This window comes from Pleurodeles waltl, chromosome 6, assembly GCF_031143425.1.
Source record: "Pleurodeles waltl isolate 20211129_DDA chromosome 6, aPleWal1.hap1.20221129, whole genome shotgun sequence".
Lineage (NCBI taxonomy): Eukaryota > Metazoa > Chordata > Amphibia > Caudata > Salamandridae > Pleurodeles > Pleurodeles waltl.
Window position 1 is genome coordinate 602,800,479 of NC_090445.1, and position 72,089 is coordinate 602,872,567.

The 72,089-nt window shown below is 46.6% G+C and overlaps 1 protein-coding gene across 4 annotated transcripts; it reads right to left on the reverse strand.

Annotated features, from left to right (window-relative positions):
- Window positions 1–414: 414 nt before the first annotated feature.
- Window positions 415–28,931, reverse strand: OARD1 (O-acyl-ADP-ribose deacylase 1). Of its 4 annotated transcripts, none has more exons than XM_069238867.1 (8): window positions 28,750–28,904; window positions 8,229–8,343; window positions 7,594–7,702; window positions 7,381–7,447; window positions 6,210–6,354; window positions 6,004–6,062; window positions 4,375–4,487; window positions 415–933 (listed from the first exon to the last, which is right to left on the reverse strand). In XM_069238867.1, exons 4-8 carry the CDS (start codon window positions 7,414–7,416, stop codon window positions 831–833), a joined length of 456 nt encoding a protein of 151 aa, XP_069094968.1. In that variant the 5' UTR covers window positions 7,417–7,447; window positions 7,594–7,702; window positions 8,229–8,343; window positions 28,750–28,904; the 3' UTR covers window positions 415–830. The 4 variants fall into 4 exon arrangements, with proteins under 4 accessions (XP_069094968.1, XP_069094967.1, XP_069094969.1 ...); XM_069238866.1 differs by having other exon boundaries at window positions 7,594–7,706; XM_069238868.1 differs by lacking the exon at window positions 7,594–7,702.
- Window positions 28,932–72,089: the final 43,158 nt, after the last annotated feature.

Consider the following 72,089-nt stretch of genomic DNA (forward strand, 5'->3'; position numbering starts at 1 on the left):
CCCTTCCTTCAAACCTGTATTTCTTTCTGATAGTAACTGGTAAGACAATGAGGCTCAATTTGGATGACTATGTCAAATAATCAACACCTGGCATCTAAAAAGCGTGAATTGGCACTTGCGAACACATCCTTAGAAAAATTATTCTTATTTTGGAGATTAGAAAACGGAGGCAGTTTGGGAATGGTGGGCACTTGAAGATACAGTGATATGGCTACAATCAGACAATATTGTCAGTTTGGTGAGGTCTGGATTCAACTTAAAGTCTTTTCCTGGTTCCAGAGCTAAGACATTAACCACTCACCTGTATTTCTCAGCAAAGGGGTCTTCGCTGATAAAGTAAATGGCTGGGTTCTAAAAGCCAAAATAACCCAGCATTGACAATCAAGTTGAACGCAAACCTCCATTCCGCAACCCTTTGCTGAAATACATCATGTTTTAATCAGACGCTTTTCTTGCAACATACAATGTCTATTTCACCTTTACAAACACTTTGTTAAAACGTCTATTCAAACTCATAATGTCAAAGTCCCAAACAGTTGCCGAGTAATAATGTGTAATAGTGCCTCTTTATATTTAATGGAGATCCCATCCAGCACGTTCTCAAACCGACAAGTGAGCATTCCTGCACAACCTTAATGTCACCAGTTCCCTGAGGCAGCCGAATCCACTTCGAAAAATAAACAATGCACACCGGCAAAGTCCCCTATTTGTTCATTCTTCTAGCTCAAAATCGGAGGAGATCAATCGGATTTGCTTTCATTCCACTATTATTTTCCAGTCACAAGTTTATAAAAGTTTGTTAAGAAGTTATTTTCCAATATAATGGGATGTCAGAGGCTGTACACTGTGATCTTGATGTCCGTCTCACTAAAAATGTTCTCCAATATATCAGAGACCTTTTCCCACTGGAGTCCGTCGAGTCCACATCCGATCCTAAAAAGACAAAAACAAAAAAAAAAAGAGATTTGCCCATGGCTCTACACTTTCACAGGAGTTGCTGAGGTCATCTCTCTGTGTGAATTTAGTCATTTGGAATGAGTCCCTATAAATTAAGTGGACAGTGACGTTTAAGATGTATCGAACGAGTAAATGCAAGTGGAAGTGCAAAATCATGCGTGCTTCAGACACTGACCCTTCCCACATTCCCACCTTTGAAGACTCAAATGAGCTTCATCAGCAATGCCTTCTAGTAGTTAACCTCCTACTAATCCAAAAGTCATTGGCTCTTCCACATTGGTAGCTCAATATCGGAGTATTTCAGCGTTAATGTCCACCATCATCTTAAACAAGTATAAATAAAACTGTTCTGCTCTCAAGCACTGCCTCCAAGCCATTCAGATCTGGGTGAAGCTCAAACCCACCAAGACTGAATTCCTCCTGCTCAAACCCACCAACAACTCCTACTTGGCAACAATTGCTCCAACCTGGTTGAATAATGGATGGCTTTAACCCTGAATTTTCGACCAACACCAAGTGACTCAGGTTTACGCTTGATACTTTCTTGCTCTCAAGGAACACATCGACGAGACAAGGACAGTCTGGCACCAGCTCTCTTTCTTGAGAAAGTGAAACTGATACCCCCCGAAAAGGACTTCAGAACTGCTCTAATCACTCATACTTTAGCATCAAGATGAAGGCAACTCCTTGTTTCAAAGCCTTGCAAACATCAAAATGCCTGGCCTGAATTATTTTAACTGCTTAGGCACCACTCATTAAGGGCCTGGAGAAAGTCACCTACATAATCCCTACAGTGACGCTACTCCAATGGCTACCTCTGCATATCTGCATCATTCTTCAAGACCATCCAAATTATTTACAAGGTCAACATGGATTGCAAACCAGCTTCTTTGACTGGCAAATATGGCAGACTCAGACAAAAACGCAGTCAGGTCTCCACCAGACAGTAGGTGATGAAAGGAAAGCCCCCCCCAAAAAAAAAAAAAAAAAAAAAAAAAAGGTTGTCTTTATCTTGACTGAAACAATAGCCCAACCCTTCTCCAATCAAGGAAAGAGCTGAAGACTCAACTCTTCAAAGTACCTTCAATAAGACGATATCACAGCACATTAGAAAGTCCCTCTCCCCCTAATGCACTCAGCAGTCCCTCTCTCCTCCACTCCGTAAATTATGGATTGCAAGATTTGTACTATGCAAGTGCTCACATACATAGAAATGCACATGCAGTAGAAAGCACAGGGAGCAGCAGAGAAAGCATATTTCATTCACATACACAACAGGCAACAGCAGCAGTGCAATCGGTCACTAAATGAATGGAAAAATAATGCTTGTGCACAAAACAAATGCAGTACTGTAAAAACTGCTGAAACAACTGCTTCCATCACCCTTAAAATCAATCAAGGTATACGAAGTTTCACTCATAATGCCCTACACGGTAGATCCAATGGTTTACCCCCCAACAATCATCTCACTATTCTTCTTGCACTACATTAAATATATACGTAAAATAAAGGTATAGCAGGGGCTCCTCCGTTACACATCACTGAGATAAATATTAAAAATACTATATTAAATTAATGGAATCATAAATTCAAAATGTTAGGGTTAAGTTAATAAACGTAATCATTTATCAATATATAAAAGGAAAGGTATGGATTAGATACAAAAATTTAAATAAATACAATATGTGCATGGGTTAGGCCTAGGATAACCGTACTTTACTTACATTAATAAGATATTTTTAAACGTAAAGTTAACTTTACCACATTTAAATAACTGTAAATTAAAAAACTCAAAGGTTATGGTGGGATTTTCAATTTTATTTACTTACAAAATGATCATCGAAAGGTAAGGATTGTAATATTAAATATACTTTAGAATGTTAACATATTACAAGATTAGAGGATATTACACTAAGATAGTTAGATATTAAACGACTATGGTTCAGTTTAGCAAAATGAAAAATACACTGGACAAAAAAAGGGACAATTAAAATTGATAAAAAAATAATTAGGAATAAAAAAAAAATTGTAAATGAAATTAAGTTTGATGTGCTAAAATACAAGTAAAATCTACCATGGCTATGTAGTGGTAGGAGATCTAGACTTGCCAATTTCTATGGGTAGTTAGTAACATACAACCACTTATGACACGATTTGTAGATGGACATCACTTTCAATTGGTAGTATACATTTACTAGAGTGCATTTACGCACTGCACTAAACTGAAGAAAAGCACAATAAACCAGTATCATTATCTGTGGCACCCAAGCGAACATTCCAAATATATGCGTTTACCCTGTCCCTACTGTCCCCTGGGAGCTTGTTTTTTCTCTTGAGATCACACAGTCCACAGACCAATGTATTAAGTTCAATACATGTCATACAGAAAAAAACAGATCTGGCAGTTGAGCCTTCTCATACATCGCTCTCTCTAAAACAATCGAACGACCTGCCATTGCACACAAGATCCTCCTCACTTCTTGAATTCCACAAGAAGCTGACGACCTGCCTTTTTGAATAGTCCTACTGGGCCCTATGTTTGCCTAGACTCTTACCTGCTTCCGGGTGATAATGCGCTCTACAAATCTGCATAACATAACAGAACATTAAGGCGTTTGTAGAGTATCAATTTAAAAAAAAAAGAAAATACTGGACATCATTTACTGTAATTGTAGCACTGAGCTGCAGTTCATGAAGTATAGCTACACAAATTATTGTCCACAGCTTTGAAGACATTATAAAGAGTTAGTGAACAGATGTGTTTGCCCGCTTTTGTGCGTGTACTTATATTTTAGGAAGTGTCCAAACATGGCTGACCAAACAATCAATACAATTCCTTGAATACCCACTCATTGCAATAATCAAAGCTTGTTTCAAAAGTTGAATCAGCGTTCCCAACAAAGTTAAGAGAGACAACCCTAGCAACATCCCTGGGTTGGATTCCACTAATGCTATTAATGTTTTATGGTTAAAATATTGTGTACCTGTTGATGTGCAAAGGCAGAATGAGTTCACAACCTTTAACTATCATCATACAGGAATTTTAAGGACTCAAATCACCAACTCTGAAAGCCTATCAAGGTATGGAGAACATGGACCATTGCCTCTATAACTTGTTCAAAGCCTTAGGTATGAAAAGGAGAGCCCTAACCCTATAATTCATGCCAGTACAATGTGGCTCTACATACAGCATCACATAGAGATCTTGACATGACCAGCACTTCTAAAGAATGAAAAGGCCATACACATAATCAAATTAGCCAGTGTATCCCAATAGAACACAGAACAGGCCTAACAGGAAATTCTCTTTAGAAGACAGAAATTACCATCTCTGCCTATATACCAGAGGACTAAGGTGCAATGGACTCTGACAACCATTAATATGGGTAGTGTATCGTACCAGCTTCATCTACGCACCTTGGCATGGACACGCTCTTAACTCCATTAGCCAGACAGTGATCTTGCATGGCTTCCAAACTCTTGCGCAGACTGTCATAAGTTGGTTTGTCGGATGCCTTTTTTTTGGTGATCTACAAAGGGAAAGGGGTGAGAGTAGTACTGCAAATGAAAAGTAGCATTTCAGGTGTGGTTATTGCAGAGAAATTCATGGCATAACAGTAGCCATATGTACAATGGTCCTTCAGAATCTGAAATCAATGTAGCAGAATTGCTCCATGTGATAACTTCAGTAAATGGTTAATGGACGAATAATGAGACTAAACAGAAGAGTTTCTAGAGGTGATACGTAGTTCAGATAAAATGGGCTAACAGATTTAAAGCTGTATTACAGTTATTTATAAAACACATACGGATCAAAAGTTACAGCCTGCAATAGTTAGAATTTACAGCCACAGCTATAAGAAAATACACAAAGCTGGACTCACAACAAGAATATATCAGTGTAATACAGGTATGTGGCTGGAAGGAGTTAGCAGACATTAAGCATAGAGGCGGGTTTAGACACAAGGTAAAGGCAATACAATAACATAAGACTCTGTCGACCAGAATTACATGGATGAGGATTTACAGGGTACATCAGCAAGAGATAGAAGATGTAGGGGACTGGCTTGTTAGTCTGGTAAGTTTTACCATGGGAATAAATTAACAGTTTGAGTCAAAGATGCTGCATAGGGGAGTAAAGGGGAGACAAAAGGTGGGTGCGAGATGGAACGAGGCAATTGGTTAAAAACAAAACATAAATTAGAAAGATTAAACTCCACACACAACATTAGCTTTCTTTATCCCTTATACCATGCTCCTGAAGTATTTTCTTGCTGGAAAGCATAGCACCTTTTCAACTGATAAAACCTATACTGTACGAAGAGTCGAAAATGTGACTAATCATCCAACTCCATCACGGTTTCCAAATTCCAGTAGCTCAAAATAAACAAACTACTTGAGTACTTTTTCCTTTCAACGCTGACAAAATGCTAAATTTTCCAACTCTAATTTAACACACCACAAGCTCACTTCATACCAGGAGACAAGCTACTGATAAGCCATCAAGTATATTTTAAACACCTACATTTTTTGTCCAAGGCAGTCCACAAATCTTCTTAACACCTCCTCTCACTTGAAACCAGCGCTCTGCTAACCTTAACCTCCTATCTGTGAACAATGCCCTCTCACTTTGCACTATTCAGATTCCATTCTGTGAGGGCTTCCATGTCAAGCCATTCCAAAGAGTTCTAAATATTTACTACAAATCCTACCTTCTCAACTCAGAGTCTCTCAAATACCACCTTACCAAAAATATACAAGATAGCCCCTCACAACCTTTTTTTCAGTCTGTCCACAATGTGCACAGACATCACCTAGTGCTTTAACCACTCAGTAAACAACTCCTGGAGAAAAATGGTTACATAAACTCTTGTGGTATGGTTGTGTCTCTTGCCTCGTCTACTATTTGATCATCAAACTAACAGCTACAAAGGTAACATACCAGACTCCAACACTGAACTACATGTGAATGACATAAGGCTCTGCGTTTCTGCTTCAACAAATACATTTAGAAAAAATTCAAAAAAGTATAAGATTGGTCCTTACCAGATAATACACATATCTGTCCCCATCCTTCAGGAAAGCAACTTCTCCAGTCTTCTTATCTAAATGTAAATTCAACACTCAATCAAGATGCTTGCAGCACCTAGCTGTTTTTTCTCCCATAGATATGAAAAAAATTATACCAATGCCCAAAATGTAAGACAGATATCTTCTGTGATCACTCCCGCCTTAAGTATCCCACAACTCACTCTGACTCTTCAATTCTTTAATACCACCAAACTTCTTCTTGAAAATGACTGCAATGCCAGCTCCCATGCGGCAATCTTCACTGATGCAGTGTGCTAAAGAGTCTGTGGCTGGGCAGGAAAAGAGATCCCCTTTGACATCCTGGACCTAGAATCAGTGAGAAGAAAGTGACATGGGCATTACCTAGGGCCTCAGAGGAGCAAATGGCGACTTACTTAAAAAGTCAAATGTTTCACACAGGATGGTGGTGCAGCTGTACAATGAATAGTCCTTTTTATTTTAACAAATGCGTAGAACGTCTCTCTCAGCTGAATAAAAAGGTAAATAAGAAAAGACAGATATGACACTAAACACTTACAATAAAAATTCGACTGTGCCAAATGAATCCGAGATTAACGTTCTAACGCGAATATTGAAAATAGAAACTTCCTCATTCAGTGTACACTGTACGGTTACTGCCGTTGCAAAAAAACTTAAAGCAGTCATCAACAGACACTGTGAAAGGTCGGTATTTTGATACAGGTGACACTGGTATATTTGTTAGTACAATATTCTCCCTGTGGCTGGTTCTCAGTTAAGGGTACAGCAAGGGCAGGTGGCCCACTAGGGCCGACACTTTTAGTAGCCTTTTATTCTCGACAGCATTAGCCTTGTGCAGGAAAACGCTTCCTCTGTGCAGACAAGAACTCTGGCTGATCACCTCGAATCCGTCAGAAAATCTCATGTAACTGAGGATGGCTGCAATTCGTTTTTGAAAGTTAAAAGGATCCAGGCTTCTGAACGGTCAGCAAGGGTAGCAGTGGTGAACACTCGAGTTTTAGAAAGCTAGGATTCCATTTGGCATTCACTTACTTTTACTAGACAGGAGGGTCACAGATCTCTGATCGGTTCACCTGTTTTAGCAAATGGTCTGCCACGTATAATGCTCATTACAGACATGCAAGAAGCATGAATTCATTGATTCATCTTTCTATTAGATGTACAATCACAAGGCATTAATCCGACTGGAGAAAAAGATTGATGACAGACTGGGAATTACAGGAACTTTAACTCACCTGCCACTGGGGTAAATACAAGTTATACTGAAATCTCAGGGAATATCTTAAACTTTACAAGTTACGCATATTCATGACACTACTGGTTTTGATGTTTAGAAAAAAAGCTCCTACATACCCGTTGCTTCGGCGCCTTGGAAGGGCTGCAGGCCATTTCAAGGTCTTATTTCTATCACAATTCCTTTCTGTAAAGTGAAATTAAAAAAAGCACAATGAAAAACGTGGTAAACATTTTCATTTGAAACATCCACTGTGATGTAAACAGTGAATGCCTAAACAAACTAAAGTACCAAAGGATAGCGTATGGAAGTGTTATGATTCAGTTTACTACTTCTCTGCCAGTAGAGATGACGTTTCAAATCTTCGCTGATCCAGGAGAGTACTGTGCCCGTTTTAGACAACCGATCTGCCTATGTGAATCAGTCCTGACCTTCTGCAAACTTGCTGGGCCAGAATGGAGAAACAAAAGCACCAAAATCCCAAATTAAAACACTGCCATATGGGAGCTGCTTTTGACTTTTAAGATGAACGTGAATCCCAATACACCTTTCAAAACCCTCAGCAATGTACAATACCATTCCGTCACAGGCACAAAGCAGAAACTGCACCAGAATTACTCCTGACTCAAATGTAAATACTACAAAACGTTTAGATAACTGTTCTGCAATGCCCAACACCCTTCCAACAACCTGGTTCAGGACACTGACCCATCACAGCGTCACTTGTATTGGTCATTTGAAACCTATTTGTCAGTTTGATACAGTGCTTAATGACCGTGATGCATTAGGGGACTTTACACAGTAACCAAGAAATACATAATTGAACACAGAGGAGAAAACAACAGGTTAGAAAGGTATAGGCTTGGGTATACACTATTCTCAAAGGCTAGGTGAGGGCCAGATCAGATACGTTTAGATGTAAAGAGATGTGTTTTTAGCTCTCTTAAACGTGAAGTTCAGATCTCACCTGTGAGGGAGTTTCAAACAGATGAGATGAACCAAGAGAAAATGTGGATGACAGCTTCAGGGGTTTTCAATTTTGATGTTTCGGGTGTAGCATGATTCGTCTCAAGCCTCTTTAACTGTTAGAGATTGTGAAAAGACAGCAAAAGAAAGTGTACGTTTTGCGTGGACATATCGACAGCAGATCCAATTGAGAGGATAAACTACGAAAGGCATCTAAATATCAACAGAACTTTGGGATTCATATGTTGAGACTTCACGGTTCAGCAAACAGCTCCATCATTTATAGAACCACTAAATCCGACTCAATCCTCTAAAAATGAATCTATATAGCTCTGCTGGTGGCACAAATCCAAATCTTTAACACCTGTTATAAAGGTGGGTAAACACATAGCTTAGCTAATGCACCTTCAAGCACCCTTAATAACATAGTACAAGCTCCCTAAATAATCCAATCTGATAAAGAATTAAAGATTAGTGTTATTGTTCAGAACAATACCAGTAATGGGATAAATACACACTCGCAACACAGCACCTAAATTCTTCAACCGCTCCCATGTTTGTGTTTCCCTAACATTTGCTATATAAAGCTGATGATATTAAACATAGACCCACAAATACTACCAATGTCTTAATGTGTGCCAATCACTTCTTTCGCTTCCGATAAGAGTGTGGAGATCAGGTGACTGTCTTAAAACACTGCATTGGCACTGCCAATAGGAAGGCTTTAAAGGAATATTGTAGTGTAATGTGAAGCATTGCAAGTAAGTAGCATGGGAATGGATTTGTGTTGAAACAAAGAACTGTAGAACAATATTGGTATAGGTTAAAATGTCAAGTGACTGTTGCACTGTCAAGGCAGACCTGAAAATTCATGCAGGTCAATAACTGCCTTTCTCCCATCTGTGCTGCAACCAGAAAAAAATACCATAAATTATCTAGCTATCTAAGACACTTTAATAGCTTTACACTGTCATGTATGCCCTTAAAAGTTAAAACTATGGCAGCCGATAAATAAACAAAATTATCACAACTGTGTGGAGAGCAAGCACTTTTTAAAAAAAATTTATGAAGCGCACAACTTCTGCCCGATTAAAACATGTGTTTCTGGCTCCCAAAATGTGGGCGGAGCCAAAGCCCCTTCCATGGTGATTCCAACATAGTCTGGCGACAGCTTTGCTGTCAAGCCAGACCATAAGAACTAAACACAGGCAAGAACGCACTGCAACAGCATATGTATCCCCAAGATATACACCTGGCTTTTATACCTTGTAAGAACAACATGTACAGTTGTCAACTTAAGGAGGCTCAAGTGACGCTGGCAAAATTATAACAAGCATTTGCAATGCAATGGGACTTGCATTTGCATGAGTTAGAGCTATGGCGTTGTAAGTTCATAACTGGATTTTTCTTGCCAAATGAATTGGTCAACCCTACCTCAAAATTTGGTCTTTTCCTGCCATATAATTCCAGTGGCCCTGCTTATAACTAAAGCACTTCAATTTACCTTCTTCCTCTATCTGCAGCCAAAGATTAGAATGTTGCCATTTAGCATCATAATTTAAATCTGCCAGGCTAATTCCAATAGAATACCACTTTCACCACCCAATCAGAGTTGCTGGCTGGCTACACAATTCTTAAAACAAGACAGCCACATAGGAGTAACAAGAGAACTAAACTAGAAGGGTCACCCAAACATATCCAGAGTGTTCCAACAATCATAGTGTAATAAGGATGCTAAGTTGACCTGAATCATGGTCATAATTAATTAGAGATTAATAAAACATATATAATTATCATATAAACCCAATAAAAACCTTTATCAACATTAAAAGACTGGCATTAGACTGTAATGCTCAGAACAGCTCCAAGAGGACACCACAATGAAAATAACATTTGGAAAAACATGGTCATGTTACCATATAGTTAGCCCCTAAGGGCATTACCACACGAAAATAAAATGACAAAGTTTTGCAGTATAACCATATACTTAGCCACTAGAGGGTATAGCGTAGTACACATTTCTAATGCTAGCCAGTCTACTGCAAAAATATTACAAACAAGACCCTTAAAACATAAACTACTCACAGCTTTAAAAGTTCCAGCCATGAGAGAGGCTAAAAAGACACTGAATGGAGGAAGGTGTTATTTTTGGGTCCCCACTAACCTAGTGTGGGGACCCAGAGATGAGCTAGACAGAAGGAGCAGGTTGTGGTGAACGAAGGTGGCCCCATTGTCCTAGGACCACCACAGGCTGTTATGAGCAAAAATGTTTTGTAAAAGAATGCCATACACATCATTATAGGATGACCGAGTGCAGCAAATATTGTAGTATGTTGACTGTAATGCTCATAACAGCCCCAAGAGGACACCACAATAAAAATAGTATTTGTAAGAAACACGGTCATGTAACCATATAATTAGTCCCTAGAGGGCATAACCACGTAAATATAAAATGGCACAATGTAGTGCAGTGCAACCATATATTTAGCCCCAGAGGATGTAGTGTCTTACACATTTTTAGACCTAGTGGAATACTAAGGACTTAGAACCCAAACAAGTTTTAAAACAAAAGTTTCAGCCATAAGAGAGCATAAAAAGAGACTGAAAGGTGAAAGAGGTTTTTATTTTGGGGTCCCCACTAACCTAGTGTGGGGACCCAGAGATGACAAACAGAAAGAGTGTCATGCTGAACATTTTGGAGTTGGTCCCATTGTCCTAGGACCACCACAGGCAACATGTTATGGGCAAAAATGATTTAAAAAGAATGCTTGCAAAGCATTACGGGGCACGTTTTCATGATTGCAGTCAATATTGTAGTATCTGCTGTACTGCTGTAGCAGGAGTCGCTTGCGGATTTCTGTGTTTTTAGTAAAGCATTTATCAATTATAAGTGTTTTTGGGAAATCTATGGAGCACGAAGGGGAGAGCCAAAAGAAATGACTGTGATTATGTAACAGTGTTAACAATGTAATAAGCGCTCCAATACCGTAGATGGAGTTTGCACTGTTGGCACTGTGAGCACTATAGCTGCTATGAACACGAAGGAGAGAGACGAAAGAAAAAAGTAGTTTGTCCACGCTGAAGTATATCAGCAACCGTGCAATTATCCATGTAACAGGGTCAGTCTGAAAGGTGGAAACAAAACTGCCCCACAGGATTTTTGAAAGACGAGCCCACAAATGAGTGAAAGTGATAGGCGTAGTTAAAAGCCCACAGATAGATAACAACAGGTCGGAAAGCACTTGCACGCTCAACCTAAAAATGGTCTTATGGAATTGTAAAGTTGATTCACATCAAGCTTCCAGTTCGAATAAAGAGTAAAGGAAGGAAATAGAAGGGTGTCTTTATAAGACTTGGGAAGGGTTTCTGTCAGAGATATATGAGCAGTGGTCGAAAGGGGGTCAGGGAGAGTCTGGGGGTTTTTCAAATTAGTTCCCCTTACTTTTTTGTGAAAAAGACAACCATCCCAGGATGGTTAATTTCGAAAGTTAAATGTGACAGTTTAAATGCTTACGCTGAATCAGAAGCAAAAAGAACAGATGATGGACGGATTGCTGAACAATGCAAACACTCACTCCCAGTCACAAAGAGCTGGGTTTATTCCATCGTCGTTTTGCCCACCAGGCCCCTCTCAGTTTGGTCCCAGCCAGATACAAATCAACCTTGACCCTGTTCCTCATGGAAACAGTCCAACCCCAACTGTAAATCTAGGTCCTGCCTGGACTGGAAACAAGTCAGGCTAGCTTGAATCCAGTGGCACAGTGAGCATGGGATCAGATCTGGACATACAGTTCCCACACAGGGTGACAAAAGCAAAATGTTTGGGCAGGACTGTACCCATGGGGAACAGGGTACAGACTGGTTTGCATATGGCTCTGTCCAAATTGGGTTGGCATGGTGAGCAAAAGAACGACAGATTAAACCCAGATCTGTGATTGGGGTGAGTGTTTGGAAAGTTTCAGCACTCGATCCATCATCCTTTTGTGTTGTTTTAGCAGAATCTGAGGCAGGTAGTGAAACTCTTTCAAGCATTTGGGTCAAGTATCTAGAGACACTGATTATGCTTCTCTATCTTTACTACAAAACCTTTCAGCAGCCAATCAAAACACAGTAAACAAACTTCCAGTAAGCCAATCAGGGCCCACCAACCCACAAGGGCTTCCCCCCCCCCTCTTTCTTTGCAGAACTAGTCCAAACAGCATAACAGAGCTCAATCATCCCAAAGAGTCCAACCAGTAAAGGCTCCAACAGTACTTTGAACCAAACCAATACCAGACACCAGTCAGCCATTTCAAAAGCCCTGACCATCGACAAAAATATCGCCAACAGGACCCAGACCTCAGATCCTCGGCTCTGCAAAACTCAACTGGGTTTCTGGTCTGAACATGTCAAGAAAAGGAAGCTAGTAATCTCCATATACACCACCAATTACATAGGGTGGGGACATCATCAACACTAACAACGTAAATCATGATAAAACGATCATGATCTAAGCCTCTGTGCGCCCTTAATAGAACGGAAAATTCTTGATGCAAATGCTTGAAAATATTTCATTCTATTTCAGGACCGGAGGCCCCGACTTTGCTTGTTCAAAGCTGGTCCACAACCACAAATGTAACTTTTACAATCGGTTTATAGTAAAAATGTTTGGTTGTAGAGCCAGAGGAGCAATCAGGCACTCTCAATCTCCACTAAACGAGACCGCAACACAAAGAATTTAGAGGCCATAGCACCCTGAACTGAATGCGCCCCAAACAGACACTTCCACCCCAGCTTCCATTAGCAAACACTTAACCCATAGAGACAACGTTGCAGAGGCCACAGGCCTGAAGAGCTTCTGTAAAGCAATCAATAATTGCCCTGCAAGGTCACATCTGATCGAGCTGGTTGCCAGCTCATAGTCCTTCAGACACTGAACAACACAGGAACATCAGGAAAACTGGGGTATAAAATACATATAGAAAATGTTTTGTGTGGAAAGAAACCTCTTCCGAGGACAACATTCTAACCGCAATGTTGTGCGCTCTGACATCGGAGACCTTACAACAAAATATGAGACACAAACATAGTCAATTTGTCCGATAGCTCTTTATGGGACACCATGGAATTGTATGGCCATTTCTGAGGAAATAAAGAGCCATGTTGCCATCCCAAAGAGAAGAGTAAGGGGGATGCAGGGGCTTTGAGACACAAATGCCCCTCATAACCCTACATACCAAGGGATGCTCACCAATGGTTTTTTTCACTACCTGGGATACATCTGCCTCCACAGGATCAAGACTCCGTGGATCACATCAACTGATCTGTTGATACCATGCCCTGGATGACCAGGGCTGGGAGACAAACAGCTAACCATTTGCAAAAGCCCCAGCAGACACCAGCGTCTCCGTAAAGATGCCACGCCAATGGATGAAGAGACCACTGCAGAGACGGATGGTGTGAATTGCCCGAGTGGTCCGTCAGAAGGTCTGGCAGCAGAGGGAGTTGCACTAGCAGATCGCAAGACATATTCAACAGAGTAGGAAACCAGGACTGCGCTCCCCAGAAAGGGTCACCAGCACCAGATTATCCCCCCATGATGCTGCGCCTGAGCTGCCATTCGAGGAATCATGAGAAATGGGATTAAGGAGTAAATTAACCCCATGGCTCCAGTCTTGGAGGAAGGCATCTGCTACCAAGACCAGAGGTCCGCCCTCCAGCTGAAAAACTGAGCATTCAGACAGGGTGCAAACAAATCTATCCGACACAGACCTCAAAGGTGTTGAAGCCACTGAAAGATTTGAGGGGGGGGGCAGGAGGGTGGGGTGCAGGGGGAGGTAACCACATCTGGGTGAGTAGCGTCTGAAACACCCGCCCAAAAAAAGTTAGCTTGGGTTACCTTCTGGAGGGAGGATTAGACTTTGTCCAATGCCATAAAGGTGTTGACAAACGTGCCCAGATCTTTGATGAAGAAGTCCCCGAAAGACTGTTTGCCACTAGGCCCTCCTCTGCAGGGGCTAATTTGTCAAGTTTGGGTTCAATATATATCAGGGTTGACTTCCTGAGCTCTGATGAAATGGCACAATTAGCATTGCCTCCTTGGCAGGTGGCACACTGGGCCCACCCTGCCAAAACCTTGTGATCAACAGGGTTCCCCGATCCCATGGCGTCCATGTCCATCTCAAGGATCTTTGTGAGGGGCCCAGTAACATCTAGAAGGCGATCTTGAGACGACAGCCAAGCCATATCAGTACCCTTTTTAGTGTTCTTAGAGAAACGTTTTCATGAAGATACTCATATTTCTATCCACCTCTGCATATCAGAGACCTTGTCATCTAACTTTGGACAGGGGCATTCTGCCCGGAGCCTAGCACAAACCTCCTTGTCAAACCAATTGTGGTGGTGAGTATAAGGGTATGCTACAACGTCATGTTGCGGAGTCCAATCAATAGACCTGGGGTTATCAATGGCCTCCAGGGCAAAGTCCAAGAAGTCAAAATGGGACACACTCTGAGAGGGATTAGGGCGGATGTTTTTGGCAGGGACTGGGATGTCAGCCCGGAAAGTGGAAGGATCAGTCTGGGTGTCGCTGTCTTGGGGAAGAGGACTGGAAGGGGAGGGGAAAAGGACTGGAGGGGAAGTGGGGGAAGAGGCATAGAAGGGGGGGAAGAGGGAGATCGGGACCAGTCGGGGTACTGTAAATGTAGTCCATCAAAAGGACTGGGAGAAATGGGCAAGAGCATCAGTGTGAGGAACTTTCGCTACCTGGGCTTAGGGCAGGGGTTCTCAAGAGATGCCCGGTCTGGGCTTGAGGCAATGCAGTTATAGGAGGGGGTGGGATACGGACATGCCCCACAATCAATCACAGTTGTCGAGGGAAACAGCCAAAGCTTTGTTCACAGACTGTTAGACCGATAAGTCTATGCCCCTAGCCAGCCAATTCTTCCCATAATGTGAACTCCTATGCCAAATGAAGGTTCTGAATATCTGAATTAGCCATAGGTTACAATAATACGTCCCATTTTTATAAGGTGAAGGAAATAGGGGGTGGGTATACCAAGTACAATCAGGCGGCTAACAAGGGCCCCAATACTGTGGATTGTCTAGAGGCCTGCACCACATCACACCAACTGAGTTATCAAAAATGAGGGCAGTGCCCGCAACTTAATACCTGGAACAAGGCATGACAGATCATGGGAATCACCACAAATCATTAGGGACTGGACAAGGAAAGGTAGAGAGTTGGCAAGGATAGGAGAAGGATTGCCTAATATGTAATAGTTGGGCTCACCAAGCCATGCTGGCACATTGCTGATAAACAGTTGCTCACAGCATGGAAAAGCACATCGGTGCAGGCCAAGGATCAGCACAGAAACAGCTAACAGTGAGCCAAAGAAAAGACACCCCCGAACAGCCCATGAGGGCCTTGCAACTCCCACTCGGGAGTAGAGACAATGCAGGAACTGAAAATGGACAATAAGGTCAACTCCACTCCCCAAGGAGAGTGGGGGGAAATAAAGTGTAAGAAAACGGGTGTACTATATGGCAAGGTTAGGGACTTGTCATGCAGTACACTTGCATTTATCTCCCTGGGTCCAGAGTTATTTGCTCAACTCTTTAGTAGATATGGCACAGAGCACCTCGGCTTAGCAAAGGAACGATGTGTAAAGCAGTTAACAACACCAAACAACAAAATAAGAAAGTCACCTAACAAGAAAGAGGCACAATAACAATTTATTCATATAGTGCATATTTTTATGAATGTTAGAGACGCTGATAACTAAAATTCACTTGAGGGTTCCAGAGATATGATTTTTTAAAACATTTCAAAACATGAACATTGCATGCAAACAAGCACTGGCAAGTCAAAACTTTGCAAACTTGGTAAAACTTTTGTTACACTGAGTTTGGTAACTCGGACCCGAGTTGGGAGACCAAATCCACCAGGACAAAGGCTTTGTCAGGAGGGAGGGTTAATAAATGTTTTAAAATCCATGTTAAGAAACTTCCAATTCAAATAAATGTCAATTCAATGTTGTGTTCTTATATACTAAACGGAAACACTGCCATGTGATTAAAAAAAAAAAAAAAAAAACCTTTCTACATTTTAAAGTCTTTATCATGTTCTTATTTTTTTGTTTGTTGTGTAATTTGTATCCCAAATATTTTGAAGGTCCTGCATCTTCTTTGGCGCTCAGGGATGAGACAGACCACTGGTTCAGGCTTGGCTAGACTGCAGAACCATTTTAAGAGATGGACAGAGTGGGAAATTGCCCAGAGCCCAACAAGGGGCCAGCCCCAAACCCCCCCTCCACAAGTACTACCAATGGACCATCGCACCATCGCACCAGGTGAGTTTGCAGGGTGGGAGGGTGCTGTTTATTCAACCACTTGGCAGAGCCAGTTCTGTTTCTGGCCTCCCTGCTGAGAATACTCTCCAGATATGCAATTCTTTCCAGTACTCAGAGGGCCTGTTTTTAGAAATTGTCCTACCTTGTTCTTCTCTTTCCTATTTATCCAGGTCTAAACGAAGACCCTTTCAATCAGTTGCTGAGGATCTCTCATCTGAGCTGGACTTCATCCTTTAATTCTTTGTCTGGTGATTGGGCTCTCAGTTCCCAGCTAAATATAGAGTCCCTGGTGCACATTCTAATGCAGCAGTCAGGCCTTCTTGGTGCTGTGAGAATACAGACAGGTTGTGGGGACCTCACATGCTGACATTTGGTATTAGACTGTTACCCAAACCATCTGCTCTGAGTCATTTTTTTTTAGGTTTGACGTCTAGTGGAGGGTCAGGTGAGTCAGATGGTTGTTCAACTTGCCTAAACTAGCAGAAGTTGAAAACGTCACTTACCTTAATGTTTCCCAAACTGTTGCCATGCATATTGAAATGTTTAGAAACAATCAAAATGTTGCTTTCTCGCCAATAAATATTTGGTATATTTGGGTAGAAGTGATGCCTTTAGCACAGTCATCAAGGGCACCAATTAATGATCTATTGGGAATAATGTGCCATCTTAATATAGCATATCTAGAAGCAATCTCATGCACAGTGAACAAGTAGTGCAACATAAAAAATAGTAAACAAATGCACTGATAAACCACTGGGGTATGGACACTTCTCCTTTTGCCCAGAATTTTTGTCCTTAATTTTGACACTTTGTCCTGAATTTTTGTCCTGAATTTTGACACATTGTCCTGAATTTTCCACAGTCTAGTACTTAATTTGGCTCCATGCCAGATGGTCACCCTAGCAGAGACCCGCGTAGGTCCTCTGCATACAATGCAGTTCCCGCAAGTCACATGTATGTTGATTAACCATGCCCAAACTGAATAAGATTTATCATGTATACACTGAATAAAAGAAAGTCCTTCAGCATGGATCATTGGCTACCAAATGTAACATGTCAGGGTTCTAAAAATCTATGTGACCACTCGGTATGGCAAGTTTTAATTTGAGAGTGAGCTACTTTTTAGATTCCACTTGACCCTTCTGGCAAGTAGACAAAGAAAAGGTGTTCTGTTCAGTCAGAAACTGAATTAGCAATTAAGATGCCTATAAATCTTATTCTTGTCACATTTGCTCTGTGTTCAGAAACAGAGGTCAAAAGTCAGTTGGTCTTCTTGAAATGCAAATACTTTTCCATGTGACTGCAGAGTTCCAGGATTTTGTAAGGTGAATTGTCTGACCTATGTGAAATGAAAAGCTTTTGGTATCAGGTTTTTCCTAACACAAACATTTATATAACTAAGTCAACTTTACAAACATTTCAAAATATATTTCAGTAGCATTTTTGTAATTCTGTGTGATGAAAAAAATATTTTAATAGAATGAAGAAAAGTCAGAACACTTTACTTGATGATGTACAAATGATAAATGTTTTCTGAAACCCAATTTTCACAGATACACTATATAGATTTATCAGTAAAGCTGCAAGTTAGTGGGAAGGTTTTTGGACATTTCTTAGAAATGTAGGCCCAGATTTAAGTTAAAGTGGCGCAGCGCGGTGCTGAGCCAAAAAAAGCAGCGCCGTGCTGCGCCGCTTTAGAAATGCAGAAGTGCGCTGTATTTAGAGGAATACAGCGCACACCTGTGTTTTCCCCTGCGCTGGCACTGAATTAAGCTGCCTAGCGCCAACGCAGGCATTGTTGCACTATAGGGCAAGGGTGTCTGCATTGAGGGGATAGATTGTTCATGTGCAGGATGGTGTCCCTTCCTGCACATCAACAATCCATAAAGGCGATTTCACACTGCAAAATGCAGCACACATAGAAGTACCAAAGCGCCATTTTGAATGATTGTTTATGTGCAGGAAGAGACACCTTCCTGCACATAAACCATCGTCCGTGGCATTTTGCTTCTTCTATGTGTGCTGCAGAATGCCCTGGGGTGGCGTTAGTGTTTGGAGCTGCCTCAGGTTTACGACATCTCGTAAATCTGAGGTAGCGTCAACAGCAATAGGTGATGCGGTGAACACCCAAAGCAACACCTATTGCATGCACCTCTGATGCAGAAAACTGCAGAGGGGCCCATATTTACAAGAAGGCATAAAGCCACAAAAAAGTGTCATTATGTGTTATTTATAGAGCAGTGCTTAGCGCCACGACAAGTGACGCTCCGGTGGAGCTAGGGGCTCTTAAATATGCCCCTTACTGTCTGTAAATGACAGTGCGCTACTACATCATGCTTTAGTGATATATTTATTAAACGTGAGTGTTTAAACATAAACTGAGAAACACTCCTGCCCTCACAGCAAAGCTATTAGTAAACTAAGGGGCAAGTCATGCATGGATCATGTGTACCCTATATGTGGGCTAGATTTATTATACATGGATCAAATGTTTAGTCTAATTAATCAACCAAAATTATTATTATTTTTCTTTTTTTTTTACAGCAGAAATGCTGAACTCACATATTTGAAGGTGAACTTGTGTGAGAGCGAAGAAAAAGGTGACTGTAAAATACAATATTTGCCTAGGATCACACAATTTGAGACCCGTTCCGGGTCAAAGTACATTATAGTTAGGTCGAGCAGAATATTCAAGATACTCGACTTGCAGGTCTAGTAACATTTTTATGATTTTTCAAGGTCTGCATGTATTCAAACTCAATTTAGTATTGTGAAAGGAAGCAGCAGCGGTGTTCAGGAATGGAGATACTGGTTGTTTTAAGCAATAACATTTATTTAAACTGAAGAGCAAATCTGGACATAGCTAACAGTCCCATGTCCATTCAACTACCCCTAACATCCTTCCCCCAGTTGAATATAAACATTCCATGGACGCTTGCTGACAAAGCATTCCATGTATCTAAGCAATATAACAAATTCCCTTCTCTTTTCCACTTAAACATAACTAGAACGTATAGGAAAGAAAGAAAAAAAAAAATAGATAAGTAAAAACATGCTAATAAGATGGCATACATATTGAGGAACATGAAATATGCGAATATTAACATTCCATCACATAAGGTACAATACACAATGTAATTTACTTACTAAAGTCTACTATAAAATCTTTTAACCTGCCAGGTGCCTTCCATCTCCTTATGGATTTTTGACTAACATCCTGGTCTTTTTACCTGGTACTGGATTTGTTGTCAACAGTACATCGTGAAGATTCCAGATTCCCTGGTTCATTTACTGTAAATTCCTGTGTAGAATTCCCTTGTACATTGAACTCACGATTGCCAGATGCACTGATATCTCTCTGCTCATTTATTACGTAAGTACTTAGTGTCTCCACTTCATCCTAAAGCCATTCAAACTCACATACTTTCTATAATCAATCTTTCTTCCTATTGCTATTCTGTTCAAATTCAACACTTTGCCATTCCTTAATTTCATTGCATTCTGCAAAACCTCCCCACCTCCTCAGGTTTAAAGAATTTACTCTCCTCCTTGAGTACCAACCCAGGTTTTCTCACACATACCGAATTTATTTACATTTGTTATGGGCAAGAATCATTCAGTTCCTTGCCTCCTCTTTTGACCAAAATTCAACTCCTGCAGAAAATAACCACCAAGGATTATACTTGGAACTCGGTTTCCTACCTCTCATAATTACAAAGGGCAGTTATCCTGTAGCCTCATTGCAAGGGACAAGGCCCAAACAGTTTTCCCAATCACATTAATCCAATCCTCATTGTTTCTTATGACTAACTGAATGGTATCACTTAATACACAGTTAAAGCTTTCTACCATACAGTTCCCACTAGGACTGTACAAGGAGGTAGTTCTATGCTTTATTCCCAATTTGTCAAAATATGTTTTGGCTTTTCTAGATAGGAACTGAACTCCATTATTACTCACACCAGAAGTAGGTATACCTACATATGTGAATGTATCATCTAGAAATTCTAACACGGAGTCAGTATCTACCTTATCCATTATTCTAACCACTATCCATTTATTTTTGCTGTTCCCCCACAGGTCCTATAAAATCTATGGCAACAGTATCACCTGGTTCCTTAGGGGGAAAGAAATTGTTACTCATAGGTGGGCGTAACGTGTGCAAGGATTTATCAGCTACAGAACATGCACTTTTCTCTCAACATGTAAATCCATCCTAGGCCACCGGAACAGATTCTGGAGAATCAACTTGGTACCAGAGTTCCTCTCATGGCATAACGTCATGATAGTTTGACGTAGACTTTCAAGTGGAATAATCCTTTCTCTTCTTAACAAGGTTCCATCAATAACGGTCAACTCTGATCTAATCTCCCAATAAGGTTTGACTAAAGAATTTAAGGATTCTTTCCTTGGCCAGCCATTGACAACATATGTAAAAAATTCTTGTAATGTTTGGTCTTCCCTACAGTCCTTGTGCCATTTATCCGTGTTAATTACAGAAAAACCCTGATCATGCATCATTGCGCTCTTAAATTCATTCCACGTCTCATCTTCACATTTTTCTAACATCACAAGCATTCTTGACAAGAAATCAGCAACAACATTATCCTTCCCTGGAGTGTAAACTATCCTGTACACAAAGTTTTGCATACGCATTGAGATTCTTGCCAATCTAGAAGAGGAACCGACAGGCTTCTGTAGTCAAGATCTTAACTAAGAGTTTATGATCACATTAAATAGTACACATTTTACCCCAAATGAATTATTTGAAATATTCTAATGCCCAGGCACAAAATAACACCTCTCTTTCGATGATTGGGTATTTCTCTTCACAGGGAGACAAAGATCTAGAAGCATTGGCAATTTTAGGCTTTCTCCCTTGATTGTCTTTTTGCAAAAAAAACTGCGCAAAGACCCTTATTACTACCATCCCTGGTTATGATGCTATCAGCAGTAGGAACAAAACACCTTAACGCCATAGTATTAGCTATGGCATTTTTATTATTTTTTAAATCTTCATCACATTCTAGAGACCAATAAAACGTACATTTTAGTAACTGATTAATATTATATGTTTTTTCTGCAAGATTTGGGATATATTTAGTGCAGAATTCAGCCATACCAAGGAAAGACTGCAGCTCCTCCTCGCTAGATGGTGTAGGTGCATTCACAAAAGAGGTGACTGAACTTGCTTTTGGTTTAACCCCAAAGTCATCAATTATATGACCTAAATACGTGACACTCTTTTCTGCAAACTTACATTTTGAATGTTCAATTGTGTGTCCTGTTTCTTCCAGAATTGCCAAAACTTTTAAATGTCTGGCATCATGCGGACTCATCTACTGCATCAATGTAGTTTCTGAAGTACGCCTTCCATTCTTGCCACTTTAAGGAAGGCTCAGATCACGATTACCAAAATGCTCGGGGAGGGCTTATGTTATAATTCCGTGTAGACATGTCCGTCGCTACGTAACAGCGTTATGCTTGCCACACACACACACACGGAATAGTAGATGTCACCACTTTTTTTTTTTAAATGTGAAGAAAACAAAAGTTATTTCTTGCATATATTGTTCATAAGCTTCATATGCACTGCTTAGCTTAAAATCTTTGAGTACCGCAGGGACACTTGTCATAGAATATCCAGATGTACAGGGAATGTAGTTACTCGGGTGTGTTAGTGCCTATTATATACAAAACGGCAATTACTTAGCGTGCGTGTCTGCATTTCCACAAGTACAAATAGTGTCATAAAATTCTATGTCAGGACCGGAGGCTCTGATTATGCTTCTCTTTCTATGCTTTAATAAATTTCAGCAGCCAATAAGAGACTTTTTTTTTTTTAAAAGAACTACAAATCCCATGAACCCACCATAACACATGAACAACCATAGAGACCAGCCTTATTAAACCTTCATGAATAATTGTCTCTTCTGCTTTCTTCGCTGCTCCGCAGCTGGTTAAGTCATTTTGCCTTGGCGCGATCTTATATACTGGTTATTGCTAGTGATTTTCTTTATAATTACACTCTGCACCACTTATTTCTCTTACTTGGTAGACGCTTCGGATGCCCGCGTCTTTAGTGGAGCCGGACTTTTTTTGTTTATGGGAGCAGGGACCGCGCTGCCTCACCGAACAGTCCTCTTTTTAGGTTTATGATGTCTTGACGCGCTTCGGAATGCGTGTGAGCAGTTTCCTCTTTATTGAGGGTTTGCAGACTCGTGCGTTTCGATTATCTCCAATGTGATCCGACACAAGTGTGTGCCTGCCTACCTCCCTGAAGGCACTTGCACGATACAGGGGCGTTTCCCCTAAATCCCCCTTGCTCCCACTGAACGCCCTGGCAGACTGACCAGTCAGGGTTGTAAAATTATCAGAGGCTTTGCCTAGAGCTACTTTCAGGTGCTCTCTCCACATTCTACCAGCTTTGTCCACCTGATTTTGGGTTCTATATTATAAGCTTCCCCTTTCCCCCCCCCCCTTTTCACAGTGATCATTTTAATCTGGGGCAGATTGAGTAATCCTTTGCCAACCATGTACGAAGGGTATCAAGAGGGGGGTGAGAACTACTATTTCAAAGAAATGCACACTGGTTCATTTGAACAAGATCTTGTGCAGGCGCTGGATGCAGGAGTGCGCCAGACCTTTAATGATGCCTTAGCTAAGGCTATAACACCATTGAAGCATCACCTTTACGGGTTTGCTCAGCAACAAAGCTGACTTCCCCCCACTGAGGGGCATGATTGCAGGGTTCACTCTGAAGCCTTCAAGAAACTAGCAGCTTCATTGTCTAATGAGCATCCCTACAGTATGTCTGCAGTACCTCGGGCAGATGGGTTAACTGAAGATTCTGACGCTTCCTCCTCTCGGGCGACTCGCAACCACCACGCAAACACAAGGCAAAAATCCATCATACCGCTGCCAATAAACAGGCGAAGCTTTTGACATTTGAACTGGGAGAAATTATCCATCCCCAGATCTACTGCTTGGATACCTCCCCCTGAAGTAACAGACTATGTGAAAGATCACATTAGACAGGAGATCGATAAAGAGGTACGCGCACGTTTATGCTCAGAATGCCCCAGACCGGACCTCCCTGACAAGGTAGCAGAGACTCCGGAAGTAGACCCATCCATGGTGACTTATCTGAAGAAGTATACAAAAGACCCTAAGAAGGGGATCGATAGAGCCGGGAAATCCTGTCAGCATAAGCTCTTAGATTTGTCAGGCCCCTTAACAAAGATCCTGGAACTGGCTTACCAAGCTAAAGAATCTAACACTCCAGTAGATACGGAAACCCTTATTGGTTTGTCACAACGTGCGATTTGCCTGTTGGGCAATACCAACTACGCTATTTCAAATGAACGTCGTTCGTTCTATCCTGTTTAAACTGGACCCTAAATCAGCAGATCTTGCATCCACAGAAGCGGGCCCTGCGGCTTAGGGCCTTTTATTTGGAGCTCTGTTTCTCAAAGATCTGTCTAAGTTCGTCGCCACTTTCTCCAACTTGTATAAAGCTCAGGGTTCGATCATCAGACTTCAACCGGAGACAGCTTCCAAAGCCACAGGGGTAGAGGTGGCTATCAAGACCAAGCCTCCACCTTCAACACTTCAAGACGGGCTTTCAGAGGCCGCCTTCGTAAAGGAAGGTTCAGGGGTACAGCTGCCACCATCCAGGATTCCTCTCCTCCTGCAGGTGAGAATTATTCCGTGGGAAGAGGTTTCCTCGGGGGGGGGGGGGTCGCACTCAATTTTTCTACCACAATTGGCAAAAACTCTCAAACGATCCTTGGCTATTAGAGTCCATTCTGGGTTTCAAGATAGAATTCTTTCAGTCTCCCCATCGACTATCTCCCACCCGAGCGCTGTATTTTTCCCACTCAGATCAGATTTTCATTCAAAAAGAAATTCTTGATCTTCTATCGAAGAATGAGACAGAAGAAACAGATCTACATCCCCGAGAGTTTGTGAGGCCTGTTTTTCTAGTAGACAAAAAAAGGAGGCGGCTCAAAACTGGTTCTCAATTTGAAATAATTCAACCAGTGGATTCTTAACTGCCATTTCAAAATGGAGGGGATCCATTTACTGTGGTACATCCTTCGGATAGGAGATTGGATGGTTCGTCTAGATCTGAAGGACGCATACCTGTCCACTCCTATTTCTCCTCCCCACAGACGCTTCCTCCAGTTTCAGTGGGAAAGGTTTACGAATTCAAGGTTCTTCTCTTCGGTCTGTCGTCGGCTCCATGGTGTTTCACGAAGCTGATGAGACCGGTGGTGGAATGTCTGAGAGCCAGAGGTGTTTGTTTGATCATTTATCTGGACAACATAATAATTATGTCCCAGTCTCTCCAAATGGTAATGATTCACCTGGAATGGGCGATCTCTCTCCTTCAGGAGTTAGGTTTTGTTCTCAACATCCAAAAATCCATTCTAACCCCTTCACAATCTATAGAATTCCTAGGTTTTGAGGTGGATTCGCCTTTGGCTCAATTGATTCTTCCCTAAGTGAAAGTGAGTAACATCAAGAGAGAACTGAGACTAGCGTTGTCCAAGACGATCGTATCCTTAAGGTCCCTGGCTCGTCTGGTGGGAGTGCTAGCCTCTTCTATTCAGGAGATTTTAACGGGCTCCCTGCACTACAGGTCTCTTCAACGTCTGAAGATCATGCACCTGAAAAAGGGCTTGTCTTATTCCCGATCAGTTCCACTATCGGAAGAGACGAGAATCTAAATCTCTTGGTGGTTAACTCACATGGAACGGCAGACCCATCTTCCCCTGTTCCCCGGACCTAGTCATAGAGGTGGATGCCAGCCTATGGGGTTGGGGTGCTCGTAGCGGCCAAATATCCACTGGTGGTCACTGGTCCCAGGAGGAGCTTTCGCTGCAGATCAACTGCCTGGAGCTCTTAGCAAGTTCCTTTGCAATTCGCAGCTTCACAGCAGGCAAAGCGAAATGTTGCATTCTACTCCGGATGGACAATGTTTCAGCAGCTCAGTATGTGAACAAATTGGGAGGAACATGTTAATATTTACTGACGGAGATTTCCAAAGACTTTTGGCATTATTGTCTCCAGAACCACATTTCGGTGACAGCGGAATACCTTCCAGGTCAACGGAGTGGGACAGCGGACTGGCACTCCCGTCATTTAAGGGATGCCAGCGATTGGAGATTGCATCCTTGAGTTTTCAGAGCCGTCATGCGGAAGTGGGGTCTGTGCACTGTCGATCTTTTCGCTTCACGCCTGAACACTCAACTCCGGTGGTACTTCTGTTGGCGTCCGGATCCGGGAGTGAGTGAGACTGATGCTTTCCTCCAGAATTGGACTCCATTCCTCTCCTATGCATTTCCTCCATTTGGTAATGATCCCCAGGGTCTTAGCACATCTTCAGAGGAAAGAGGCAGAAATGGTGTTGATCTCCCCATATTGGAGAGCCCAACCTTGGATCCACATCATTATGGAGCTGGCCTGTGCTCCTCCCAGTCTCTTGCCCTGGTGTTGGAACCTCCTTTTGGATCCAGTGGGGTCTCCTCCTCCTTTGATCATATCAGGTCAACTGTCTCTACTAGCTTGGCGACTTTCAGGCAAAACTGGAGTCTCCCAGGCCTTTCGAGCAAAGTTCAGGAATTCAATCAATCAATCAATCCTGGGCCCCCAACACACAAACGTTATGCCTCAGCTTGGAGACGCTGGTGTAGTTGGTGTACTTCACGTGGTTCAGATCCCTTTAATGCCGATTGCACCTTGATATTGAATTTTCTGGCGGCTTTGCCCGCCTCAGGGATGGCTTATAATGCTATTAATTTTCGATGTGCAATTTCTGCTAGCCATCTCTTCACTGACGGTAGACCTGTTGGTCAGTTATCTGTTTGTAAATTTATTCGGGGCATTAGGATGTTGAATCCCCCTTTACCCAAATATTCGGAGCTTTGGGATGTTAACATTGTTATGCAGTTTTTTTATTCCTGACCTACCAATAAATATCTCTCCAGGAAACAGCTTTCTGCTAAGCTTACCATCCTACTTTGTCTCATATCTTGTAAACGTGTGTCTGACGTTAAAGCTTTAGATTTAGCAGGGAGACGCTTCTCCCCTGAAGTGCAATACCAGGTTGATATCCTCACCAGCATTTCCAGATAATAGCAAGCTCTGTGTTGTATAATGCTTGAAGAATTATGAAGTAAGTACTGCCGAATTTCAATCTGATATGTTGGGCCAACTGCTTATTTCGCTTCAGAAGCCATGTCGACCAGTTTCTTCGGCAACTCTAGCTAGATGGGTAAGATGGAACTTGTCAGAAGCTGGCACTGATGCATCCAAATTTGGCGCACAATCTGTGAGAGGTGCTATGGCATCTCGTTTAGAAGACATATTGTGCGCAGCAGATTGGTCTTTTGAATCCACGTTTAAAAGGTTCTATTATAAACCTATTTTGGATGGGTCATCAGTAGTAATGGCAAGACTTTAAACTAGCATAATAGAAGCCACCGGTCCGGACACAGAATGAAACATTTTCTAGCTATCGCGCTTAGAATTTTCAATTCTATTAAGGACACGGAGGCGAGGATTATCCCACACATTGTTTGAAATTTCATCATTAGGTCTTTCATAATTCCTTGTATATATCTGCATATTGATTGATGTGGTTCTTGCCATTTTTTCCCACCCTGATATTAACATTGCATTATATATATATAAATAAGAATGTGTGATTTAAAATCTGTTCGTTTGTTTCTTCATAAGACAGTGTTTATGGCTATTTTTTTCTTCATTCTTGGTTTAGGTCAAGAGGATAAATGATTGGATTTTTCAGCGACTGGATCTCTTCTTGGGATTTCTTCCTGTTCCACTTAGTTGATGAGATGTTCTTCATCCTGGTTCAGAGGTTTCGTTGTTTTTCTGGACCTGAGGTTTATTTTGTGTGAGACTTACGGCATCAGTGCATTAACTGTGTCTATGTGCAAAGAAAGAAGGTTTTATAGGGCTGGTCTCTATGGTTGCTCATGTGTTATGGTGGGTTCATAGGATTTGTAGTTCTTTTAAAAAAGTCTTTTTTATTGGCTGCAGAACTTTATTGAAGCATAATCCTCGCCTCCGTGTCCTTAATAGAATTGAAAATTCTGAACGCGCTAGCTAGAAAAATTTTCATTATTTGCAAGCGTGCCTGTTGCTGAAATCCACATGCATCCAAATACGCAGTCATGTACTCGGTAAAGTACGATGGGAAGCGGCCCAACTATTCAAAATGGCCACCCATGCGTAGGGAAATGTTGATGTTTACAGGCAGTGGTGCTTGTTTTCTTGCGAAGAGTGTTAGCAACCAGCGATCAAGCATATTCCTGGCACGCATGTGCATTAGTACTGTTTACTATTTGTGATGTACCAGTTTAAGCGTAGTCAATAATCCAGCTCCCCGAGTGCAATTACAGTTGAGTTCTGTCAGAAGCAGTCATTTAATTCTGACAATTTCACAAGCGCATAGATGCGCGAGTATTAAGGACTCCCCTGCAATCAATCAGTTAATTTTACTTGAGTTTGTTCGTAGCGCATATACCCTTCCAACTTGGCTCCAGTAATCAGCAAATCTTGAATTCGGTACGATGCCGCGCAGGCCCTGTGGCTCCTCGGCTCTCGTCGACAGTGTTAAGTAATGGAAACACTGTTTGTATTAAGCAATAGCATTTATTTAAAATGAGGAGCAAATCTGGACATAGCTAACAGTCCAGCCTACAACTGCCCCTAACATCCCTCCCCAGTTGAATAGAAACATTCCATTGACGCTTCGTTACTAAGCATTCCAAGTATCTAAGCAACGGCGACTGGGAAACTGTTTACCTGAGCAATGCTGCCTAAAACTACGAACATTCAGTGTGGGCATTTTGGTCCCTTTTAAGCAAGAAATATTAGTCCGTGCGCAGCACTGTACATGCTGCATGTGTGCAAAGCACGGACAAAACTTCTACAAATCAAGTGAAGTGGGTAAATGTCCCTTTATCACAAAATGACAGCTAAGACGGGGGCCTCCGCCGAACCCCATCCCTGAGCTGTGAAGAGGCCAAGAGACAGCGTAGCTCCAATCCGGCAGCGGCCGCAAAGCCTAAGGATGTGCTCACCCTGAGCTGTTGTTTGTGGAACATTTAGGCGGTCTACCATACACCACAGCTCCTCACTATAAAGCAGAGTCGCACTCACCGAAAACGGTAGCCAACGGGGTCACAGCGCAGGCCCCAGGCTGGGCTTCTAAGGAGAGGAGACAGCCTCAGCTTTCGGCTGAACTTGCGCACACAACTATGCGGCCTAGACCCCGGCGGGGAGCCAGTGCACGGGGGCAATAAGAGGGAGGAGACCGCAGGTACTCTGATGACGCACTGCCCACGCGAGTAAAGGCCGGGTGGCTCTTGGTATTAGAGCGCACCAGTGAAGCTGCTGGGATCGTATTACAGTTGAATCGTATTTTATTTTATTTTATTTAATGCGTTTTTATATAGCGCGGACTTTACCCGAAGGTGTCAGAGCGCTTCACAATAGGCAAAGTAAAGATACAAGAGGAGACAAATTACAAGTGAGCCTGTTACAAAAACAAGCGTTACATTACAAGAGGCAATCGTGATAATTGTGCACGTATCAAGAGCAAAAAATAAACGAGGTAGCAAACGATACGTTATGAGAGGAAAAAGTGACGTGTGCAGGTTACAAGAGTAAATAAAGTACGAATAGAGGTAAAAAAAGTTGCAATCAATGGTAGACACTCAAAACACTAAAACAATAGTTACGTTACATGAGGCAGTGGTGGCCGTTGTGCATGTATCAAAAGCAAACAAGATATAAGAGGTAGCAAATGATACGTTGAAAAGGAAAGGTGCCGTGTGCATGTTACAAACGAGTACAAGATACAGGTAGAGGTAAAATACTGCACTAAATGGCAGACACTCAAAACACAAAAACACCCTGGGAAGGCACTTCTATAGGCATGGAGAACAGAATATCCTATAATGGAAGGACTTCCTTCTGAAAACAGAGGGCTTGAATTAACTTTGGAAGTGTCTTTGAAGGAGGAGAGCTTTGAGGTCAGTTTTGAAGGCCTGGGAAGAGGTGGTGGTCCGAAGCTGAGGCGGAAGTGAGTTCCAGATTCTCACCGCGTTGCCTGAAAAGGATTGGGCCATCAATCTTTCCTTCTTGAAAATGGGAGGTTCAAGCAATAACTTTTCTGCATTACGTGATGGTCTGGAGCCCCCAGAGAGTTTCAGTTTATTCACCAGGTAGCGAGGGGAGGAGGAGTGCAAGGCTTTGTGGGTGATACATGCAGTTTTGTAGATAGATCTTGCCTCTATGGGAAGCCAACGGAGGGTGGATAAAATGGGTGTGATGTGGTCGCTTCTTTTGGCCCCATATATGAAACGAGCTGCTGAATGGAGAATAGACTTCAGGGGGGAAAGGTGGGATTTGGGAAGGCCAGTAAGAAGAGAGTTGCAGTAGTCCAATCTGGAGAGAACCAGCGCTTGGACCAGGGTTTTAAGGTCGTACTCCGGGAAGAAGCGACGAATCCCCCAAAGAAGGCGCAGTTGGTGTCGAGCAGACTTTGCAATGGAGTTAATGTGGGAGAGTAGATTACGTTTTTTGTCGAGAATGACACCAAGGGATTTTGCGCTCTCGACAATGATGGGCTTATTGTTCATTAGATTGATCTGATCCATCCATGTTTGCACTGGGGGATGAGAAAGGGAGGAGGAAAGGAGGAGGAATTCTGTTTTGGAGGGATTCAGGATCAGTTGATGAGTTACCATCCAGTTTTGAATGGATTCGAGGGTAGAGCTAAGGAAGGAGAGATCGTGATTGGAGGCCACCTTAAGGTAAATCTGAGTGTCATCCGCATATAGATGATAGTGGATCCCGGATTTACTCAGCAGATTTCCCAACGGTTCTAAATAGAGATTGAACAGTGTGGGTGCAAGTATGGAGCCTTGAGGAACACCTTGACTGACTGCTACAGGAGCTGAAAGACTGTTCGCTATTTTGATCATTTGGGATCTATCAGAGAGGAAGGAGGCAAACCATTTGAGCACAGTGCCCTCCATGCCCATTCTCTGTTGAAGAGTGTTAAGGAGAGTGTTGTGATTGACAGTGTCAAAGGCTGCAGAAAGGTCAAGAAGAATTAGAAGACAAGACTCCCCTGAATCGAGTATCCGCAGCGCGTCATCAATCACTAGCAGCAGGGCTGTTTCAGTGCTGCGGTTTTGAATGAAGCCAGACTGGAAATTGTCAAGAAGATCATTTTCCTTGATATGGCGAGAGAGTTGTTTCGCTACACATTTTTCTGTGATTTTCGCAAGAAAGGGTAGGTTAGTGATGGGACGGTAGTTGTTGAGGTCGTTCGCATCAGCAGTGGTTTTTTTTAGCAGAGGGGTGACCTGCCCAGTTTTGAAGGACACAGGAAGGGAGCCTTGACTGAGGGAGAGGTTGACCAGAGTGGTCCAGTAGGAAAGAGAATTAGTATAGAAGTCAATGGCAATGGCACTAGGGATGGGGTCAAGAGAATGGTTAGAGGGCTTTGTATCGAGGATGCATTTAAGGAGAGCATCGTCAGAGATGGGGTCAAAGTTTTGCCAAATGGTTAAGGATTTGCACTCCTCTGTGGGGGTAGGATGAATGACCTGATCTACAAGTGATTTTACCTTTTCGTCAAAGAATATAGCGAATTCCGCTGCTTTCTTTGTGGAATCTTACAATTTGGAGGTTGGGGGAGAGCTGTTAGGGTTCTTGATGAGGTCGAATAGTTTTTTGGGTCTATTTTTGGCTGAGTCAAGGAGGGATTTGTAGTGCGACGCTTTTCCAAGGAAGATGAGATTGTGGTACTTGGATCTTGCTGAACGAAGCGTGGCCAAATTTTCAGTGGAGGGTGCTTGTCTCCATTGTTTCTCAAGGGCTCTTATGAGCTTCCTTTCTTCATAGAGGGATTTGTTGAACCAAGGTGCTGAGGGAGTGGGCCTTTTCTTTTTGCTTTGGAGAGGAGCGACATTATTGATTTCGACTGCAAGGACTGTGAGGCATTGGGAGGTGAGTTCGTTGACATCTAGGTCCGGGTCTAGCCTTGGAAGTGATAGCAAGGCAGAATTACAGAGTGTACTGAGGTCAATATTTTTAGTGTCACGGAACCAGGAAGTAGCCCTCTTAGGCTGGCCCAGAGTTATAGAGTGTGATAGGTGAAGAGAGAATGGGATGAGGAGGTGGTCCGACCAGTCTACATGAATAGGGGTAGCGATAGTCAGCAAGCCTGCTTTAGAAATGACAAGGTCTAGGATTGAGCCTTTAGAGTGTGTTGTTTCTGTGCAGTGTTGGATAAGATCGTTTGCAGAGAGGAAGGTGGCCAGCAAATTCGCATTTGTGTCTTGAGGCGAGCCCCAGTGGACATTGAAGTCACCCACGAAGATCTGATTGTCACTTTGCGTGAATTGGTCGTTGATGCAGTCCGTGAGTTCCTCCATAAACGAAGGGCTGCTACCAGGCGGGTGGTAAATAGCATGGAATCTGAGAGGTGAGCGGTGGTGCAATTGAAGCTCAAGTGATAGGCATTCAAAAGTGTGGCAGGAGCTGTTAGGAAGAGCCTTAAGTTGAAGGGAGTTTCTAAAGATGACCGCAACACCTCCCCCCACTTTGTCAATTCTGTCATTTCTAAGTATAGAATAGCCTGTGGGTACAAGGAGATCAAACATAGAGTGAGAGGTATCGTTGAACCAGGTCTCTGTGAGGAAGAGCATGTCAATATTGTGCAGGTTGATGGTATCGGAGATTTCAAGTTTGTGTTTTATTGCAGATCTGCAGTTGTGGAGCAGACAGCGCAGCTCTGACGCAACTGTTTTGGTGACGGGGGCACTTGGGCTATGAGGGGTGATAGAGATATTGTGCTTATATGAGGGCGCTCGGGAGGATTTAGGTGGGCGAGTGGTTCTGACAGAGGAGATGGTCGGAATAGTGTAGATTACAGGGTTACTGGGAAGTGGAAGTGAAGGAAGGGTGGCGTTCGAGTGCTTGTGTGGATTTGCAGACGACTGGCTATGTTTAGCTATAGTGGGGTGTGGTGGTGAGGTGCATCTCGTGGAAGGGTGAGTGTTAGCCAAAGGAATTGAGGTGTGTGGAAAAGTCGAGATCTTGGAGCTTAAAACTAAAATGGTAGCTTCAAGTTGGGAGATGGCGGTGATTAGAGAGCCTAGCTTTTTTTCCAGAGAGAGTAAGGAAGAGCACAGCGTAATGGGTGGCTCGATGGAAACAGGAGGGGGTGCATTAGGCAGTGTACGGCAGGAAGAGGTGGGGGAACGGGAGGGGAGTAGGGGTATAGGGTTCAGAGGTGGGGAAAGGTTTAGGGTGAGAGCAGGAGTTGGTGCACCAGGGGTGAGAGGAGAGTTGTTGTTGTTGGCGTTGCAAGAAGGATAGGAATTAAGGGCAGAACTAGGGGGCGATAGTAGAGGAGTGGGGCGGTGGGGCGATAGGAGAGGGGAGGAGTGTGAGGAGTCATAGGGATTAGGGAGGTATGAAAGGAAGGGGGGGGAGTTGGATAGAGTTGGATAGGTCCTGGCAGCTAAGTGAGGTGGCTGTGATGGAGCGGGTATCGGGCAGAATGGGGGGGATTGGGAGAAAGGGAAGTTGAAGAAAGGAAGTGATTCTGCTCGGTCCGAGGGAGGGAAGGGGTTACCAGGGGAGGAAAGGGGGTAGCACAGCAGTGCTGGAGGAGAGTGGGGAGGGAGAGAGATGGAATGTATTTGCGGGGAAATCGGGGTACATAGTGAGGGGAGGAGTGGGCGGAAAAGAAGAGCGGAGGAGGGAACAAGGGGAGCGTAGGGAACATAGACAGGGGGAGAGGGCTGGAGGAGAGGTGGTCTAAGGAGGGGGGTGGCTGGAAGGGATAGGGGGGAGGAGATGAGAATGGAGTGCCGGGACGGTGCGGAATGGACGAGGAGTGTGTTAGCTAGAGGTAAGGCTGAAGTGAAGAGGGGAGGGGCAAACTGTGAGGGGGGAAGAATGCGAGGGGAGGTCCGAGGGGAGAGAAGAGGATCGACCTGTGCCTCCCCAGGGTGCAGCCTGTTGGAGAGTGGGGGGGTCAGGGGAGGAGAAAGGGAGTAATTGGTGGAGCTAGATGGAGAGTCAAGGGATAGCCCGGTAGCAGGGGAGGGGAGTAGGGAAGGGAAGAGGCGGTCAAAGAGAGAGAGACAGGTGTCTTTGGCTTGGATCATAACAGTACCGTTGTTATAGAGTGAGATAGTGAGGGAGCCGTTAAAACACGCAGAGGGGGAAATTTTTAGCTGTTTCCCATGGGGGATAGAGGAGGAGGAGGTGACGTTAAAGGAATTGTAAAAGCTGGTGGACCAAGAGGTATGTCGTGCGTGAAAAAAATTAGATCATTTTTGAGCCCCCCATATCGACCATTGTAAAACTGATCGACAAAAAGGGAATCGGGGAAATATTCAATGGTGTTATGCTTGAAACGTTTTGTTGCAGCTTTAGACAGGTTAGAAGGGTAGATGATTTTGTAGCAATTAATTCCAGACTTAATTCGAGCGGTGGCCATGTTGGGAAATTGTGGAGGAGGAGGGTGGTGGGGAAAGGGAAGGGTGTTACTAGGACGGTGGTGGTGCGGAGAAGTATGAGGGCAAGAAGGGGGCACGTAATCCAGACATCGGGTGAAGGAACCTGAGTTATTGTGGAGACAGGAAAGTGAGGCGATTAGGGATAGGTTGTTACTTCAGAACAGGGCTGATTCAACAAGATAGGATAGGAGATGGAGTGGTGTAAGAGGAAAATCACTGTACTTATCATCCTGAGATATAAACCACATAAAGCACAGCATCACAATAGGTATCAAAGACATTGTACGCCCCAAATCTCAACAGTCTAATATTAGATACTTATCTCCTAAGTATCGGCATCATTATGGGCAAAAAGCACAGGGTGGAACATAATTTCACTAGCATAACCCAAAGTATGCCAGAACCTCAGAATCATAAAACACAATTTAGAGGTAGCCAGAACAGGGTCTGAAAATCAAACTACCAGAAATACATTTCCTAGCACCACAAATACACAATGGGGCCTGACGCCCTACAAACCACCAGGAACCCCTAGTCAGCTGGCCAACCCAAAGGGGCTCAAATGCCCTGTGTCCAGAATGTTGGGGCTGCTGCCAATACAGCGAAAGACCAGCGTGCGTACTTGCGCAAACCTAAACGTTGCAACTGGCACTAAGTGCTGCACAGCTGTGAAGAAATGGTGCAAGGAGTGCATCTCACTCCTACCTCAGACAGAACTACCTCCAAGTGCCCTAAGAGTCTAGAGGACTGTACTGCACGGTGTTGGCCCGTTTTACCCATTTTGCGGTGATGTGCATGTGCCAAATGTAGGTGGTTTCCCTACAGATCGTTGTGGTTTGCTCGAGTGATGGGGCAAGGTGTGGAGTTACTCTCAGAGCCCACAATCCATAGTTGGGGTCAGAAAGAAACTGGGTGGATCGCTTTTACTCTTGCTTTGGTCTTGAAACCCCCCTCTTAGTGCAGAGTCTTGGAAATAGTCCCTGCTGGGATCTGGTTCAATTCAACTCGCCAGGTGATTCCCCGGACCAGGGGTGTTTCCATTATATTCCCAGAGGCTCTCACCTTAATGCTGCGTTTGTACAATCTTGTCTTCAGGTGCCCCCAGTGGTGCTCTGTCGGACCTCCGAGTAGGGGTCTCTAGAGTTAGTTTTCCAGGGGCCCCAAGTCAAGGGGCCTCGCCAGTTTTGTTCCTTGACCCCGATCAGGTCACCGGTGTTCCGCTTTCCTTCTCTCCGCAGGGTGTCAGAGGCAAGCACGGCTCAGCTCAGCGGAGTGGGGCCAGCGGCTTCGGGTCCTCCCTGGGGACTCGTCTATTTTACGGGCTCCGTAGTCCCCGGGATGGCGCAGTCGTCACAGAAGACGGGGTACGTCCTTATCCAAGATGGCGCAGTCGTCACAGAAGACGGGGTACGTCCTTATCCAAGATGGCGCAGTCCTCACAGAAGACGGGGTACGTCCTTATCCAAGATGGCGCAGTCCTCACAGAAGACGGAGTACGTCCTTTTCCAAGATGGCGCAGACTTCACTCTAGACGGAGTACGTCCTTATCTAAGATGGCGCAGTCTTCACTCTAGACGGAGTACGTCCTTATCCAAGATGGCGCAGTCTTCACTCTAGACGGAGTACGTCCTTATCCAAGATGGCGCAGTCTTCACTCTGGACGGAGTTCGTCCTTTTCCAAGACGGCCGCTAATGCAGATGTCTACACTGGAGAGGGAGCGTGTCATCACCAAGATGGCGTACGACATCACTGGCGACGGTTGTGACCCTGTGCGAAAATGGCTCCTACGGTTACCCGTTCAGATGCCAGGTACGGAGTTGGCGCGTTCGCTGCTCCCTCATCTAAAATGGCGGCTTTCACTGCAGGGCACAGCTGACGTCCCGACTCAATATGGCGCAGATCCTTACCCAAGATGGCCGCCGCCGAGCTAGTATTCGCGCAACGCGAAAGAAACAAAGAGCCGCAGCCGAGGCGGAGGGAGAGACGGCGGCGGCGGGGCCGGGGTGCAGGTGAGAGGGTGCCGGGCGGGGAGGAGCGGAGCTGACAGTCGGGGATAGGAGCCGGACAGTTAGTTCTGTTATTTGGAGTTGTGTAGCGCTTGAGCCTCCCGGAGGCCTCGCAGCGCTCGGATGCTGGGACGGCGGGGTGCAGCTCCCGGGGGGGTCGGAGGAGGGTCTGCTCTTGTGCCGTCGGGGCCGGACAGGGAAATGTCCTTTCCCCGTCGGTGGGCGGGCTCCTAGACTCCTCGCCGGTGCTGCGCGGTGCCTTGCTGCCGGGAGCGGACATTCACGGTGAAACACATGAAGTGAAGTTCGTTTCACATTTCTCTCTTCCCGGACTCCCGTTCCTTCCTACTCGTGCGAAGCAGTCTTCGACCAGATCCCGGAGCACCCTGCCGGTTTCCTTCTCTTCCACCCTGGATCAGGCCCAGCGGACATTCGGCTGCCCGGCCTCAGTTGCGCCGGCCACGATCAGCGAATGTAAAGTTGCTTCTAAATGACCCCGGGACACTGAGCATATCCCACTAGTTCTGCATTCCAGGCAGCCGCAGCCTCGCAGGGCTTTTAACGAAACTTGTCTCGGTGCCCAGGGTTGCCCAACCCCTCTTTTGAATAGGAGTCGAGATTGGCACTGGGTACACAAGGCTGTTCTGTTTGCATGCGAGTTGTCGTTGCTGCAGTGGTGTGTGCAGCGCAGGCCGTCTTCGACGTGCGTTGCTACAGAAGAGAGATGCGTGCCCAGTGGGTACCTAATGCCGGCGGCGTTTTGTGATGAGAAGTGTTGCGTGTCTAGTGCTGGCGTCTGTAGCACTACCACTTTGCTACCACTACCACTACCACTAGCACTGTACCACTTTGGTCCTTTACCGTACCACACACAGCATTAGCAGTGGCGTAACAAAGGTCCCCGCAGTGCGAGTGCGAGATCCAGAGGGCCCTCTCAGCCCAGTACACACAGTGCATTGGCGGAAAGCTCCTGACTGGGTCCAGGGGGGAAGGGGCCCCTTTATGTTTCGTTACACCACTAAGCACCAGGCGACATCAGCATTGATCAATCTTGGACTTTCTTCTCTGCGCACATTGCAGGAGCAAGCTCGCTTTGAATAATTATTATTATTAATCCCATCTCTATACCCTGCTTTTACATATCAGTACATTGGTGGGAGTTGTAGACTTGGTCCATTATAATTGAGGGGGAGGGCTATTTTCCTCATTGAGGTCTTCTGAACTGAATGCAATTTCAGGCAGTGAGGCAGATAAAATAAATACATTTTTGGCTTTAAAAATCCAGAAGTATCTGGCCTGAATCAGGTGTGGGGACATGTATTGATATGTTAAAGCAAAGAAACGTGGTGCTCTGGTGACATAGGGACATCTGGTCACCCTATGAACAATGGAAAATTGTTTATTGGCAGCACAGCTTATAAAACTAATTATCAAAGCTTAGTTTACAGTGGATGAGCAAACAATAAAGATGGGTGGAACACTTAGAAGAACTTCTGAAGCATCCCGTGCCCGTGCTGTAGTCTCGACCAGACATACAGCCAGGTGACAAGGATTTGCCAATCTGTAACAGAACAACTAAGGAAAAAGTGACTTTGTTACTTACCAGTAATCTTCATTATTCTGAGCCATAGTTTTCCTCATCCCATTCCTCACTATTGAGCCACTCGGAGGCTCCTGCACAGTATTCACCTGTGCAAGTAAAAAATAAAAATAAAAAACACATGTTCTAATCAATGTGGCCCCCAGAGGAATTGACACTACTCACCTATAAAGGCAAGGCTATCTCAGTGCTCTTCCTTGCATTACCAAGCAATATTCATTCCCCTCACATCAGGAGGGAAGAGAGTGGATATAGGATTTTGGCGAGGAAGACTTTGACTCAGAGCAATGAAGCTTACCAGTAAGTAACCAAGCCATTACCTACCTCGTCCTTCTTCCTTGCCCCAGCCCTGACTCGTGAGTGTACACCAAAGCCAAAACAGGGAAATAAACTGCCTGATGCATATCAATGGTGCACCATAGATTTTATTGATACAAATTCAAGAAAAAGAAAACGTAGAATGATAATCACTGAACCTCCAAAAGAACCTCAGTCCCAAAAGCTGCAGAATAAACATCCCCCATTCGCAACTTGTATTGTGAAACAAAGATGTTATGGTCTGTCCAAGTGGTGACTGCACAAATATCCTTTACAGATTACCTCTTGAAAGCTGCCAAGGTAGAAGACACCACCCTAGTGGAAGGTACCTGAACTGCAGAAAGAAGAGACAATTTGGAAGCTTAATATGCCAAACAAATAACCATCCTGATCCAACAGCTTAATGTAGAGCCCGTAGGTAATTGATGCTTATTGCCCAGACCAAACGTCATTTTCAAAGAGACAACCTTCATAAAAAAAGGAAGTTCTCTGGAAGTAAACAATCAATGCCCTGAAAAGATCCAAGGTATGTCAAGAAATCTCCTGAGGTGAGGAAGTTGCAGTAAAAAAAGCTCCGTAGCCACATCAGGAACAAATGCCAGGTATGGGCGAAGGACAACCTTATCCAGGAAAAAACAGACCAACCAACTCACATGGTGGCACCGTGTGTCACACGACATCGGCTCACTTCATAGGTCTCCCAGTGAAGAGCCGATATCACATGGTAAAATCCCATCTGGGCTATTTCCCGCACAAATTAGCTACATTTTTCCATTTTGTATAGGAAAAACCACCACTGGCGGCCGCGGGGTTACACTGCTGCATTTAGAAGTGCGTATATATACTTTCGGCGCTGCATCCCGCCTTATTAGGAGTTGGGGGGAGCAAGTGCTTACCCAGTCTCCCCCCAGGCTTATCGGGTGTGGATGATGCAGTCCACCACACTGACAAATGGGATTGGCTCTTGGGTTGGGTTAGGGCAGGGTTTTGGAGTGGATATATATATATATATATATATATATAGTGTGTGGGCGGGGTTGGGGTGGCCTCTTTGGCCGTGTCATACCCCATGGAGTTAGGGCGTGGTTGTTTCTTGTGCCCCTCCCGCCCTCCCTTGTTTTAGTGGCACCCCTTTTTCATTTTGTAGTTTGTGCTCGATAGCTTTGTTTTTGTCATTCTAAAGATATTCTGGATTATATTTTTTAGAAAAATATTAGTGCATTTATCCGATTTGCATAATAAGGCTTTGACAGGGCAGGTTGGTTCCTTAGGTCATTGCCGCTGGTAGATCACTCTAGTAAGCGGAGCGGAGAGACTTTTCAGTGGTTGGGAGGGCGTATGGAAACACCATGATGAGAGGGCAAGGATATCGAGAAGGTCCAAAGGGATGGAGGGGGAAGGGGAACAACACGAAGGTGACACCAGGGAACAGGGGTACTGGTTTTGGGTCAAGGTGATATGGTAACGGACAATAAAATTTATTAGAGGGTGGGGGTGGGGTTAGGTGGTTTTTTTATGTATTAGTGAGGTCATAAATTAGTTTTGTTAGGCTTTATGCCAAGGTTGTTTTTAGTGTTACCAGACCTTTTCTATTAAAGTGGCCTTTTAACCCTTATTCAGTCGCAGCGTGTTTTATTGTGCCGTTTTCACCTGATGGAGGCAGTGTATTCATTGCAGCATCAGCGAGCGAGAGTTTGGGTGGCTCGCTCCCAGCCTTAGCGTAAAAGTGGCTGCTGAGCGCCACCAACAACAGCAAGTTAGGGATTGGGAATATACACTTGCCCAATGCCGTCCCTTCTTGTCCCATCCTCTGTCCTGAGTCAGACCAGTGATCTGCATCCTCCCCAAGTTCGCCTGCCCCAGCATAGTACGCAGCATGCCACTGGTCAGAGGAGGAGCGTGTGTCATGCACTGCACAAGCAATAGTCTGAACAGGCCTTTGAGTGTGACACCAGTAAAGTAAGTCTAACTTATTACTTCAAAAAAGTGTAATGACTCATGAAAAATGTTCCTAATTTCATTGGGCTAGTTTATTTATGTACAATCCAATGCCCTCAGCCATGGAGCCTGTCACTGAGCTTTAAACTGAGTAATATGGTCACACGCGAGGCATGCAGCAGGTACTGGTAACTCTGGTACATGCGGACTACGTGTCCTTTGCCTCACCCTTTCTGTCCTGAGTCAGACTAATGTCATGATATGCATCCTCCTCTCCTCAAGTTCCCCCGCCCCAGCATAGTGGTGGGCAGCACGCCTCGAGTCAGAGGAGGAGCGTGTCATGTGCCCTGCCACTCTCTGGACAGGCTTCTCAAGACAGTAAAGTAAGTGTCTAACGTAAACATACTTAAAAAAAAGATTGAAATGCAAAAAAAAATCCTAATTTCATTGTGTATAATACATTTTATGTACAATCAAATCCAGCGCCCTCTAGCTGCGGAGCCCGCCTTGAGCAGAAATGCGTGCTTTAAACTGAATAACACATGATGCGCCACATGCAGGTACTGCTAGCTGGCAGTGGGGGGTATCTGAGAGGCACAACACGTGGCCCATACTTTTTAAATTTTAGACAGTTCCCCTAGTACTTTGTGTAAACAAAATGGCAGTCCCGGACGGAATTATGCAAGTTGAAATTCTTCAGCTGATGTGTCATGCAGGGAGTAAGGGCCAGATGTACGATGCTTTTTGCATGGCGCAAACAGCGAAATTCGTTGTTTGCGCCATGCAAAAAGCACATCACGATGCTCATTCCCATTTTGCGAGGCGGGTTCCCCTTCCTATTTGCGATTCGCATCGCGATGTAGAATTGCTTTGTGACTGCGAGCGCGGTCGCAAAACAATTCGCAGTTAGCCCCCATTTCAACGCTAACCCATTCGCAAAAGGGAAGGGGTCCCCACGGGACCCCTTCCCCTTTGTGAATGGCCCTGAACTGCTCTGCCTCTGCCTGCTCTGACCACTGCCTGCTCTGAAAAAATGAAACACAAACGTTTAATTTTTTCGTTTGTGTTGCAACTTGTTTTCCTTTAAGGAAAACGGGCTGCAATACAAAAAAAAAACTGCTTTATTAAAAAGCAGTCACAGACTTGGTGGTCTGCTGTCTCCAGCAGGCCACCATCCCTGTGAGTGCTGCGAATTGGAAGGGGGTCGCAAATTGCAACCCACCTCATTAATATTAATGAGGTGGGTCTTTGCAACCCCCTTCCGATTCGCAGCTGGTGTCAGGGACACCATCCAGCATCCAAATTTGTGACTCTTAAATTGCGAGTTGGTCAGACTCGCAATTTGAGAGTTGCAAATTTGGATTTTGCTACATCTGGCCCCTTGTCTCCTGTGCTGTGATCCGAGGGAAGCACAGACAGATAAACAACCCTTCTTGCCAAGGTGCCTCTTTCCCTGAAAGAAATTGAAATGTGCGCATCTGTGTTGTAATTATTTTATTATACTATCCAAGAAAGAAAAAGAACAATACAGAAAGGGAGGATGAGTATGAGTCATCCTTTGCAGTCGTATTCAACATTTTGTACAGAGAAGGAGATGGTGTATATTTATACATATACTTAACTCTTATATCTATGCATTAGAAGAATAACTCAATTGGCGCTGACCATAGTCTTAGTAACACACCATCCATCATGTTCTCAGGAGGTAACAAGTCTGAGGAAAGTCGAGGGGGGTAGTGGTCAGAGGGTGGGGAATGGTGGGGAGGGAAAAAACCGGGGCAGATTGGGGAAACATGCAGGTCGTGTCACAAAGCATTGTAGAACGTATTTGCTTACAGGCCGACCGTCTCAATGTTGGTAAAGTTGTACGAAGGGAACGGAGGGGTGTGCTATATAGAAGTGTCATTTTGGTATGTATACGGTTATACCATAGATCATGAGGGGGTGGGTCCTGAAGGAAAGTGCAGGGGGGGGAGGAGAGGGAAATAGAGGGATAGATCCGTGAGAGGCCGGGTGGGGGGGAGTCGTGGATCAGTAGGGAGAAAAAGAAAGGTAAGTAGGGGAAAAAGTGGGGAGAGTTGAGAGAAGGGAAGAGAAAGCGGGGGAGTGAAGTAGGGGTTATAGGGCGGGAGGGTGGAGTAGAGGAGAGAGGGAAGGAGGCAGAGAGATGGGGGAGAGGAAAGGGGGAGGGAGGGAGAAGAAAGAAAGAGAAGAGGCAGAAAGGGAGAGAGGGGGATAGAGAGGGAAAGAGGGTCGTCCGGGAGCGTGGGTGTGTCTACTGGGGATGAAGTACCTGACTTAAGACGTGTTATGGGTGGGGTGGGGGAGGAGGGAAACAGGGAGGGGGGATAGTGGGGAATTAAAAGGGAGGATGGGTGGGGGTGCGAGTCATAATGTACAGGGAGGGGGGAGGAGGGGTGGGGAACAGCTATGGAGAGCTACACGATGAGTGAATAAGAGCTATAGGGTGTATGCATGGATAAGTCATGATAATAGTGCAAGTGGAAGGGAGACGTGGAGGTATTATGGGCGAGAATGGGTTCTGAGCCACGGGTGTTGTTGTTGTGGGATCGGACGACAGGTAATCCCTGTTGCGGGGTTAATATTGACAGAGTAGTGTCTGCGATGTTTATAGTGGTTGTGGCGGCAGAGGGTTGGTAAGGAACGGGGCCTATACTCTAAGGAACATGTCCGCCTGGTCTTGGAGGTTGTAAATGATCTTCTCACACTCAGCTAGCCAGGTCATTGCCGTTATCCATTCGCCCGGTGTAGGGGGGTCCTTCGAGCGCCAATGGTGAAGGATACATATCTTTGCCGTTGCGAGTGCGGTATGCAGCAGTCTCTGTAAGGGACGCTGCAATACGGGGAGGGTGGCCATGTCATGTAAAATGATGAGAGAGGGGGGTAGTAGTTCTGGTAACGGGATTGAAGTGGAAAGGGTGAGGCTGACGGCTTCCCATAGAGGGCGGACCGATGGGCAGCCGACCAGAATATGGAGTAGATAACATTGAGTTTCCGAGCAATGCCAGCAGGTCGCATGCGGGAGGAGGCCTGCTCTGTGGAGTCGTAGAGGGGTCCAATACCAGTTATGTATGATCTGGAAGAGGCCGAATTTCAGGCGAACCTCGCGGACCCCCCTGTCCAATGCCTCTAGCAGGTCCACCCAGTCTTCCGTGTCGAAGGGTCTCTGCAGTCGGGTTTGCCATTGCAAACGTGGAGATTCTGAAAGGGGTTGAGAGAACTTGTGCCTTGTAAGGACCTCGTATAGGCCTGCCATAACACCCTTATATTTCCCCTATGTTCTAATGTACTGCATCACTGGTGACGATTTTGAACCTTGGTGGGCGATGTTTGTGTTGTGTTGCAGACAGTGTTGGAGTTGCATGGCCTAGATGTACTATACCTGCCTCTCTCCAGGACAGCCAGGTGAAGACCCTCCCTCCTATTCGCAGTCCGTCGTTGTTCCACAGGGGTTCTTGGGTGTGCAACGAGGGGTGGACTCCGACCAAGGAGTGGGCCCTTCTCCATGCCAGTCGCGTCGCTCTTAGTATCAGATTCGTGAGTGTAGGGGAGGTTGTGTCAGTGCAGTATAGACTCTCTATACTACTGCCATGGGGTAGCAGGGCTTTCTCAATTGCCACCCATTGGGGTGGTTCTTTCATGTTCAATGCGAACCTGGCTAAGGGCGACAGGTGTAGGGCTAGAGTGTAGTATTCTACTGAGGGGAGGCCCAGGCCTCCATAGGAACGGCGTGCCAGAAGTTTGGCGGGGGCCAAGCGTGGTCTCATGGAGCCCCATACGAAGGCTCTGATCTCTGCGTCTACTGACCGGAGTAGCGGGAGGGGTATCTGGAGAGGAAGGAGGCCAAGAACGTAGGTAAAGCGTGGCACGGTGACCATTCTCACCGCTTGTACTCTGCCCCACATGGAGAGGCCCAGATGGGAGCATTTGTCAAAGACAAGCCTCATGCGCGCGATCAAAGGGGGAAGGTTATCTATCACCATGTGGCCCAGTCCTCTATTAACCAGAATTCCCAGATATTTAAGATGTTTTGGAGTCCATGTAAATGGATGTCCGTGTATGTCAGCTTTCATTGTTATGCGTGAGAGGGGGAGGGTCTTGCTTTTGTCCCATTTCACCCGGTAACCTGAAATGGGGGCAGAGGTCTCAATGGTCTCCAGTAGCGCAGGAAGGGAGTGCCCGAGGTCTGCTATAGTGAGTAGGATGTCGTCGGCATATAGGTAGATTTTGGAGACGCCGCCGGGTATGGTGAGTCCCATTATTGAAGGGGAGGTACAAATAATAGTCGCGAGTGGCTCCATAGCTAGTAGGAATAGGAGTGGGGAAAGGGGAAAGGGGGCATCCCTGATGGGCTCCTCTTCGAATGGGGAAGGGATCGGAGAGAAAGCCCCCACAGTTGACCCGCACTGTTGGGTTATCATACAGAAGGCGAACTTTGGAAATGAACTGATCTAGCCAAATCTTTTCAGGGTCGCAAATAGGTATGGCCATTCGATGCGGTCGAAGGCCTTCTCCACATCTAGGGACAGAGCTAGAGCGGCTTCCGGCATGTTTCTAGATAACCATAGTGAGTGGCACAGAGTACGCAAATGATTCCCAGAGGTACGGCCCAGCACAAAGCCCACCTGGGATTGATGTATAAATGAGGGGATGACTTTGCGTAGTCGGTTCGCTAGAACACTGGCTAGAATCTTGATGTCTCCGTTTAGGAGGGAGATTAGCCGATAGCTGCTACAGAGCAAAGGATCGCGTTTGGGTTTTGGTATTACCGCTATTGTGGCAGTATTAGAGATCGTGCCTAGGGAGCCTGTCTAACAGGCCTCGTCTAGCGCTCCGTGTAGGATATCGAGCGCTTCTTCCCCTGCCCATTTGTAAAGTTCTGCTGGGAAACCGTCTTCCCCTGGTGACTTGTGGTAGGGGAGGTCGGAGATAACCTGTGATATTTCCAGCCGGCTGATGTCTCCCTCTAGCAGGGCGTGTCCTTCCGCAGAGAGGGAGGGTAGTTCTATACCATTGAGGAAGGTATCAATGCATTCATGTGTAGTTGTCGACTCAGGGGTATAGAGGTGACTATAGTAAGATGCAAACTCATTGACTATGTCTTGCGGGCGCGTGAGCGTTGTTCCGGAACGGGCTGTCAGGACTGGTATGGCCATAGCTGCTGTTCGCTGACGAAGGTGGGCCGCTAATAGTCTCCCTGCTTTTTCCCCCTGCTCGTAGTGGATGCCCTATATATGTTGGAGAGCGTATTCGGCTCGTTTGGTGTGTAGGTCATTGAGTGCCATGTGGGCGGTATCCAGGCACCTGCGCACGGGGAGTGAGGGGTGGTGTGTGTATTGCCTCATCAATTGGCGGACCGATTCTTCCAAGTTCGCTTGTTGGTTTTTCCTATCCCGATTTGCCAGTGCTGCGTCCCTCATCATCTGTCCCCTCACAGTCGCCTTTGCCACCGCCCATAGGACCCTTCTCGAGTCAGTGGAGCCTTGATTATTCTGGGCATATGTGGACATATGGTCTTGTAATCGTGCCTTGCCCTGTGGAGAGCGGTATCGGTGGACTGTCAGTTTCCAAGGTTTTACGACCGGGAGAAATTAGGCCCAGATGAATCGCGATTTGCACAGGGGAGTGGTCTGATAAACCACCCTCCAGTATCCGGGCGTCTGTGACCTGCGCCGCTAGGCCACGTGAGATAAGAAAGTAACCTAGGCGGGACTGGGTACCATGTACTGGTGATAGGAAGGTGTATTCCTTATCGATCGGGTTTGCCATTCTCCAGTAATCTACCATACCATTGTCCTGCATCACATCTGATTGTAGAGCCCTGTCTCTGTTGTTGGTCACATCTAAGGGGCCCGTTCTGTCTAGCACTGCATCTCTGGCTAGGTTCCAGTCTCCCCCTATTATGGTTCTGGTTTTTCCTATTTCTGACAATAGACGGTTGAGTCGCAGGAAGAACAGACACTTGGGGCCTGTGGGGGCATAGACGGATCCCACACATAAGGAGGCGTCTCCAAGCTTGAGCTTAACAAACACGTACCGGCCCTCTGTGTCTATCCATGTTTTAGAGACCAAGCAGGCAATATTTTTCTGTATCAATACGGCTACACCACATTTGCGTGGGGGGCCCTCGCCTCTATCTCCAGGAGGGGGGCTGCAGCTGTATAACACCGTTCCCACCCAATCCCGGTGTCGTTTGGCCGACTCCTCCTTGTTTAGGTGGGTCTCTTCTAGGAGGGCAATGTCTACTCGTTTCAATTGGAGGTATGAGAGTATTTTTTTCCACTTGATGAAGTGGGACAGGCCATTGACGTTCCATGAGATAATCTGTAGAGGGGTGGGAGTGTGCGGGGAGGGTCCTGCCATATGGGGACTGTTGTGTGGAGCTTGTCTGGGTATTGGTGGGGGATAGTAGCCGTTTACGGGAGAGGGATGGAGAGGTTTAGGGATGTTTAAAGGGTCTGAGAGGGGATATATTTAAGCTGTGGAGGGGGAGCAGGAGTGAGTATTTACGCTAGTGTAAGATGGCAGACGGGATGGAAGGCGAGAACGAGGAGCTGGGGGAGAGAGGAGTGGAGAGTGCAGAGGTTGGAAGAGTCACAGGTGATGAAGAGCACGATGATATCAAGCTACGACGACCAGAAAGCAGGATCAAGGGTGGGCGACCTGGGGAGAAAAGAGGCAGAGAGAGAGAGAGAGGGATAGAGGAACAGTAGTAAAGAAAAGTAGGAGGAGAAGAAGGGGAAGGGGGTAAAGGGGGGGTGAAAAGCTGGGGAAAGAAGGGGCGGGTTGTACAGATATATATACGAGCTAGTAGTAGCTGGGAGGGGGTAGGGGAAAAAGGAAGGAAAAGAAAGATATAGAGGGGAAGGGGAGGAATGAAAGGAGGTGAGGCGGAGGTGCTATAGCCCCGCTCTTCGGAGTCTGTAGTCTGCGGGTCTAAACCCAGATCAGGAAGCCCCTTCCCAGCCAGCGGGCCCCACGACCAGGAAGGTCAGGCGACCTTGGAGTAGCAAGGATGTCATAACCCCTTTGGTTTCTTACCCTGTCCTCGACAGCGGTGTCCCACAGTGGAAGCCCTTGTGTTCCTTTTATAGTGGACAATGTCCTTTCTTCAGTTCTAAAGAATAGGGAGAGGAAGAGGCCATGCAGAGAGGAGTCATGCCTTGAGTGACAGATCAATGTGGTGGCACGGAGGAGGGGAGGGCACGGGGGTAGCGTTTCCTAGAGGCCAAAAATAGCCCTGTCAAGGGTGGGGAGGATTGGAGGCCCTCGTCTTTTGTCGTGGCTGAGAAACCATCGGCTGTTCTCCCGATAGAGGGGGCTGCGAGGAGATAGAGCGGGTGGGCAAGTGGATATACATAGATTTATATATGTATGTGGGGCCAGTCTGAGCGTGGCGTGGAATGGCTAGGGGGAATGCAGGGTTGTAAGCGAAAGAGCGAGTGGTCAGAGCACCAAAGCTGAGTCAGTGGCTAACATGTAGCCCGATAGAAACATACCCAACACTCAGAACAAAATAAACAAGGATAACAGTGCACAGCGGTAAAACTTCACATAACACTTATCTGCCGATTATCGTGCCTGTAGGTTCAGAACAGGTGGGTAAGTACAGGGTTGGAAGAAGGATGCCTTTTCCTTTCCCAGCCCTTAAGGTACATGTCCTGTCCTGGTCTTTCCATCTCTGGGAGGGGCTTTAAGGGGGAGCGGGATTTGTCCCTGTCCGTCCCCTGGGTATGTTTAACCACTGCGTGCAATATTTGGCCCCTGTCGTCGTAGTTCTTAGAGAGTCTTTCAAGGTCTCTGCCTCTGTTGGAGGTTTCCGGGGGGCCGTGGTCCAGACATTCGGGTGTCGTTTCCATCGATGGTGAGTTCCGCGCTTGTGTGATCTGGGTAGGGTCTGGCCGGGCATGTCCATCGAGCGGTCTGAGATGCTGTCCAGATAGAGAATCAGGTCTGTTGGATCATAGAAGTCCTTGGATACGTTGTTTTTTGTGATCCACATTCTTGCCGGTTCAAAGAGGCCGAACTTGATCTCTAGTTGTCACAGACGGGGGCAAAGAGCTAGGAATGACTTTCTGCGGTCGCTGGTCTCTTTGGAGAAGTCGTCTGTCATTCGAATCTGGAGGTCATTCATGCGGAAAGGGCCCTGCACTCGTGCTTTTTGTAAAAGCTGGCGCGCCTGTGTGTGTCGTAAGAAGCAGGCGATGATGGGTCGCGGGTGGTTGGCACCCTCCCGGCGTTTAGGGCCCAGTCTATGTGCTCTTTGGAACTCCAAGGGGGGGTCGAAGGCGAGGCCAGTGAGTTGAGGTAAGATGTTCTTTAGGAAAGACTGCACGTCCGCCCCTTCAATCTCTTCTGGGAAGCCAAGGAAGCGGACATTGTCTCTGCAGCTTCTGTCTTCAAGATCGACGACCTTGCTGCGAAGGTATAAGAGTTCCTGGTCCCTGTCCTCAGTGAGTGTGGCTTGTGTCTCCACTGCCGTACCCGTTGCTCCAGTGTGGCCACTTTGGACTGGAATCCCGCGATGTCTAGGCGCATTGACTTTGTCTCCTCCGTGAGGGAGATCATCCTGATATTCATGCCCTCGAGCCTGCGGCCCACTGCTGATATCTCCTGCAGGATGCGGTCCATTGTTGCACCCTGTGGGGCATCCGCCATGTCACTAGGTTGGTGGGTCATATGTTCCTGAGGTGTCGAAGGCAGGGCTCTGTTCTGTCTCAGGGATTCCGAGAAAAGCGGCTGTCTCGCTGGTTTACCCAGGTGTTTGTTCGAAGGTTTGTTCCCTGGCATCACAAGTTGTTGGGCTCCTGGGGGGATAAGCGTACTGTCGAGAAGTAGACGTCTTGGTGAGAGGTAACGTGGTCGCGTTCCTTAGGATGTCAGGGGGGTCACTGCCGTGGTCGCCGCGGGCTCCCCTAAGTCTCAATCCGTGTATCCGTGAGTGTGGCGGCAGAAGTGCTCTGGCCCTTGCAGTGAGGCGAAATAGGGAGCGGGATGAGGAGGGCAGCGTATGCAAGGTAGTGTCCAAAGTGCGTGGGTCCTCTCTCCGTGGTACAGTAGCGCGTCGTTAGTTGACTTACTGTGGCTGTCGTTTCTCCCTTTTTGTAGTAGGGGTGACCGTTCGCGGTCAGAGAGCGTCTGCGGAGGTTCCCCTCATCACAACGTGTGAGAGGGGTCCTCTTGATTGGGGGGAGGGGAGGGGGTATCGTAGAGGGCTAGGAGATAGTGATCTAGCCAAGGGTGGCTTGAGGACCGCCAATGAGCAGCTCTCAGGTTTGAAAATATCTGTTTCCTGCGTTGCTGTTCTGCAGCTCCGTGAGGATGCTGTGCCCACAGTTCAATCCCTATATGGAGCGGTGTTCGCATTGTTCAATGGGGACTCTGCTATGAGGTGGTCTCTCAGAGATTAATGGGAGCTTTTGTCTGCTCCTTAGGTGGGTCCAGGTGGCCTTGTACTTGTAGTTGGATTACTGGTGCCTCTCAGGGTGGTTTTGTCCTCATGGGGAGAGAGGCTCGGGGGGGATCCATAGATCAATAGGGTTATGTATTGTCTTATGTTATTTCGTTTTTTTTGTGGTAATTGCTTTTTCTTCTTTTTTTTTTTTTTTTCCCCCCCCTGTTGTCCCTCCTTGAATGTGGCCCCCAGGTCGGGTCTTTTCTGCGTCGGTCCTCAGGAGCAATTAGTGGTTCTGCCGCCCCCCCGCTCACCGCCTTCTCTTCTGGCTGGTTCTGTTTCCGCCCACCGGCATGAATATTATACCAGAGGCCGTGGCTTCTCCTTTGCGTGCAGGCCTCACCATTCAATCTGGCCCGCGTGAGAAGAGGATGCGGGCGGGGCTCGTGCGGCCCGAGCGATCGAACCCGCAGCTGCCCCGGGACCTCACAGGTCCTCCACGACTCTGTTGCGAGGGGGCATCGGTCGTCGGGACGCCCACCTGCCTGATCCGGGGCCCACCGATGGCAGAGCTGTCCGTGTAGGCGGCCATGTCGTTGCGTGGCCAGACCACGCCCCGAAATTTGAGCATCTGGTCAATTCCCAATCTTAAAGGGTGCTGGGAAGCCAATATTGGCTTTAATTAATGACATTGAAGCTTTTGACACACGTTCAGTGTTTTTTTTTTTAGAGGAATTGTAAAGGAGCTGCCATCAAAGGTGTGAAGTGTATGCCTTTAAAAGACAGTTATAAAAAACTTTGCACTATGTACATTCTGGGTATTATTAAAATATATATTTTAAAGTCACAATTTTATCTTAAACCTTTTTTCTGCATTTTGTAGCCATCTCTCTTATAGTGTGAGTAATGCAAGCTTAAAATAATTAATTACATGTTCACAGTGCTTTCTGTCCCAGACCAGACTAGCACATTGTAGCACTAAACATCCAGAAGTCACTATTATCCACTGCACCAATCAGGTTGCAATTCTGTGCTCTCTGATGCGGAGCATTAACTAATATAGGTTTCATACTGTCTGATAGTGTATTTTTCACTGATTAACATAACATGCATTTAATTTTCATTTAAGCTGTGTTTTACTATATATGTAGATACTTGAGGGTGAAATACCTAAAAAAAAGTTAGAGATTATTTTGTTTTTTTTTAGCCACACCTTTGACCACACCCTTACACTCACACGCCCCCACTGCTTGGTGGCAGCATCACCGTCCCCATACTTTTGAAATGCACTTTGAGGACTGGTAGCTTAGTCAGCAACTAAGTCACATAATAGGAAACATTCCACAAAGTAGGACTGTCATTCCCATTATAGGAAAGCAGCAACTCGGATCTGAAAGCCTTGGCTGGGTTTGGGCAGGGAAAAGAACTGTCACATTATTTACCAGATCAGTGTTGGCTAGCAAAGGAAACACTGCATAGTACTAATGTATATACTTAAATGTTTATAATAATGTAATCATTTAAAGCACAGTCAATGCACATATAACAATTAATAAACTACCTGTCATGTTTCATGGTTTAACTCTCACGACGCATCCCCGCACACGCTGCTATGCCCACTCCCATGAATCAGCTGAAGGATCACACTGTGGAAAATTTTCCATGGTTGGCAGAACTGCATAAAATGGTTCCTATTTCCCCCGGCCTCCTCTCTTAGGTGATTGCCATCAGGGAAATAACATTCAGCGTTAAGAGCCTCAAATAAAATGAAGGAAGGGACTCAAAAGCGGAAGTCTGCAAGCAGGACAGAAGTAATGGAAGGTCCCATAAAGGAACAGGAACATGGGCCATTGGTCATCTTAACATAAAACCTTTCATCAAACAGGAAGCCACATGATCAAACTGGGAAATGGAAGGACCACTGATGGCATGGACAGCTGCCTACTTGCTTTTCAAAGTGGACACTTTCAGGAGCTCTAGAATTTTACCCCCCTCCCATGAGGAAGGAGGAACACATCTACTTGCACACCAACGAGAAAAAATAACCTAATGCCTCATATAAAAACTAAGAGTGCTAGCCTTCCTGGAGTTCTGGTTTGAAAGGTAAATATCCAAAGGGCAACATAGAGCAAGCACTCCTAGCCCTTCAATCTCCAGAACCCTAGCAAGAGACAGCGGAGAATGTTCTCTGGGAGATAGATTAACCTCAGAGGTGATGGGGCAATCAGTAAAATCCAGAGAGTCTGGACTGCCAGATGGAATACCCAAGAGTACCAGGGTTGACGTTTCCAAAATGGGACTATCAGTAGAACCTATAAGTGTTCCCTCTTGAATTTGGCCAAGACCCTGCTGATCAAAGGGGATAGGGGAAATGCAGAAAGGAGACACTGCAGCCAGTTGAAGCTTTTGCAATCCACTCTCCAAGATTCCTGGCAGAGATGCAAAGAGCAGATATGTAAAGAGAGCATCCAGAGGGGAGGCAAACAGATCCAACAATGGATCCCAAAGCCGCTCTTTGATTCCCTCAAACACTGTTGTGACAGTGAGACATGGACACTGAGGAGGGGAATGTGCGGCTCAAATGATCCAAAGGCCCATTCTCCCTCCGAGAAGATAGATTGCTGTGAGAGAGGAAAGTTGTTGTTCCACCCACTGTCCAATCTCCTCTGCCAATGCTGCCAGCACTAGTGTTCAGGTACCCCTAGGTGGTTCACATTTGCTCACATCACTTGGCTGTCCATTCTGATCTGTACTGGATTGCTTCTCTGTTACGGAGCAAATAATAATAGATCCTTGAGCACAACTGCTAGTTCTTTCCAGTTTGAAGAGTGACATGATTCCTCTCAAGACCAAAGCCACTGGGCTGATGAGCCTCCCAGAGTTGCAACCCATCCCGGACTGCTGGCATCTGTTGTGATTGTGATTGGAAGGAGGGGCAGCACCCCTTTGCCGAGATTCTATGGATCAAGCCACCACTGGAGCTGGTTGGCTACCTCTGCAAAATCTTGCACTGGAGCCTTGCAGTTCTGTGACACAGGATCCCAGTGAGACAGGATCAGGTGAAACAAGTTTAGACGAGCCAAGGGGACCAGAAACAGGGAGGCATCAATGTCCCTCTGTACCCTTAAATACTCCCTCACTGTAGGATTCTCTGATTGCAGGAGAGACATCAGATGGGATATCAGCTTATGTTACCATTGCAGAGGAAGAAACACCTTCCTTACTGACAGGGTACCAGCTGCGACCTTTTCATGTTCAAGACAAATCTGTAATGTTCCTGGAATTTGCGGATGGTGGGAATGGCTTGCAGAGTCTTTGAAAAAGAAGATTCAGCAATTAGCCAGTCATCCAGATATGCGAAGACCAATAAACCCAACAAATGCAGTTTACCCACCAAGGGAGCAAACACCTTTATGAAAACCCTGGGAGCCAAAGACAGCACAGAGGGGATAACACAGAACTGATAGTGAAGTCCAAAAACACAGAACCTGAGGTATTGTTGAGAGGGAGCGTGCATAGGGATGTGCAAGTAAGCATCAAGAAGCTCAATAGATGCCAAGTGAAATGAGAGGAATAATTTGCTGCAGACTCACCATCTTGAACGTGAGATGAAGAATACATTGATTTACAATCTTTAGGCCCAAGACTGGCCAAAACTCATCAGATGACTTTTGCACCAAAACCTAATCGAGTAACATCCTAACCCCAATTGGTGGCACTCTTTGGTTGAAGGCGTGGGATTCCTTTCTATAATGCCATAAGCTGTAGAGAATTGTGAGGTTCTGGAGTACTTTGAAAGACCTCTTCAGGGGAGAGGAAAATTGTATTTGAAAGTCCTCTTTTACCACTTGCAGAACCAGCAATCCAAAATGTCTGCTTCCCAAGCTATAAAACAGGCCTTGATCCTTCCTCCCACTGAATAGTCAGGATTAGGGGCAGCAGGCAAGGCTGAAGAAGGACCAGGAAGTTGCCAGGACTTGTCAGTGAAATAAATGCCACAGCCATGACCCCTCCCACAAAAGGGCTGATTGGCAGACCGTAAGGAGGAGGACTGACCAAACGATCTACTGAATCTCAGACTTCTACCTGTACCAGAAGCTATAATTGGAGCAATTTGTTTGCTGTCCTCTGCAGCTCTTAACAAGTTCTTCCAGTTGAGAACCAAAACATTTTGCCCCAGTAAATTGAAGGGGGTCCACCAAAGCCTTCTGAGGACTATCTGCCTTCCAGGATCTCATCTAAATGTGGCAGTGGGTAGAGATGGAAGCCCCTGATGCTGCAGTCATAGCCACCGGGGAATCAAATGTGATGTCCGACAAACAACACATGTGCTTCTCCATCATGGACAGTCTGGCCGTAGTATCACCTCCTTGTTGTAACTCCTCAGCAAGAGCATGAAAATCATGCAGAAGGGATTGTACTGTAGCGGTGGCATAAACTCCTACTCTTATTCAGATTTGGATGCAGAGTAGGATCTTTGCACAGCTGATTCCTCCTTCCTATCCAACTGATCAGATGGAAAAAGCCTTTTCTGAGATGATCAAGCCACTAGAGACCAATCCTGTCATAGTAGAGGTTACCTTAAACACTGAGGGAAACTCCTCAGAGAAATTCTGCAGGGAACACTTTTTCTCAGGGAACCTGAGAAAGTCCATTGATACAAACTGGGCTTCTGGTTGGCAGAGGTATGCACCCTTCCCAAGCAGGAACCACAATCCTACTCAGGGTAAGTTGGAAACACACCCTAGGTTAAACTGTGCCCATCCTGTCGTAGCTTGGCACAGAGCAGTCAGGCTTAACGTAAGAGGCAATGTGGTAAGTGCAGTGCTTCAAACACTAAAACAGTGAAAACACCACACAAAAAGATACCAGACATGGTTAGAAAAATAGAACTTAATTTAATAAATAAAACAAGACCAAAGCATCAAAAATCCTATAAGTAGAACTTGATATATGATTTAAAAAAACAACAAATGTGAAGTAGCGCCAGACTGGGACAAAGTCAAAAGTTCATGCCGACTGCGATGGAGTGCGAGCGGGGTACAGGGACACCTTTTAGCCCACTGAACTAAAGTACCTTAATCCTGGTTGTGTTGATGTTGAAAATGCAGGGAGCAGGCTGAAGTGATGCATCGGTGTTGATTCCCACAGTGAAGGCGATGCGTCGATCCTTCCCATGCTGTAGCAAAGATGCGTTGCTTTTCTCCACGTAGGAGCGGCGATGTGTTGGGTCTGAGAAGCGGCAGTTCCAAAGGCGATGCGCCGAGGTCGAGCCGCACTGGGGAGGCGATTCATGGGCTCCAACCAACGCAATGGGGCCGATGCACTGGCTCTGATCCACGCTCCGAGGGCGATGCACCAGTTCTGATCCCTGCAGTGGTGGCGACGATGCATTGGTTCTGACTGGAGCAGCACTTTATATCCACTTCCAATGGCCCAGGACTGGATTGGCACCACTTGGCAGGGCAAGATTCACAATTGACAGAGTCCAGGTGCTGTTGCAGCTAACTTGGAAGTCTCTTGTGTCCCTGAGACTTCAGAAAACAGAAGGCAAGCCAGCAAGCCCTTGGAGTCACTTTGGTTCTCAGTTGGAGAAATGCAGGTACAGTCCTTCCCACTACCAGGCAAGGAGGGCAGCAGGTCAGCACAGCAGAGCAGGAGTCCAACAGATCGACTGTCCTTTCAGCAGCACAGCAGGCCCTCTTCCTGGAAGAGTATCCACAGGTCCAGAAGTATACTGATTTGGTGGTGTTTAAGGTCCAGTATGTATACCCATTTGTGCCTTTGAAGTGAGGGAGTCTTCAAAGAGAGGCCTTTGAAGTGCACAGAGTCCCTGGCCTGACTCCAGGCTCACTACAGGGGGGTATGAAGCCCTTTGTGTGAGAACAGGACACAGCCCATTCAGGTGTGTCAGCTCCTCCCTCCTATCCTGCAAAAGATGACACATCAAGCTGTGGATGGCCCATCAGTCACACCTAGGCTCCCTTTGTGTGTGACTGTGTGGACGGAATGTACAAAGCCAAGCTGTCACCTGCCCCCCCCCCCCCCCAAATGTGTATTCAGAGACAGACAGAAGGCATCAAATGGCTAAAGTAAGAAAATGTCAACTTTCAAAAAGTGGCATTTTTAGTATTACTTTTAAAATCCAACTTCACCGTATGTTGTGATTTTAAATTGTGATTCCAGAGACACCAAACTTGCAGATATTATCTCCTTCTAGTTATAAACTACACTTCTAAAATGTAATAAGGTAGTCCCAATGGTATCCTATTGGAGAGATAGGCCTTGCAGTAGTGCAAAACAAATGTAAGAGTTTTTCACTTACTATGATATGTAAAACAAAACAAAAGTGCATGTCCTACTTTTTCAATACACTGCACCCTGCCCTTAGGCTGTCTAAGGCCTACTTGGGGGGTGGCTTATATATATAAAAAAGGAAGGTGTGGGCCTGGCAAGAGGGTTAACTTGCCAGGTCCACATGACACTTAAAATGGCACATACAGGCTCTGCAGTGGCAGATCTGAAACATGTTTAAAGTGCTACTGAAGTGGGTGGGTGCATGCCAGCCTAACTCGCCACTCTGATCATTTGCATTGCTTGGGGTGGAGTCTCAGGTCTGCCCTGCAGCACTATTATTAATTTGCTATTTCAGAGGAAAACAGGATCCACCTGCCTTTATGGGACAGGGCCAAGAGATTTGCATAATGGAAAGATTAAAGTGTCAGAATTTATAGGAAAGTTAAGAGTACTGGGCATGGTCATGTCTTAAGATCTGTGGGACACCTTGGTTGGAGAACTCTTCACTGTGTGAGTTGTCAACGTGGCAAACATGATGGCAACACCTTCAATGGTGCCATATGCAATATGGCCCATATCGAGGACCGCTGGACCCCACAGCATCATAGTGGATGCAAGGCCTGTCCCTTGGTGGCCTTGCAACTCCCAACGCTGCCTACTCAAAACCCAGGTTTAAGCCTGCACTGCACCACCCAAGTTATAGCAAGTATTCAAGTACTTGGTAGGTTAAGGTGCTGCAGGCCTGAATCGAAGTGGCTCGGTGAGCTGCCCACGAAGCTTAGACCTGGACTGACAAAGGTGATGAAGATCAGGACTTGGATTAGTTGAGCCTGATAACTGTGATGCCCGTGGATACCCGACGAAGGGACTGAGTGGCATTGACAGAGCTGCATATGGAGTTTACTGCTGAGATAATAGGGAGGTTCCACTGGACACCGTTTTAGATGCTTTCAGAAACTACTGGGTGAGCTCAGGTGGTGCAGCTGCAGCACTGTTTACCAGCAACGAGTCACGTATATTAACGTTTGTACCAAAGATAATTGATGGCAAAACATTTCGGTAAATCCCACCGATCAGCGATGCATGCGCTGTGTGACTCTCCATGAGGACTCGTAGTACCGGAGACCACTTTAAAATACCAAATAAAAGCAGAACGGCTCAAGCCTTCCCAAACAGGGGACACCATTCTAGGAGCCTTTGGAGGCTGCATGCAGAGGGCATCATACACACTTACCAGGACTAATGAGGCCTTTGGAGCCAACACCGAGCAGGCCAAACACCTCTTAATTGATGTGACTTCATTATTTCATACCCAAGAGACCACATACAATGGCGAGACATTTTGTCTCACCAAACTGTCGTACAAATCACGATCACATTTCATGCATGAAATTTCACCCAATGTACCTGTAATGTGGACCTTCACTGTGAACACAGAAGTGATTAGAAAGCTATCAGAAAGGCTGTCGGTTTGATATCGTGGTTCTGTCTTTTCAATTCATTCAAAATATTAATAATTAGTATTGTAAAAAATGACGCATGTACTCTTTATCGAAACCTAATACACAAATGACGAAATTATTATGCGGAAATTTTAAATCAAATCACATGTTCTTGAATTCCACATTACATGTCTACAAGTTTATAGGGGGACATTGCTGACAGACCTAAACAGCACAATGCTTATGATAACGTTAAGGCTGTTGGCTACCAGGAGCATTGCCATTATAATGCATATGTTAGGCTAGCTAGGGCTGAACCATGGCCTCCTTCAGACCAGCCGGAGTAAGTGCAACATAGGCCTTTCTGACATCTTGTAGCGTCAGCTCAGGTCGTGAACCGTGATTGCTCTTCCATGTTTCCCCAGTCATGACGTGTATTTAAATAGCAATAGGCAGTACCCCTGCATTTAAAAGGTGCATGGCTGCTACTCTTGTGACCAACTCCCGCTCTTTCCCATTTAGCAGTGCTTTAATCATTCAACAGCGTCTCTCTGCCTTATACATGTTGCCATATGGGTTACTGGGCCTTACACCCCCCCTTTTTTTAAGTGTACACCTACACACTCCTTCTTTGGAAGTTGGGTGCTGTGTAGCTGACTATTTATTAAGTCTCTTTAAAAACACTCCACCTACTCAAAGTGGACTACCTACACAATAGGACATCACAGTCGATTCCTGCTGCTTCTAACCTAAGAGAATACATGAAACAAAACACAGGACCTACGGATTCAATTATAACCAATAACTAATTACAGTTATATTTTGAGTTCCTCTCTGTCACATCTCCTCCTCCACCACAGCAGTAGGCGCTACACCCCATGACAAGATAAGAGCAGCTCGCTGGTCACTCAACCATGACACCTAAGTACAGGATCACAACAAATAAAACACTCTGCCAACCACTTTCTCCCCCACAGTGTAGCATGCCAATAGGATTGCTTCCTGGCTGTATTTTTACATGTATGACCAGTAGTTAAATCTCTAAGCCAGTACAAAATTTAGGAAAAGCACTCAAAGCCAGCATTCTTTCTCTTACTGTTCCATTTTTAAACAGTAAATATAACACTCTTCGAAATTAAATGTGTTCCAGAGCTGCCATAATGATCCCTGGCTGATAATTAAAGTGAAAAAATAGAAAGATGATGTCAAAATGAATACAGGCTATTTTATATAAAGTTCTATTTAGGAATCATGTTTGGGCCTTTGAAGAATCATTAAATGCAAAGAAATGCTCCATAATGTTCTCTGGGAAAGGTGGCAACCCTACATGTTACCCATCCAAAAATGTGCTTTGTCACCTCACAGGGGTAAAAGCACACTAACATGTTATACTGTAATCATATATATATATATATATGTATATATATATATATGGTGGTCGTCAGTAGGTAGTTATAGTTAGAACCTAATTTCCAATGAAAAAGCGTTTTTGAATTGCCAATGTCTTTGGCGGTGTTTAATGAATCTTCAAAATTTTTTCCAAAAAAGGTGTGCCCGAGGGACTTGTTGTGCATGGGAAGTTTCCGTCAAGAGAGGACTAAAAATAAAGGGGGTTCAAAAAAAGTGTTTCACATGTTAATTCCCGTAGGGCATTTTGAACACAACTACATCAGGGATATCATCAGTGATGTCACTGGCCATGTCATGAGTGATGTAATATGTGAGGTCATAAGCAGTGCATTACAGGAGCGCCAGCTATAGTTAGCTCAGGTTTACAGTTTTGTATGAGTAAATTCAGAACCTAACAATAACATCCATGTAACCTTTGTTTTTTCAGTGAATTTCTAAGGTTTTTATGTCCCTGTAAACCTTTGATTTTTTTCAGTGAATTTTTATGTTTTTTTAACATATAGTAATTTTAATTCCTCTATGTTAATCTAACCACCACTGCGCATGGCCTTTGGCCGCATGCAGCGGAGGTTGGCCACAGGACCTGGCCTCAGTCCAGGCCCTAAGGCCAACCCCCTATATGCACGTCCTTCACCCATGCGCAGGGGAGGTTGCCTGCAAAAGCTGCTCTGCAACCAAACCCTGCGGCCAACACCCCCCAACCACCCAAACCCCCATTGTGCAAAGCCCTTTTGCCATGCATGCCAGGAGTTAGTCGCAGCTTGTCTGGGTGTGAGAATAGGCATGATAAGGTGTATCTGGGATAATAGTGGCTGTCAGATTGTCCGTCTGGGTGTTAGACTGCGTACATCAATGTTTTAGTGGGTGCATCAGTCTGTGCACGGGTCTGTGAGTGGCTGCATGAGGGTGTCAGTGGGTCTGTGAGTGGGTGCCTGAGTGTCTGAGTGGGTCTGTGAGTGAGGGCATAAGTGTCTAAGTGGGTGTCTGAGTGGGAGAAATTGATTGAAAGAGAGACACAAAGAGAGAAAGAAAGGGAGAGAGAAAGAGAGTTTATTTAGGCTTTAATATCTCATATACTTAAAACGAGATACTTTTGTTGGATTTAATAAAAAATGTATTTGATATATTTAAAAAAGTATAATTTAAAAAAAAAAAAAGGGGAAATGAGTCCAGCTGAACTCAAACCCCCATAGCTCAGTGTGAAGGTCTTCAACCTTCACACTGAGTTATGTTTTTTTTTTTTTTTCTGTAGCCTTTTGTGGTTTTTGTATTAAAAAAAAATAATAATAAAAAAAAGTAGGGACATTGGCAGGAGCCCTCAAGGGCTCTCCTGCAGTCCCTACTTTTTTTCAATTTTGTTTTTAATTTCATTTTTATAATAAAACCTTTTTTGGGCTATGAGGGACAGCAAGGGAGCCATCAAGGGCTCCCCCTATGGTCCCTACTATTTTTAAAAAAAAATTCTTCTTCAAAACAATGCCCTTAGGTGTTACCTGGCACCGCGGGGAAGCCTTAAGGCTTTAACAGCAGATCCGTGCAGCTGCTTTAACAGCAGATCTGTGCTTCCTGAAGCATTTCATCTCTGTCTCCTGCATGCGTGCAGAAGACAGAGATGAAACTTTGGATTTTGACAGGAGGACTTGCATTAAAGGTCCAGCTGTCAAAACCCAAAGTGTTTGCTGTGGCTTGGCTGCAGCTACAGAGCTGCAAGCAAGCCACTGCAAACAGCTATGTCCCGGGGTGGGCTCCCCCGGGACATAGCAGGGGCTGGGTCCTAGGGTGGTGGCGGTCCCCAGGGCCATCAGAGACTCCTCGAGGGGGGCCGTGCGGCACGTTCCGATGAGAAGTTAGCCCGGGGAGGGGAGTTACCTGGGGTGAGGGGGTCTCATACGGACCCCCTTTATTTTTTAAAACATTTGCCCCGGGGGGTGGTGGTCCCTGGGGTGCGGGAGGACCATGTGGCCCCCGCTCTAACTACATTCTTGCCCACGGAGGTGGTGGTCCCCGCATTAATTAGAAGATCACCCCGGGGCATATTGGTCCCAAGGGCAGCGGCAGGAGGCCAGGAGGCTGCCTCCCGCATATTACAATAAAGCCCTGGGGAGATTGCGGTCCCCAGAGCAGCAGGGGGCCACAGGTCCCCCCCACATCCAAAAAAAAGAACCCCGGGGAGGTCGTGGTACCCGGGGCAGAGGGAGGGGGCAAGGAGGCCACCCAATAAAAAAAAAAAAAAATCCCCAACGACTTGGCCCACCCATGGGCATTTAATGAAGCACGGCAGACCGCACTTCATTTTTGTTTATTTTACAAGCTGATTTGCGGATGCACTGCATCTCAGCTCATAAAAAAAAAAAATGCTTTTTAGCCCTGGGGTGTCCCTTTGGGTATTTGTACCCTGGTCCCTTTTGTGTTTTTTTAACTTTTATTTTGGGACTCGTCTAAAGCTGAGCCCAAAGATGGCTGACAACACTTCACCAGCTTCTGTTGTTGAAGTGTTATCAGCCAATCAGATCTCAGCACGAGATCGTTAGGGGTCACGAATCCTTCGCGTCCCTAGATATACAAATTTGTTTTCCCCTTAATTTATCAAAAACTACTGAATTGATTTACACTTAAACAAAACAGAACTCTTACTGGACCAGGACCTACATTCCTGCCAAATTTGGTGTAATTCCGTCTAGTAGTTTTTGCGCTATCGCTGTTCAAAATCCCTACTGAAAAATGAATGGGGAAAACGTGTTTTAGGACCCCCTTTTTCTCATTCCCCCTCTGGATGGTTCACCCTGAAATGTCCCAGGCAGCAGCTGATGGAACTGCTAATTTTTCTTGGAAAGTTTTGTGAAGATTCATCAAGCGATGCCAAAAATATAGGCAAGTAAAAAAACGCTTTTTGTATACAAACATTGTCCTACCTATAACTACCTAGTGGCAACCACCACTAGTATACGTATATATATATATATATATATATATATATATATATATATATATATATATATATATATATATATACAAAACCAATTTAAAAACTAAAGCTTAATCCTTGTTATAGTTATTAAAGCTTTATTTATTCTTTCTATACAAACCAAACTTAAAATACACAAACACTAGAAATTCTTCAGTGATAGACAGTTAGACCTTAAATTTACAGTTTATGCACCACCTTTAAATGAATATAACTTTATTTATTCTTTAGCTACAAACTAAAGTTAAAGTAAACCAAAATTTTAATTTCTAAACTTATCCTTACCCCGTTAATTTAGAATTTACGAAACACCTTCAAATAATTATAACTTGCGCACCTCCATACACAGTGTATTCAACTCTGTAACCATACTACATTAACCAAAGCTCACCGCTCTACCATGAACTGTATTCTCACAAAAGATATAGGGGGTCATTACAACCCTGGCGGACGGTGTTAAAGTGGCGGTAAGACCGCCAACAGGCCGGCGGTAAAATTTTTGCAATTACGACGTGACGGAAACCGCCAAGAAAGACTGCCACTTTAACACTCAGACCGCCACAGCAGTACAGACCAACAGCTTGGCGGTCACCGCCAACAGACAGGCGGGAGACAATGTACCGCCCACACTATTATGACAGGCCAATCCGCCACCTTTTCCGGGTCGGATACAACGTGGATAAAAACAAGGCGGAGACAGGAATTTCAAATGAAAAACGCTCACCTCTACACACTCCACAAGGCAGGAGGACAGCATGGAGCCGGAACTTCAAATTCTTCCAGCGCTAGTCTACCAGCGCTAGTCTTCTACGAGGATCACCAACGGCGGCGGCGAAGAGCACAGTGAGTACTGCACCTACGACATAGGGGAGGGGGAGGCAAAAAACAGGGACACACACTCAACACCCCAACCCCCACCCGACCCTCACCCACTACAACACACACACCAATGCTTATCTATACATTACAGTAACACCCCCCAACCACCCCGGAAGAATGCAAAGACAAAAGGAAATTAGTGTAACTATTGTAATATATCAAAAATCAGTAAGCAAAAATATACATATATATATATATATACACTATAAACAAAATATACACCACAATTATTAGTGCAGGTTTTGCATCATTCATAGTCCGTGGACCACTGGGCCCAAAATGCATGGGTGAGGCCCACACAAGATACCGAACATGACGGAGAGAGCACTGCTGGGGCATCAGATAGAAATACAACAGGCACCTCAGGGGGAAGGGGGGGCACCTCAGCCGGATGAGTGCACAACGCCAGATCCACGAGGAGGCTCCATGCCCATTGATCAATCCTGGGGAGTGCAAAGCCACAGTCTCTCAAGTCCCTACAGTGGGTGGGTTGCCCACTGTACCATCCTCGGGAGTGCAAAGCCACAGTCTCTCAAGTCTCTACAGTGGTTGGTTTGCCCACTGTACCATCCTGGGGAGTGCAAAGCCACAGTCTCTCAAGTCTCTACAGTGGTTGGTTTGCCCACTGTACCATCCTGGGGAATGCAAAGCCACAGGCTCTCGAATCTCTACAATGGGTGGCTTGCCCACTGTACCATCCTGGGGAGTGCAAAGCCACAGTCTCTCAAGTCTCTACAGTAAGTGGGTTGCCCACTGTACCATTCTGGGGAGTGCAAAGCCACAGTGTCTGAAGTCTCTACAGTGGTTGGTTTGCCCACTGTACCATCCTGAGGAGTGCAAAGCCACAGTCCCTCAAGTCTCTACAGTGGTTGGTTTGCCCACTGTACCATCCTGAGGAGTGCAAAGCCACAGTCCCTCAAGTCTCTCCAGTGGTTGGTTTGCCCACTGTACCATCCTGGGGAGTGCAAAGCCACAGTCTCTCAAGTCGATGCATGTCTCCAATGGTTCTGGAGGGGGACTGGTGCCCAGAGTACAGCACTCACCACGTGACGGTCCCAATTGCGTCACTGCCCCTGCCGCAAATGGGCTAGCGGTGTTTTCCATGGCGGTCCTTGCTCTGTTCAGCGGTGCTTGCGATGTTCAGCGGTGCTTGCCCTGTTCAGCAGACTTTGCCCTGTTCAGCGCTCTTTGCCCTGTTCAGCAGTCCTTGCCCTGTTCAGCGGTGCTTGCCATGGTGGTCTTTGCCCTGTTCAGCGGTCTTTGCCCTGTTCAGCGGTCTTTGCCCTGTTCAGCGGCCCTTGCCATGGCGGTCTTTGCCCTGTTCAGCGGTCCTTGCCCTGTTCAGCGGTGCTTGAGTTGGCAGTTTCTGACCTGTTCAGCGGTCCTTGCCCTGTTCAGCGGTCTTTGCCCTGTTCAGCGGTCCTTGCCCTGTTCAGCGGTGCTTGCCATGGTGGTCTTTGCTCTGTTCAGCGGTCTTTGCCCTGTTCAGCAGTCCTTGCCCTGTTCAGCGGTGCTTGCCATGGCGGTCTTTGCCCTGTTCAGCGCTCTTTGCCCTGTTCAGCGGTGCTTGCCCTGTTCAGCGGTGCTTGCCATGGCGGTCTTTGCCCTGTTCAGTGGTCCTTGCCCTGTTCAGCGGTGCTTGCCCTGTTCAGCGGTGCTTGCCATGGCGGTCTTTGCCCTGTTCAGCGGTCCTTGCCCTGTTCAGTCATCTTTGCCCTGTTCAGCGGTGCTTGCCATGGCGGTCTTTGCCCTGTTCAGCGGTCTTTGCCCTGTTCAGCGGTGCTTGCCCTGTTCAGCGGTGCTTGCCATGGTGGTCTTTGCCCTGTTCAGCGGTCCTTGCCCTGTTCAGCGCTGCTTGCCCTGTTCAGCGGTGCTTGAGTTGGCAGTTTCTGACCTGTTCAGCGGTCCTTGCCCTGTTCAGCGGTCCTTGCCCTGTTCAGCGGTGCTCGCCATGGCAGTCTTTGCCCTGTTCAGCGGTCCTTGCCCTGTTCAGCGGTGCTTGCCCTGTTTAGCGGTGCTTGTGTTGGCAGTTTCTGACCTGTTCAGCGGTGCTTGCCATGGCAGTCTTTGCCCTGTTCAGCGGTCCGTGCCCTGTTCAGCGGTGCTTGCCATGGCGGTCCATCATTGCCCAGCTGGCTTGTGGCTGGCGGTCCTTCATGGGTCAGCTGGGCTGTGGCTTGCGGGGCCCTCCTGGGCAGTGATGATGGGGCTGGCGGTGGCCTCTTCCTAGGCAGTGACAATGGGGCTGGCGGTGGCCTCTTCCTGGGCAGTGACGATGGGGCTGGCGGTGGCCTCTTCCTGGGCAGTGAAGATGGGTCTGGCGGTGGCCTCTTCCTGGGCATTGACGATGGGGCTGGCGGTGGCCTCTTCCTGGGCAGTGACGATGTGGCTGGCGGTGGCCTCTTCCTGGGCACTGACGATGGGGCTGGCAGTGGCCTCCTCCTGGGCAGTGAAGATGGGGCTGGCGGTGGCCTCTTCCTGGGCATTGACGATGGGGCTGGCGGTGGCCTCTTCCTGGGCAGTGACGATGTGGCTGGCGGTGGCCTCTTCCTGGGCACTGACGATGGGGCTGGCAGTGGCCTCCTCCTGGACAGTGACGATGGGGCTGGCGGTGGCCTCCTGGCCGGCGGGGATGATGCCGGTCTTCTCTGCCGTGCTGCTCCTCCCAGACTTTGCAGGTTTCCTCTGCCCTTTCCCCACCTTGGGAGGAGTCACAGCTGAGTCCACACTCCCCCCGGACCCCTGTGAGCGGCTTGGCTGACTGGAGTCTTCCCCCTCTCCCGCCGGGCACTGTCCAACTTCTGGTGCTTCACGGGGGGGACTGGCTGTGCTGTGGCTCCGTGCCACACTGGCTGGCCTGGTGGCCGGTGCACTCCACATACCTGTAACAACAGGCACCACTGGTCCCGGAGATTTTTTGTCTGAGGTGCTTGTACGGGACCTATGAGTTGGAGTGGGGGGTGGTGGGAAATAGATTAAGGGTGGACAGGAAAAGGTTTTTGGACACACTGGGACGGGTAGCTGGAGGGGGTTTGGGAGTGGAGGAAGAGTTAGTGGTTGTAGGAGGTGTAAGTTTTGTGGATTTGGGTGCAGGTGCATGCGCTGGAGGCTGTCGTGAGGTGGATGGCTGTTGGGTGGGTGTGTGCCTGCGTTTGTGTATCTTCGGAGGGGGCGTCACAGACACACTGGGAGAGGACACAGGGGACGTGTAAATGGTAGTGGGGGTGGTGAGTGCACATGAGCGGGGTGTGGTGGTGGGTGTGCTGGTGCGGGATGTAGTGGCTGTAGTGGTAGTGCATGGAGGTGTGTGTGTGGACGAGACTGGGAGGGAGGAGTGAGACGACGACGAGGGGGACACAGTGGAGGCAGTGGATGTTGGTGTGTCTGTATGTGTGTGATGCTTGCATGAGTGCCTGTGGGATGTGTGGTGCATATGTTTGCCTGAGCTTCCCTTGTGTGGTGAGGTGTGTGCAGGCTGGTCTGATGGTGTGCTTGGGATAGGCAGAGGTACAGGGGATTGGGTCTGGGTGGAGGAAGTTGGAGGGTGGAGCCTAGACACAGTGCTGAGGCCAGAGTTTGAAGGGTTCGATGAAGGGCAGCCTGACCAGAATGAATGCCCTCCAGGAATGCATTTGTGTGATGCAACCCTGTTCTACACCCTGGATGGCATTCAAAATGGTAGACTGCGCAACAGTGAGGGACCTTAGGAGGTCAATGGCCTCCTCACTGAGGGCAGCAGAGGTGACAGGGGCAGGGGCTGAGGTGCCTGGGGCGAAGGTGATGCCCACCCTCCTGGGTGAGCAGGCACGGGGCACACGCTGAGGGGCTGCTGGGAGGGCGGTGCTGGTAGGGGGGTGGCGGCTGTACCTGTAGTAGTGGGGGGCACAGATGTTGCCGCCACCACAAGGGAGCTCCCATCGGAGGACGAGTCCGTGTCGCTGGTTGCAGATCCTGCGACCGCCGCGGTGCTCCCCTCGCCCTCCGTCCCACTGGTGTATTCTGAGTCCGTAGTGTGGGCCTCTGTGCCCATGTGGGATGCAGTTCCCTCGTGCTCCGGTGCCACTCTACCTCCGCCTGATGATGCTAATGCACACAAGAACAGGGAGACTGCAAAAAAAGGGGGGTGGAACAGTAGAAAGACAGGTTGGGTGCATGGCTTACCGCTACCGTTGGCGGACAATACAGACACAGCAGCCCCCTGCACTACGTCGCGCTGTTGGCCTCTACAGAGCAATTCCTGGGAAATGGCCTACAAGGCTATGGGCGACATCTGCACACATAGATGACCCTGGGGCTTGAATAGCAGTACTTGGCACTCTACAGAGGAGGGGGGGGACCACAGGGCCATGCCTTATGAATGGGCCTAGCCTACAGAACTCGCCCTGGCCTAGGGGAACCCACAGCCCTCCTCCCCCACCCAGACACCCTCACTGCACGCAAAGTCAGCTGAATGATAGTGTACTCACTCCCTTGTGTCTGCTGTATTGCCCTCAACCGCCCATCAAACTCAGGGTAGGACACCGCCAGGATCCTGAACATCAGGGGAGTCATGGTTCGACAGGCACCCCTCCCACATTGGTAGGCCATCCCCAGCTGAGCGTCCGCCGTCTTCTTGCTCCAGCGTCGAATGTCCTCCCATCTCTTCCAGCAGTGGGTGCTCCGTCTGTGGTGGAACCCCAGGGTCCGGACATCCTTGGCGATGGCACGCCAAATATCCTTCTTCTGGTGGGTGCTGACCTACATGAAATGTACAGGGGAAGAAGAGAAGTCATTAACACCTGCACCGTCAAAGTGAGTGGCCCCCATCCCTACCCTTGCCATGTGGCACATGCATTCACCGTCTTTCATGCATTCAGAACTCTGTCCCCTTCCTTCTTACAACCAGCCCTCTCCACACAGGCATAGCCCATACAACATGCTCCCTGTGTACTTACCTGATGGTCTGGAGGACCGTAGAGCAGCGTGTACTGGGGGAGGACCCCCTCGACGAGCTTCTCCAACTCCTCTTCAGTGAAGGCAGGGGCCCTTTCCCCAGACGCACAAGCCATTGTCTCTTCCAGACCGAGGTCACAGCAGCACTTGCAGTGTAGGTCCTCTCCTGTCGAAGATCAGGTATCGAGTGATTAAACAGTTAGAAAATGGCAGTCACGTCCGCGGCGGTCACGTCCGCGGCGATGCGTACCATCACCGCCGGCGTACATCGTCATTGGCTCCTGGGACCCATAGGGTCCAATGTTAACCAATGCAGCACTGCGCCGCGGTCTTCGCCCGCCTACCGCGACGGTGTACAACGCGAGCGCAGTTACCTCACATCCCATTGTCCCGCTTTAGAGGTCAGGCAGCCGCCATTTCAGGGGCCCACGTGGCCTAATTACCAACTGCGTCACACATACCTAGGCCTACTTTCAACACACATACAGGCCACATTTTGTGTATGATTGGTGTTCTGTGTAGACTGTGGGTACATACCTCTGAGTTGTTTGACTCTGTGCTCGCTGTTGTCCTTCATAGGCACTGTCCGCTGGGACATGTGAGGAGATGGCGGAATCCTCCGGTGTACCGACCGCTGGTGGACCTGTCGACAGTGGAGGAAAGACATTTGATCATCACCTACAGGTTTGACCGTGCCACAATCCAGGAACTGTGTAGCCAGTTGGAGCCAGACCTGATGTCAGCAATCCGCCATCCCACAGGAATCCCCCCTCAAGTGCAGGTGCTATCAGTGCTCCATTTCCTTGCAAGTGGGTCTTTTCAAACAACAGTGGCCATAGCATCAGGGATGTCCCAGCCCATGTTTTCCAACGTGTTGTCCAGAGTGTTGTCTGCCCTTCTGAAGCACATGCAGAGCTACATCGTTTTCCCTCAGGTGGAGGATTTGCCTACAGTGAAAGGTGACTTTTATGCCCTTGGACATATCCCCAACATCATAGGTGCCATTGATGGGACCCATGTGGCTTTGGTCCCCCCCCACAGGAGTGAACAGGTGTACAGAAACCGGAAGAGTTATCATTCCATGAATGTACAGATGGTATGTTTGGCAGACCAGTACATCTCCCATGTGAATGCCATGTTCCCTGGCTCAGTGCATGACGCCTACATCCTGCGGAAACAGCAGCATCCCTTATGTGATGGGTCTACTACAGAGGCACCCGGTGTGGCTATTAGGGGACTCAGGTTACCCCAACCTGTCATGGCTACTGACCCCAGTGAGGAATCCCAGGACCAGGGCAGAGGAACGCTACAATGAGGCCCATGGGCGGACTAGGAGGGTGATCGAACGCACCTTCGGCCTCCTGAAGGCCAGGTTCAGGTGCCTCCATATGACAGGTGGATCCTTATTCTACTCACCAAAGAAGGTGTGTCAGATCATTGTGGCCTGCTGTATGCTTCATAATTTGGCTTTGCGACGACAGGTGCCTTTTCTGCAGGAGGATGGTCCAGATGGCGGTGTTGTGGCAGCTGTGGAGCCTGTGGACAGTGATGAGGAGGAAGCAGAGGAAGAAGACATTGACAACAGGGACTCAGTCATCCAGCAATATTTTCAGTGAAACACAGGTGAGAATACATTCCTGCCTACTACATGTACTTTTACACTTCTACCTCTATCCTGTCTGTCGATTTCACCCAGTGTATGGTCACTGAGTTGTCACTTTCCCTTACGGCTTCACAGGTGTAGGTCCCAACATGTGTCATCTGCTTAGATCCCTCATGGACTAGAGCTGTGTGACATAGGTATGTTGACATTACATTTGAAAGAGCATTTTGTCACTGTAATTGCAAATACACTATTTCAAAATCACAGACAGACTCCAGATCTTGGTGCTTTAGGTGTGTTTATTTAAATGCAAAATATTGGAGGGGGAAGTTACATGGTGAGGGGTGATGGCGGAGGAGTGTCCATGGCAGAGACCAGTCTATTTGTCTCATAGGTGCATTGCCCGTATGGGCATAGGAAGTGGAGCTGGGGCAGTTCCAATATGGACAGGGTGACAAAGTGGGACAGTGGGTTGACAATCAGGGTGGTCTCATTTCTTGGCGGGGGTCTTGGCATCGTGCTCTGTCTTGTTCCTGGATCTCAAGGACCGCTTGCGGGGTGGTTCTCCATCTGCAAGGGGTGGGGTGCTGGTGTTGTGGTATTGTGGTGGTGCCTCCTGTCCACTAGCGCCGGCGGGGGTTGTGGACAGTTCATCGTCCATGCTAGTGTCAGGGGCCCCTTGGAGTGCCACAGTGTCCCTCCTGGTGTTTAGTATTTCCTTCAGCACCCCTACGATGGTGCCCAGGGCGGAGCTGATGGTTCTGAGTTCCTCCCTGAAGCCCAAATACTGTTCCTCCTGCATGCGCTGGGTCTCCTGAAACTTGGCCAGGACCGTTGCCATCGTTTTCTGGGAGTAGTGGTATACTCCCACGATGGAGGAGAGGGCCTCGTGGAGAGTGGGTTTCCTTGGCCTGTCCGCCCCCTGTCGCACAGCAGCCCTCCCAGTTCCCCTGTGTTCCTGGGCCTCCGTTCCCTGGACCGTGTGCCCACTGCCACTGCCCCCAGGTCCCTGTTGTTGTTGGGGTGGTGAGTTATCCTGGGTTCCCTGTAGTGGTGGACACACTGCTGATTGACGTGTCCTGGGTTCGGAGGTATGGGCCCGCTGGGTGGGTGTTGTGCTGGTGTTACCAGAGGGTGGAAGGTCTGTGGTGGCCTGTGCCTGTGCGAGGGGAACCGACTGTCCCGAGGCCCACGATGTTCCAGGCTGGTCATCTGGATCCAGTTGGCCAGAGCTGCTGTCATCACTGTGGGCCTCTTCTGTGGGTGGGGTGGAGATGTCTGGACCCTCCTGTCTGGTGACGTTGGGTAGTGGTCCTGCAGGGGTGTAAAAGCTTAATTATTGCATCTGTGTGTGTCATGGTGGGCAATGGGTGGGTGACCGGTGCACCCCAGTGCTTGCATTCCTATGAGGGGACTTTTGTGATGATGGTTTAGGGGGGTTGTATGGGTATGTGCAGTGGGCATGCTTTAGTGATGGGTGTCCATGCGTTGGGGTTGCATGCAGGGCTTGGTGTTGGGATGGGTGGTTTGTGATAGTGGGGTATATGTGAGTTGGTGGAGTGCTGAGGGTGAGGGTACGGGTAGGAGTGTGTGATGGCATGCAGGAAGGGTGGGGGATATATTAGTAAAGCTTTGACTTACCAGAGTCCGTTCCTCCACCGACTCCTGCGAGGCCCTCAGGATGCAGAATCGCCAAGACCTGCTCCTCCCATGTTGTTAGTTGTGGGGGAGGGGGTGAGGGTCTGCTGAACCGCCAGGTGGTGTCTTGAGACCACGGAACGCACCTTCCCCCGTAGGTCGTTCCACCTCTTCCTGATGTCGTCCCGATTTCTTGGGTGTTGTCCCACTGCGTTGACCCTGTCGACTATTCTTCTCCATAGCTCCATCTTCCTTGCAATTGAGGTGTGCTGCACCTGTGCTCCAAATAGCTGTGGCTCTACCCGGACGATTTCTTCCACCATGACCCTGAGCTCCTCCTCCGAGAACCTGAGGTGTCTTTGCCGTGCCATGGGGTGGTGCAGGTGATGTCTGTGGTGGTTTGTGTGGTGATAAGTGTGGTGATATGTAGTGGTGTGTGGTGTTTTGTGCGTGGAAGTTGTGTGGGTGATGGTGTTGAGTGCCTGTGGCTGCTAGTTTGTGGATGGTGGTGTCTCTCTCTGGCCTTCTGTCTGTAATAGTGGTCGTAGGGGTTTGTGGGTGATGTGGGTGTGTGTTTTATATTGTATTGGGTGTGTGGGAGTGGTGTGTGTATGTGTTTCAGGAGTGTGTATTTCGAATTGTCCAATGTGGTGGTGTTTTGTATGTGTGTGTGTATTTTGAGCACGGCGGTGTGTACCGCCAATGGAATACTGCGGTTGAAAGACCGCCGTGTGAATTCGTGATAGTGTGGGTGTATTTCTGTTGGCGTGACGGTGGAGGTTTTGTTTTCACCAGTTTATCACTGACCTTTGGTGTGGCGGACTTGTGTGGGTGTCTGAATTTTGTCAGATTTCGAGATGTGGGTCATAATAGCTGTGGTGGAATTCCACAGCCGCTGCGGTATGTTGGCGGTCTTCTGCACGGCGGTAAGCGGCTTTTACCGCCAATGTTGTAATGACCACCATAATTTGCAATGCCATAAGTATAATAGTAGATAATATTATTTTAAAAGGGTATAAGCAGTGCATGGAGAAGGCACGAATTGTAGTGAATGTATTTTATTAAGTGGGATGTGATACAATAAAGTGGAGGAGAGTGTTGTAAAGTGTAGTGTCGTAGAGTACAGTGTTGTAGAGTGCATTAGAGTGGAGTAGAGTCACATGTGGTACAGTGGAGTGGTGTGCTGTGGAATAACGTACAGTAGAGTGGAGTAGAGTGGAGTGGCATAGAGTGGAGTGTTGTACAGTGTGGTGCAGTACAGTGGAGTGGCATATAGTGGAGTGGTGCAGAGTGGAATAGCGTAGATTAGAGTGTTGTAAAGTGGAGTGGCGGTCAGTAGAATAATGTACAGTGGAATGGCGAAGATTGGAGTGGCAGAGTGGAGGGTGGTACAGTGTAATAGCATATAGTGGTGTAGCGTAGAGTGCAGTGGTGAAGAGTGGAGCGGCATACACTGGCGAGAGATACACTAGAGGTACAATATAATGGCATACAGTACAATAGTGTAGA

What these genes read in the sequence shown, in the direction of transcription:
- OARD1 (XM_069238865.1), bottom strand. Translation starts at nt 7,416, where the DNA reads ATGGCCTGCAGCCCTTCCAAGGCGCCGAAGCAACGG. An exon ending in CCAAGGCGCCGAAGCAACGG is followed by an intron (nt 6,355 to 7,380) that starts GTATGTAGGAGC and finishes CACTGATTCTAG; the next exon opens with GTCCAGGATGTCAAAGGGGA. An exon ending in TAAAGAATTGAAGAGTCAGA is followed by an intron (nt 6,063 to 6,209) that starts GTGAGTTGTGGG and finishes ATTTACATTTAG; the next exon opens with ATAAGAAGACTGGAGAAGTT.